Below are 59,693 nucleotides of genomic sequence, written 5' to 3' on the forward strand. Positions count from 1 at the left end.
CAGCAAAGCTGTATCACAACATGATCCGTTTCCTTAAGAGCGATCCTTAAAGAGGAAGAGAAATCAGGAAATTTCTCCCTCACACTGCCTCACCTTCTCTTTATGTAAGGAAGGTCCTACAAAGCAGAGCCTGCGAAGCATCATATCCGTATTCCTGCAACATCTGTAATTAAATACACACAATATTTCAAAGCAAAGCGCTGACAGTTAATTTACCCTTCACTTACCTGCCAGTCCAAAAGTGACTTTGTGGGGACACTGCATGTTGCCGTAAGATTTCTGTCACTTCTCGGGATGATTCCAGACCAAGTTCACCTTTGGTAGGCTATGGTGCTTCTGCTCTGCCACTCCTTCCCCACAGCACCTGGTTGCACCCTGCTCGACAGGACTTCAGCGCTTGTAATGCTGCTTTTAACACTGACCCCACACCCCTGCTCCACAGGTCAGAAACCAGGGCACAGGGAGCTGAAGGGATCCACAAGAGAGGAAGGCGTGCTCCCTTCTGGGTGAATAACAGGGGACACAAGCCCACAAGGAGCCTGATTCGAACAGGGAAACTTGAGGGGAGTGGTCTTCTGCTCCAGCCGCCTGCAGTAGATGGCTATGGTGGGGTGTTGCAAACACTGCTCTGCCTGGCTGGGGCAGGGCGGCTTATGCAAGCGCTCAAGCAGACGTCTTTCTGGTCCTATAGGAAACACCAGCCTGAATTAGAAGCGGTGATCAGGCAAGGAGTGTCCTGAGCTTGTTTCCTAAGTAGAAGGCAGCATGGGACAATCTGAGGAGCAAGGATTCAGCCATCACAATGCACTGCAAAGGTTTTGTCTTTTTCCAGTAATCACTGATTAACAGAAGACTCCTGCCCTTCCCAGACTCCACTGGGAGATTCACAGCTCATCCTATGGCACACATGTGGGCACTCGCATTTTTCTTTGGACATCCTGAAGGAACATGGGGGAATAAGTACCAGCACTAAAGACCACTTGACTCTTGACTCAAAATGACTGGATCCGTTTGCGTTGTGGTTAGTTAAAAAAAAAAAAAAGGAAAATGCCTAGCTTCAAGTCAGAGTTAAGATCAAAGTGAGTAAGAGCGTGTATTGACGAAATACAAAACAGGTAGTGGCTTACAAAAGCCTACAGAGAGATGGTAGTGTCCAGGAAAAACACCTGGCCTTTGGGTCAGCTCTTCTTGCCCCATTGGGGGCAGCTAAAATCCTGACAGAGGTACCTGTTAGTTTTCTCCTTGCGGAGACAGACTGCTGTGCTCAGCAGCTCCCTTCCCTTCGCATGTGTATGATGCTGTAGGAAACACTGCAGACAAATCCTGCCACCGTGGGCGTCGCAAGGCCGCTCCGAATTCACACCCCATCAGATCGGTGCAGAACTAACTTCCTGCTCGTCCTTTGATAGGTTTGTTACTAGACTGCAACCAGCAATTAGTAGAAACACAGAAAGAGCCATATGATGATCAGACCCCAAGGTGCTTTTGAATCCCGTGCTACTTCACCAGAGGCCTGAAACACCCTTGAGAATCCAGTCTCTGCGTTTTCAGAGTTGTCGCCACATGACCCTGCTTTCGACGGAATTCCTGTGGATTTCAATTTAGTTTACTTTCCAGGCTCCTCTTGCCTGATATGGCTTCAGAGAGTTCAAGAAGCTTTGTTTTCAGCTCTCATTACACTTTTACTACACAAAAGAAGCAGTTTCAGTCACTTTTTCTCGTGGAAGGACAAATGAGGTTGACAGTGCTCCCTGTGTAAATCAGACAGAATGTGAACTGCTGCAATACAGAGAACCTTCTGATTTCTTCAGTGTTTGCTTGGAAGACAGAGCTCTTACAAAAATGTTTTAAAAATGTAAAGAATGAGCTTCTTTCACTATTGAGAATTACTTCTGCTTTAGGTGAATAACAAAAATGTCTTACAGGCAAAAAAACCCCACTAACCTGGAAAATAAAAAGCAGAGTCAGAGAAAGCCTTGATGAACTGCATGCAAGGAATACTGTACAGCTTCCCTAGAGCAGCTGTCTGCAAGGAAAAGTTGAGACAGAAAAGGACGGGAATGGAGTTCTCCATTTCCTCTTTAACTTGACAACAGCTCCCTGTTTGTTTTGGGAAGACCCATAATCATAGTAGAGACACGTGGGATTTGGATGGAACAGGACCTGTCTGTGGCAGCAGCAGCCAAGTGCCAGCTGCTGCATGAGAGAAATACACAGGTAAAGCAGAGCTATTTAAACAAAAGCCTGAATAATGAGCACGGTAAAAATGCATAATAACAGCTCAACAAGAAACCTACTTGAAAGAAAGCAGGGGACTTGTCAGTGTAAGTATGTGCTAATTATAGGATGTAGATTTGGCTGACATTAGTAAGAATGTACAGTGTGTAGTTTCTGTATATAGGATAAGGACAATGGGATGTTTTCTATGTCTAAGAAACCATGACACTCGTTCTCCAGCCTGTGGCCTCAAGTTATTCCCTAATGTGCTTTACAGCACAGGGAGTGGCTTTAGAACATAACTGGGCCTTGTTCTTCACCCCCTTGCGTTGCTACCTCTGAGATCTTGCGTTCAGAAAAAGGGTAGCTTTCCACCAGAGACACAGGAAGGCTGTAGCAGACCCACAGCGCGTCCATTTCTGTTCCCTTCTTGATGCCAGTCTGTGAGGGCAAGCCTGCTTCTTTACAGGATGCTTTACAGAGCTCACAGTGCAACCGTGAAAGAGGTGGAGGGTGGGGAAGAGCTTTGGAACAACAGAGCTGGGCTGGTGCGGGGGCTGATTTTCGGTTCCGCCGCAGAAATCCTGGGGTCATTTACAGCCTTTGGTGCAGTTGCCCATCTGTAACAGTGTCTCCTATCTCATGTCTTTGGGGAGTCTCCTTTTCTTCAACGAAAAGAGAATGACAGCAGCCAAGGTGGTAAACATGAAGACAGGACATTATTTATTTAGGATATATTCAACTGTCACCATCACAGGAGCATTTATTCCTCTGGCAAAGAAAATAACGAAGTGAGCCAGCTGGGCTTGTTTCCTCCCAGCGTTGGGTAAGGTAAATTATTCCCTCCATTTTTGGCCTGTTAAACTTAAGAGTTTGAGAGATCTGAGTTTCAGTGAATACATGTGACCTCAGGCACTCTGCTCTTACAGTAAACTCTGGATCACAAAATTCTCCTGTATCACATTTAATTGTTTAGCAGAAATTGTAAGCTTTTAGCTTATAAAGAAGTAGCTGACAACATGCTTCTGGACAAAATATTTTTAGGGAGTATGAATTATATGTCTAGGAAGAAATCCAGAACACTGCACACGGGCTTTATGCTATTTATTCTCCCCATACTGTATCTCACACATACACCATTAGGGCAAAGATTACAACTGAAGATAATGATGTGGTAGTTATCCCCCAACCTGCTAAAACTTTAACCATTGATGAAAAGGTGTGTTCTGAGAGTTGATGGCCGTGCCATGTGGTTCCTATAAATGGGAGAAAGTAAAAACAGGGAAAGAAGATTAAAATTACAGTTCACATTTAAGAAATTTAACAGAAGCCACTTTTTCTTTGTTGCATAGGGACTGATCTTAACCACAGAGCTTGAGCTTAACTGTGCTGTGCAGAAACAGTGCGTGCACTTTCCTGCCTCCTTGGTTGTGAAGTTCTAATGTATGGACCTCCGAGTCCAAACTTACGATCACAACTTAATTTCACTTAATTTTCACAACTTTTAGCACTGAACAGCAAATGCCAGACACGCCAACTGCAGCACATACAAGAGCACGTCTTTTCCCTTCTCCTTCCTAGGCTGTTGTGTTTGTACTGTTATTCTCATGGCCCTCTACCCGCAAATCTCAGTATTATAGTAGGTTCTCATGGAAGCAATTGCTAACAGTCTGAGAATCCCCCCTTTCTTCTTCTTGCGCTTCCTACCTGTTTTGTAAGTTTAGTTTACATTAGGGGAAAAACGAGAGTTAGCGAATAGAAAAGTAGGTAATAGTCACGTAAATATCCCATAAGCATTGCCAGCCATGAAGATGCACAAAGTGGAGTGACCAGCATGCATCACCTGTGACTGATTAAATGTGATCCTCTCAGCAATGGCAGCACCATACACAGGAACAACCAAGAGGGAGCCTGGCTGGGTCCTATTGCCAAGCACAGAGCTGACAGAGGAAAAAGCCTGACAAGAGTAGTTATAGTCATCTTCCTCATCCTCAATGCTTGCTGACACTGGAAAAGACGCTCTTCTGGGGGCCCCATTGCTTCACTTCTTGGCTGGCCACTGGGCAGATTCCCCCTTCCTTCTCTTTCTGTTATTTTTCCCCTGTGGTAATTTCAAGTTGACATGTGTATCCTGCTGATAAAACTCTGTGCAGGTAAACCTGTCTCAAAAGGTGCAATGATACTGTCCCCATACAGTTGGCAAGGTCCCCTCCCCTTCCTTCAGCGTCAGCCACTGGTGGGAATGGTGAGAAGCAGAGCTACAGAGGATCAGTGAAAAATACTGATTCTATGTATTACTGCTTGAGTTCGTTATATTTAGTTAGTTATTGCTTAACTTCACTATATAAAGCAATGTCTTATTCTAGGATAGAATGCTGCGCAGAACTAAGATTAAGCAACACTCCAATACAAGGTTTTAATTTTGTCAAAATTTTAAGCATTCCAGCTAATGTTCTTCCAAACCAACTCTCTCCCTGTCAACAAAGCATTACTCTCTCACCGATTATTTTGCTGGGAGAAGTAAGTATGATGAGTCCTGGTGCTCTGTCACCAAGAAGTACACCCTCACTCCTGCTCTGTAGCGGGGACTTGTACCAGAGGCGAGGCAAGGGACGTGAGAGACTGCGAGGCACAGATAGAGATTTTGCTGTCACCACAAACTTGCTTACCCCATCCTATCCCACTTTTGAACACTACTAGGAGTAGAAAATGGTATTGATGCATGTTACCAAGTCCTTTAGCGAGCCTGCTGCAAGCCTGGCAGCACAAGCGCCTTTTGCGGTGCCCGGGGTCCTGGGGGTGACAGTGTCCCCGGGTCTGTCGCCGCAGGGGCACGGCCGGACCCTCCCGTGTGCGGACTGCTCCCTCTGCCGGCCGCCGGAGCGCTCCCGGGTCGGCTCAAAACGGGGAAAAACACCCAGACGAGGAGCTGAAACTGTACTGAAGAGGGAGGAGAGAGAACATCGGCACAGAGCCCTTGGGCACAGGAGGCACGGGCTTACGTTTCCTTGGCAGCAGGATGAGCCATCGGTCCTCTTCATGGCCGTCAGCAGCGTGCAGATAGTGCCTGTGCTTTGCGCGGGTCTCAGAGCTGTTTTCTTCATTTACTAACTGGAGCTGTCACCCAAAGAAACTTGTAGCTTTATCTCCCATTATTTGCAGTAACAAAACAGTCACAGTTTGACTAATCACTTCATTTTTATGGGCCTCAAAATCTGCGAACTGAGCAACAGGTTTCTGCCCTCATGTAAAAATCCTCTGAAGAATGCAAATACCTGCAGTAATCCCTCCATTCAAGCACCCGTTGTAGGTCTCGTCCTAACAGCGCGCAGCAGACTGGCATGTTTTTCAGCCACGTCTGTTTACAGGGGAAACTCCAGGAATGGCATAATATGAATGTTCATAATGCAAGGATCAAACATCCCTAACACTCAGCATCAGCAGGTCCCACAGTACCCATCCTGTGGCACTGCCACCACCCCACTTACCCTACGGACTTTGAGGGAAGATAGTGGGATACATACCCACATCCTGACGCTGCCTGCGGGACACACTCATCCTGATTCAAGTAGTGTAAATACATTTAACTGAAAAACAGAGGTCCAAGTTTTCTTGCTAATGAATTGCCTGTCCTGTCAGGCGTGAATCCATAACCGCTCACACCAATCAAGGTGCCAGAAGCAGTCAGTATCCCCCAGAGCAGCATGGTGACCTCCCACTCTTCCATCATGCAAGCAACACTACTGACGCACTAGAGAGAGAAGAAACAAGAGTGGCCAGTTGGAGACAGGTTGTGCTGCTCTGGGTCCATCTCCAACTAAATCACTTTTCTTCTAAAGAGGACACCTCTCTCTAGGATTACACAGGCATCACAGTCCATCACCAAATGGCACAACTACCAACCATTTTGCACAACAGCAGTATTACTGACTACACAAGAAACGGCACCATTAACTATAGATACAGGCAGGGAAGCAAGTAAGCACATTCTGCCTTCAGGTGCCAGGTCACAGTTAATATTGAATTAGAAGCTACAGACCTTTCCCCTCCACCCCTGCGATCCTGAAAAACAAAACACTTTGGCAGAAATGTTGCACAGAAGGGAGAACTGCAAAGGCATGGGGCTGATGATGAAATAGGTATGAAATTAAACACCCTTTCTCCCGATACCCAAGTTCTTTGATCTACTTTAGTTCTTGTAGTCTTACAGGTCAGCGTTTGGAAACGTACTTTGAAGACGTATGTTCACTTGAAAAACGTTTTCTAGTATCTGTAGGTTTCCAAAGACGTTTCATAGTTTAAGGTGGCTCATGAAGGTGGTGAAGAAACCAAATTTATGTGACCATATTTTGCACACAAGCACCTACATTCCAATAGCTTGAGATCATCATCAGCCTCTTTTAATAACATCTGATCGGGATGGTCAGCTCCTATAAGCTTTGTGAAACCCATACAGGTGAGAAAAATGCTGTTTGTGCCCCAGTCAGAGGAAAAGTTAGTGCTGAGTTCAACTCTTACAGTACACTGGGAACATGCTGTGCATCCCCTAATCCTGGGATCAGAACTCACACCTCATTAGACATCAGGTAATTCAAAGACAAGATAACCTTACTAGAAATTAAGTTCTATCAGGTCCACATCTCACACTAACAGAGGACAGTTTGCAATCAGAGGAAAAAGGGAAAATGAAAAAAAATATCCTTGAAACACCAGAATTTTGAGACATCATTTTTCTTTTAATCATTATACTAAGTTACTAAGAAAAAACTGTTCATTCTTGGGCATTACAATCAGACTGAGTTGTGTCTTCTCTAACAATTACAAATTTTATTGATACCTATACTGCATCAAAGAAAAATGAGGACTGGTATTTAAAAACAGTCCTGTGACTGTAGTTTTAAATACCAGACTGGTATTTAAAAACTGGTCTATGAAAAGCCAGTTACGCTAGTGTTAAATAATGAACTGTGGCAGCATCTTCTCCAGACACATTGCTAGCACCCTCTCACCTTTAACCCTTATGTTCCTGATATGAAAGCCATGATTGTCTTTAGCTTATTTAAAAAGAAGAAACAATCACCAGAAAAATGAAAAGGAACTGGATACAGGCTATGCATAGGAAATGGTAATATTGCTACACTAAGATCTTCGAGTTCTTTAGAAATTCCTCTTTGGTATATATCTCATATTTTTATCCATGTGATAAAAATGCTAAATCAGACTCTGTGATTAAATCTCATGCTCTTCAAAAATCTCAGTCTAACAAAGTATTTCCATATATCTGTATCTATATATCCCTCCATATATCACAATATTGAAGCACTTTGCTGAAAAGGAGGAGGTTGATTGATGGAAATAGAATTTGCTTTTCTAGTCCATTTTAAAAATATTTTTGAGGACTTGATTATAATGATTAACCTAGTTAATGGATAACTTCTTCTTTCATGATTAACCTATTCTTTTCTGGCTCCATGTTGAACCTTTGCTAAAGAAGATTCAGAACTGTTTTGAATAGTGACAAATGCAGAAATCAGACTTACAAAGCAGTGCAGCAAGTTAACATGATGACAGTTGTGACATTGCATCTTGTCCAACAAATACTTCGCCACAAAAAAATCTTTTCCGGAGCCAGAAAAAACTCAGTAAGAGGGCCAAATTGCATCAGATGTTATATGCTGTTACTTAATGACATTACTAGATTATGACTGATTTTAACTAAGACAAGACCATATAACTCAGGACTCTCAGTGAAGAAGGAAAAAAAACAGGTTACTTTCCTACCATATTGTGTCGTAAAAGCAGTGCACATTTCCTACTGTTATGGAAAAAAAATTAACTGTTTCTCTACAGCTTTGGGGTTTGTTTTGTGCGGTTTTTTTTACTGTGAGCAAAGTTGAAGAATTCATGTGGCTTAACTTTGAAGACAAAGGAGATTATTTCAGTGGTTGATTTCCCATTTTGGTTCACAGCAGCGCCACACAGTTTTATACCAGCAGAGCTGAGCCAGGGGCACCCTGCAGGACAGAGAAGAAAATTGTGGGAGGGGGCTTGAACTGCTTCAACTGGCAATGGAGGTTTTTTCTCTGTTTGTAATTTGCCTGTTCACCTTAAATATGGTGGAGGGGGGAGCTTAGCTAGCAAACTCACAGATTGCAGCCCCGGCACATGAGAACATTGACCCTATCTCCAAGTGCCCCAGTCTCTTGTTTCCTTTGCTCTGTGTAGATGAGAGCACCCAGACTCTGTTCTCCTGGAGGATCGTCAGAACTCCCCAGGTCTCTCTGAGCCCATGAACACACTTTCCATGATGGAAGGGCCCTCATAATGCCCTGAGTAACATCAGAAGAGGACCCAACAGTGGTGCTTTGTGCTTTCTTCTCTAAGCCTCTTCACGCTTTTCCCTCTACCCAACATGATGCACCACTAAGGGCTGCCAAAGGCTGTGTATGCCTGTGTGTAAAGTAGGTTACTCCCCTTTGTGAGAGCATTAAACCTTTGTCTTGTGGGTGTGCACAGAGAGCAACCATCACAGATGGTGAGGAGTAGCTGATAATGACATCAAATGCAACTAGTTTGGCTATGCTTAGACATGCTTAACCAGACCAGGAAGAGCTCCATCACTCCCTTTCCCCTATTAAACACTGGAGAGAAAGAAACACTGGAGGGGAAGGAGGCTGAAGGTGATGCCGAGGGGCTTCTCCTGCAGAGGCTTCTGTGCATGGCTGAAACCAGCAGCTCTACACAGGCACAGCGGCTCGCACAGGAAAACATAATGCCACTACAGCAAGACCTAGCAGCTACATTGCTACCAAGTTCTGCTGTAAAAGCAGTGCACACTGAGGAAAGACCGATTAGAGATGTGCAGAACAGAAGTCCAACAGATTGACTGGATTCTTTCTGAAGCTAAGCTCTGCTAAAAGTTCAATACCCAGTTAATAAAAGCAGCGTGAGCTTTTGTGCTCTTCCTGTTCGCAGAACAGAACAGGTCGCAGAAATCCCAGCAGTTCTGTCCTACCAAAAAGGAGCCACAGAAAGTCAAAAGCTCCCCCAGCCCAGGATCACCAAGCGAGGAGGCTCTATTTGCCTGGCAGCAGGTGGTTTTCTGGGCACCAGCACTGGCGTCCGCCCTGGCACACGCCTTTGTCACTCACCTGTGAACATTTTCACAAAGTCGGCACTCGACATGCTCATAACCACGTCAGCCGTCACAGGAGGCTTTCCGAAACCGGCACTCCCACCCTTGGTTTTCAGGTCAATATACCAAGTGCCTCCTTCCTCACCTGCACGGACAGTGACAAGAGGTGACAAGGCAGCAAAGAGTGCTGGGCCCTCCCTATCCCTCCCCGTCATGCGGACGCTGCCGTGTCCATTTGGAGCACTTACACCATGCTACACACGCTGGCGGTGCTCGGACAAAGGTTACCCCGTGCCCCGCGTTCTGCGTGCAGGCAAAGGCCACCTCCGGCAGACGCCCCGCAGCACCACGTACCGGGGACGCGGGCAGAAGGGCCCAAAGGCAGCCCTTTGCCGGCAGCAGCCCGCGCTTTTCGCCTGGCCCTGTCTCTGGCCACGCTGAGCTGTGCCGTCGGGCCAGCGCTGTGACAAAGCCTGCCCGCACACGGCACCAGTGGCAGCAGCTTCCTGAGAAGGAGCATCCCACAGAACGGAACAAAAGGCGGTCTCTCTCGGGACCAGCTCGAAAAGGCCAGCCTTTCTGTTTGAAAACACCGGGTACACGGGCAGGTTTCACAAGTGATGATCTTACCAGATAACTCAAACTGAAAGACACCCTGGGTAGTTCTCACGTACTCTTCACTCATCGCCCCCTGAATGACTCTGAATGTTTCTGCAACAGGACTCAGTGGCTTGGCTGAAGCAGATTCTGTGCTCGCCTTAGCTCCATCTGCTCCTTCATGCTGGGATAATTTCTTCTCCTCTTTGAATGCCTGGGAAGCACCTACAAGAAATTAATTCTTCCATGAAGGCTTCTAAGCTGTAAATCAATTCACTGCTTTATTTGGCGTTTTACTATACTGCAGTGAACGTGTACATTTAAAGGACAGTTCAAGTTGAACAGCCTCTGAAAGTGTTGTCAAAAGTCTCTTAGGTCACTAGAAAGCCATGGCTATTTTCTGAGTCCCGACTAAATGTGAGTCCCTGGGCGTTGTCAGTCCCAGGGAACTAACACCATCCATCCCTGGCAGAACAGTCCTCCTGAGATTGCTCAAATAATATGTACAAGGGAAGGGGACTCGTTCAAACTTGGACTCCTCTGCCTCTCTCTTTTCCCTATTTTGTCGCTCCTATGAAACCTGTTCAGCATTCTTAGTTGCTCTCCTACTTGACACATTACAATTCTGAAACAGCAAACCCCATGCTTCTGAAAAGAGGTTTCTGCATTTCATCTAAGAGATTGTAGAGATTATAAATCATGCAAGTTTCATCTAGGCAGCAACGGACTGTTTTTTATATAAATTTATCAAGACAGATCACAGGCACTCCTGTAAAATGTACTGTTTGCCATTTAATTTCTTTTTCCAGCCATATTTCCCCGTGGCCTTCGGTATGAAAAAGGATTCTTCAAAACAAGGCACTGATTATAAACCATGAAAGTTTTGAAGTCCTGCAGAAGGTAACATTCTTTCTCCAGCTTTTAGTACAGAAGCCCCACAGCCACTTCCATAATACCCTCCAAATGAGAAAAGGGGTTTTGCCAAATAGCTTGAGTGGAGTCCAAGTTCTTGGGAGAGAAAAAAACCCAACCAACTTGAAATCCAGAGGGCATTCATTATTACTAGAAACAATTGATTTGTACACACAGTGCTTTCCTACCACATCTTTCTGTCTTCACTGCTACCATCAAAACGAGAAACCTTTTAAAGTTGCAATGAAAAACAATTTAAGACAAAAATCCATGTCATTAGTTGGTAAGTAGTAATATACATGTTGTTCTGGGCAACTGAAAAAAAACCACATTTGAGTTGGGGAATTTCAATCAGTTTAAGTTATTAGCAATTAATATAAATATGTAATTATTCTGTTATTAAGAAACAAAAACAAAAAAACACTTAGCAAACCCCACCTAAGATCCCCTCTGCACGCCTCTCCTCCAACCTCCTTGTTTATTTCTAACAAATTCTTAAAGTTTGAGCCCAATTTGGGAATCACTTCTAGTAGCAGTGTACCCACAAATGTTCTTAGCCTTTGTTGTTAGGTATTCAAATGTTATTTAATATTCTGATCAAGTAGTAGTGTGTTTAAGGTGGTAATTTTAAATATAATTATTCTTCTGCAAAAATTTCTCTTCTTAATATGTTGAAATAACAGCACTGTTCATTAGGGTGCACCTTTGTTAATAGTGAACAGATGGAGAAAATTATACCATACCATGGTATATTATGGAAATTATACCAAGCCATGGGACAGGAATACCAGTGATCTATGACCCTTGCATGCTGGGTAATCTTGGATAAGTGGTTCTCTGCTTGCCTCACTTTCCACCTGAAAAATTGGATGTTTCCACCTATTTCTATATTCATTTTGAGACACATTCATTAAAAACAGGCTTAAGACTCGATCGATGGTAAAATGCCAAATGCCGCTCAAATATACAGGAGGCTGGAAGCGCAGAAACAAGTTTGTTGGGACTGTCAGCTGGAAGAGGCATGGTGTTTCAGAGCCAGTAGCTGGCCTGAAAGATCTCACTGCCTTGAGGATGCTCGGGGCCCAGCTGACATCACTCACTAGAACCATTCTTGCTACCTCCTTCTTTTCTTGCTACCAACTGCTTTTTCCTCATCACCTTCCTCAATCGAACCCAGCTCAGACACAGGTGAAGGCTGGTGGTGATAAAACAGTTGGCAGAACAGCGCACTAGCAGAGACAGCAGTTTACAGTGGCAGGGGAGCAGCAGCAGCTAGGGAGGTGTTGGACCTGACCCTACAAAGTTAAAGCAGTAGTTTTCAGAAGAGAAGGGCGTACCACCTTCTCGTGTGAGTAGCCGTGGGGGCCAGGGGCTATCCCTGGTCCAAGCTGGATGCTGCACCATGGGAGGGAAGGGCAGTTTGGGGGGTGCCTCCCCCACTGCAGGACCACGGGCACAGACACAAGGGTGCTCAGCCCATAGTGAACCTGTGCTTCCCCACTGCTTGTCACCTGTAGCGAGGGGGGTGAGCAGTGGGACTACTGCGCAGGCACCAGCAAAACTGCAGAAAGCCCATGCGCGAGCCTTCCAGCTTCTGTAGCACCTTGTCAAATGCTCTCTGCTTCTCATGCTAAACAACCTCCAGGGAGGTAAAATGAGCCTCCTGGTGTATAAAAAAGCCCCATCACTCCCTTTCCCCTATTAAACACTGGAGAGAAAGAAACACTGGAGGGGAAGGAGGCTGAAGGTGATGCCGAGGGGCTTCTCCTGCAGAGGCTTCTGTGCATGGCTGAAACCAGCAGCTCTACACAGGCACAGCGGCTCGCTCACACGGAGCGCATGGCAGGCAGCAGGCTTACGAGCCCGGCATGGAGCTGTCACAGTTGAGCCCTGCGTTCCTCCTGACTTGGGCTGTGTGGGTGGAGAGAGGCTGAAGGAGAGTCGTGCCTGAACAAGATCTTCTCAGCACGGCGGTTTTCGTCCACCTCTGCTGGGTGCCAACCTTGGGAAAGCCAGCGGCATGAAGGCATGCCAGTTGGGAAGTGACAGCCCTTGGCCCCTTTGGCTCGGTCCCGCGTCGTCCCTACAGGACTCTGCAGCTCTGTGACAACGGGAACTGCAGGGACAGTGAAACAACAACTGCTGTTAAGTCAGCGCACAAGGACCGGTGCATCTGCTGATGCCTAAATCTGGTTTCTGTCTCAGTCAGTAAAACCGTCCGTCTCAGTTCTTATGGTGGGTTCAGGCCCACCAGGTGATTTCCCCTTCTGGCATCAGCTCCCTGCGAAACCCAAATCCCATTCAGGATGCTCTGCAGTATCTCAGCGTCAAATCTGAAGGGGGAAAGGAAAGCCAAAGCTGGAAGCTGGTGGAAGATCTGCCAACCGCAGCAAGAGGCAGGCAGCACGGCAAGGGCAGGAGGTCAGCAGCTCCGTCAGGCAGCAGAGGGAGGAGGAGGTGGTACGGGAAGAGTTATGTGCGGATGTGGCGGAGCAGGATTTGGAGGCGAGGGCCGACCTCGCGGTCCCTGTGAAATACGAGAGGGACAAGAGGAGGAGGTGCAGGGGGGGACAGGTACGGTTGGGCGAGCAGAAGGCAGAAGATACTGCCGCAGGCATTTTGATGGGCTGGGGAGGCAGAAGATGAGATGGAGGCAAAGCTCCAGCGATTTGAGCGGGACCAGGAACAGAGTTCAGTTTGCAGTGACATTCTGCACATCCAGCCGAGAACAGAAGGATGTTGGCAACCACTCGTCTCCACAGAAGATGACAAGTGGGCGGCTAGGCACATTACCGGACAACAGGATTGAGCCGCAGCATGGAAAATAAAACCCCGTACTGTGTTGCAGGCAAGTGTCGGTCCTGAACTTTAGTACCCACTTTTTCAAGATAAGGCGGCTTCACATTTAGGAAAAAGGTGTAGTCCAACACCTCAATGCCCCTGGGAGATCTCCAAGGGGAGACACTCGGATTCAATCCTGTCGTTTCCCTAGTGTGCAGTTCGCAGGAAGGCCGCCAGCCATCACCGAGGAAGGCTGGCGGCAAAATCCTCTTTTCATGTCCTGTAGACCCCTACCTAATCTCGGGTGGGCCTACGTCCCCTCACCCCGCCACCCCCGCGCTCCTCACAGCTGGGGCGGCCTCCTCCCCAGCCGTGCCCCGGTACGCGGGACTGCCTCCGCCTGCTCTCCACGCTCTGGGAGAGCAGCAGCGCCTGCGCCCGCCCGTAGGTGGTGATGGGAAACACCTTCCCCGTGTTCCTCGCTGTGGGATCTGGTACCACCGGCCCCTCAGATCGCTCAGCAAAGCTTCCCAAAGGTTCCGTCTCTAGGACTCTCCCTTCAGCAGAGCCTACCTCAAACCCAGGCTGAAACGCACCACAGCTGCCGTGTGCTTTCTCCAGCTCTAACACCCAAAGCAGCCGGCGGCGGCCTCCCGCTCCTCTTGCTCCCGCTCCTCTTGCTCCTGCTCCTCCCGGCCCTCCCGCCTCACACGCCCGCGTCCGCGCCTCAGCCCCGCCCGTCCTCGCTCCCTACTCGCCCACGGCCGGGCCGGGCAGCGCGTCTGGCCCCGCCGCTGCCCTTCACCTTCGCCCGCCCGCCCGCTCCGCCCCTCGCCGCCGCGGAGGCTACGCGAAGCGGGTTGGCCGCCGCTGGGCCCGCTCCCCGCCCCGGGCCGGCCTGCAGCCGCCGCGCCGCCATGCTGCCTAACACGGGGTAAGCCGCCCCAGCCCTCCCGTCGCGCTCCCCTCGGCCCGGGCCGCCGCTCCTCGCTCCTCAGGCGGCGGCGGGCAGAGCCGCGGCGCGCCGGGGTAGCGGGGCGAGGCCGAGGTAAAATCCGCGGCCTCTCAGCCAGCGCCGGCCTCTCGGGGCAGGGGGCGAGGTGGGCTTGGGCCGAGGGCCGTCGTGAGGCCGGGAGGGGTGATTCGCGGGGTACTCAGCCGTCCCCGGCGGGGTGGTGAGGGGGTCTCGGCTCGGCTCCCCCGCCCCGGGGTCGCTGCCGGTGCTCGAGCAGCGTGGGGTGATATCGGGGGGCCGGGCCGGGGGGTTGCTCTCCGGCCCGGGGGCTGCAGGCGAGTCCGGGAGATAAGGGGGCAGGTGAGGGCTGGCAGAGGTCCTGGAAACCTTCCTGAAGATCGTTTGTCCATGTCCTTGAGCCCAGCGTTTTGCAACCGAAATAGTTATTGGAGGGCTTTCAACTCAGTTGGGTAGTGTGTCTGTAATTTTATATATATTCAATTATTTTTCTCTCGTATTCTAAGCCAGTACCTTCTTACCTGGTGATCAGATTTTCTTCCAGTATAGGATCTTAATTCAGAGGTATTTTCTGCCTTTCTTCAGAGCCAGTACTGCTAAAAACTGGGAAGATAAGTTGGTATTAATTGTTCCTCTGTGTTATAAACAAGATTATTCATTAAATTCCTAACATATGTGTAAGCAAGCTGTAAAAAGTGGCCCTGATGTGGCCTGCGGGTTTCTGTGTTAGCAGTCATGCCTGGTGGGAAGGGAACCTGTCATCATTTTTTTCGTTTTCTGTCATATTACCTGAATTCAACTGCGATGGAAGCAATAAAGACACAACCTTCACAATACAGGTCCTAAGCAGTTTTAGACATGCACATGCTTTAAAAACATGTGAACTGTTGAACTGCTGAGTGAATTAAGAAATAAATCCAAAGTAATAAATCCAAAGTAATAAATCCAAAGTCTTGCAAGCTTCTCAGCTTGCTCAGGAGAGTAAAATGCTCTAAATTCTGGGCAGTTCTTTTGGGGACACCGTATGAACATTTTAAGAGGTTGGTGCATCTAGCGTTGTGGATGCTGTGATGCCAACTTGCCGAGGATAAATCAAACTTCTTGAGTGAGATGTGATCAGAAGTAAAATTAGGGAAGAAGCAAGCATGTTTTTTTTAAAAAAAAAAGAAAGGAGTGTAGACAGATAGTATCAAGTCAGCTCAGTGTTTCAGAGGTGATGAAAATGAATTTTTCCTGTTAATAGGGCTTATTTTGGTGAACGCTATTTCTGTAGGGACAGAATTGGGGATTGTGAAGGAAGGGAGCTCCAGAGAGTGCGCGTAGTCAGTGGTGATTTTAAGCCTGGGAATAAAAAGAGGTTTACATAGGCTGGAGATGCAGTTGTGCTGAGAAGAAAGAAGACTTGGGGGTGGTGGCCAGTGTAGGAAAGGTTGGAGGTAGAGAGAATGTAACTAGAATGAATAGAATATTTTACCTGACATTTTGAATAGCATAATACTTTGAGCGAAGGAATTGAATCTGCACCTGGACTCTTCCAGTTGGATCATCAGATAATTCAGGTTGGAAGGGACCTTGAGAGGTCTCCAGTCCAGCCTTTTGCTGAAAGCCAGGTCAGTTGGGAGATCAGACAGTGTTGCCCAGGCCTTTGTCCGTTTGGGTCTTGAAAACCTCCAAGACTGGAAGCAGCTCCGTCCCCTGCTCTGTCATCATGGGGAGAACATTCTGAACCTCTCCAGTTTGAACTCTCTTCTTTCAGTTTGAAAGGGCCTGTTGTGTCTCATCCTCCTGCCCAAGCACCACTTGGCTCCATCTCATCAATCACTACGTAGGTATTGGGGGGGGCTGCTGCTAGGTCCCCCCAAAGCTGTTTTCCTGGCTTAACTGGACACAAGTGCTGAGCCTCCAGCCATCTCTGTCTCCCGTCGCGGAACTTGCTTCCATTTGTCAATACATACCTTGTGTTGAGGGACACAAAACTAGTCACAGGATGTAAGTGCGGTTTTACAAGTGCCAAGTAGAGGGGCGTAATCCCTTTCCTCAATCTTCTGGTTGTGGTGCTCTTGCAGCCCAGGATGCTGCTGACTTCTGTTGCAGGGCATGCCACTGGCTCATGCTCAGCTTGCTTCTCTGCCAAGTCCCCCAAGGCCTTTTCAGGAGACCACTCCCTGGCCATTCTGTCCCCATTCCTGTCACTGCAGGAACTCTTTCTTCCCAGATGCAGGACTATGCATCCGTCCTTGTTGAATTTCATGTGGCTCCTCTTCATGTAGTCTGCGGGGACCCTCTGGGTAGCAGCTTCGTCCTCAAGCTTGTGAAGTGGTTGTTGTCCACACCCTGGGCATTTTCTCACCTCCTTCAGGTCATTGATAAAGATGTTAAACAGGACTGGTCCAGGAGTAGTGTCTGGACCCCACTTGTTACCTGTTTCTGGGCAGAGTATGACTTATTAACCACCACCCTCTGAGCCTGACCAACCAACTAGTTTTTTACCCGTCACGTTGTGTACCCATCCAGACCATAATACCTCAAATTGCATGCAAAAATATTGTGAGAGATGGCATTGAAAGCCTTGCTTTCACCCACCCCAGTGTGCAAAGGGCCTGCCTTTACTACCAATACAGCAGCAGAAGCCCCTGTGCCCTTGACGTCCTTCACAAGCTTCAGCTGCAGGTGACCTTTGGTTTTCCTGACACCACTGCAACGCGCCTGGGTGATATTTCTGGTTCCTCCTTTGTGGCCTGTCTGTGCTCCCACTCCCTGTATGACACCTTTGTACATGGGAGCTGAGTCATGAGGTCCCTGTGTAACCATGCTGATCCCATGGTACATCTACTTGTCTTCCTGGGTGGACTGCTCTTGCTCCTGGAGTGGCTTAAAGCCCTGCCAGCATTCCTCAGCTTCTCCCTCTTGCTGGACCCCATTTGCCTCTTCCCTGACTAAGGTGGAGTCTGCTGACCTTCTATCAATTGGCTGAAGGTAAACACCAGATTCTGGCCTTATTTGACTAAGTTTTATGGTCTGACTGTGCATTGCAGAGGTGAACTTTCCTCACTGTGCATGTGACTTGATTCAGAGCGGCCGTTTTTTGTGTTTTGCTTTTTGCTGTGCTGTTCTGAGATTTTTCTTCCTGTGTGTCTGTAGGCTCCAATTTTGCAGAGGAAATCTGTTTGAAGTGGCACCTGCAGGGCTTCATCAACTTTTTTGGCACCCCGGAGATGCCTAACTGTGCCACTGCAGGGGAAGATCCCCCCCATCCCTGCCCCATCCCAGCTTTCTGCCTTCTGAAAGCAAACGCTTACCCTCCTAGAGGGTGTTTTTAAGAGGGACGCTCTCAGATTGGAGGGAAAAAACAGAGCTGGAGAAACAGTAGCAAGTCAAGCCTGGCCCAGAGTGAAAGGAAAACTAAAGCAAGCTTGGAGACTGGTGTGTGTAACATTTGTGATAGGAGTGAAAAGTTCAGTGGCTGTAGCACATAATATATATGCATTCTGTAGCTGGGGTTGGAAACTTGGACCTCTTGGTTTTTTCCACTGAGTGACAGAAAGCAACACAAGCTTTATGCAGAACACTGAAATGCACCTTCCTCCATATGAAAACCTGTGGTCTAAGAGGCTTTATTGTTGAATATGCTTTAAACTTTAATTGATCTTTTGCGTTTCAGAAATTCAGTGACATTGTTTATGTAAGCCAGAAATCTTTCTGACTCTCTAAAACTTGTTAGTTTCTGCAGAGCAAGTTTTGATTAGACCCATTTTTGGGGGGGACCCATTGGATTAAATGTAGTTACTGGGAAACTGTGGTGTTTAGTGTAAAACCTTTAAGAGGAATAATTGCCATTTCTGAAAATCAAGTTTTTGCATGTGGCACCCTGCATTAGCATTGTGGTTCTGGACTTGAACTTTATATCAAGTTGACACAGCAGTTTTTTGTGGTTAGAGGGCTCTGACTAGTAAATTACAGAGAGCTGCGTAGGTGTGTTGCCTCATTAGACACTGGCATTAATTTTAATAACTCTTCCATTGTTGGAGAACATAGCAGCTCTGTCATAAACAGTGTGTTGGATCATTTTACAAACAGGGTGACCTGTGTAACCTTGGTTTATAGCGCTTGTAGACTTGGAGAGCGTCTTAGCTTCAGTGGTCCTGCACTTTGCTGTAGCTGTAGCCATTTCTTTTGTATTTAGGAGCTGCTTTCTTAGTAAAATGACAAAAGCATTTGTCTGGCTGGAAGACTGTGCTAGTTACTTTTGCCCTTACAGAGTGTTAAAGTCAATGATTTACAGGTTTTGATTTGTTCTCCCTCTTCTTTACCCTGTGCTTCCCCCTTCACCTTTAGGAAACTAGCAGGATGCACTCTCTTCATCACGGGCGCAAGCCGGGGCATTGGCAAAGCCATTGCTTTGAAAGCTGCCAAGGATGGTGCAAACATTGTGATAGCTGCCAAGACAGCTGAGCCCCATCCTACTCTCCCAGGGACTATCTACACTGCTGCAGCAGAGAGTAAGTTGTAATAAATGAGGGTGGGCTTCGGGTGCTGGGCTAGGTGTATGCCCTGGCTTAATTGTCATAACCAAGTGGAAAACCACATAGACTCTCTTAGCTCCAATTTACCTTTAATAAAATAAGCTTAGGGCTTCTCTTGCCTCCCAGGAATGCTGGGAGGTATCAAAATATTGCTGTAACGAAGATGTATGTGATAGATGTGAAAATGCTGTGTTAATTGAGATGTATGTGTGTACCACCACATTCTTAGTGTTAAGATTGGTTTTGGCTTCTCTGTTCTTATGCAACATGTAAAAAGGTCGCAATTTGAGAGTGTGATTTTTCAATACCGCCTTGAAGCATGTCATTGAGTGAGAGATTCTCAGTACGTTCATGCTACTTGTTCCATCTGCGAGCAAGTTTTCAAGTGTTTAATTTTTTAATTGTACAGTTGAAGCGGCTGGAGGAAAGGCTTTGCCATGCATCGTTAATGTGAGGGAAGAACAGCAAATTATTAATGCTGTGGAGAAAGCTGTGAAGACTTTTGGAGGTATGCGAAGGTGTGGGAGAGATGTTAACAGGCAGATTGTTCAGAAAAAAAAGAAAAGAACAGCCTGCCCTACTCGTGCCATTTGTCTTTAAATGCTAATGTGAAATGGCTTATTTTAAAACCAGGGATTGATATTTTGGTGAACAATGCAAGCGCCATCTCTTTGACCGGCACTTTGGAAACGGAAACGAAGAAAGTCAATCTTATGATGGATGTCAATGTACGAGGAACCTACCTTACGTAAGTGCTGAGAGAGGGAAGCTAAGTAGTTGTAACAAAATATATGATGTTATCTTAGTTTTTCTGAGAAATTGTGTAGCTGTCTTGCTGCCCTCAAGTTGGAGTGCAAGTATTCTATGTGTGCTCACAGGAAATTGCGTGGTTATTGGCCAACTGATACGAAATTAATATTTGCAAGAATTAATTGCAAATTGGAGTAAACAGGAACCTTATTATGTAGTCATTAAGTGTTCACAAGCCTCTCCATGCAAGTAGGAAGCAGAAGCTAGTTTATTTCTAATGGAGCTCTCTCTTGGCTTTGCTAAATGTTGTTTGCTCTTTCATTCAAGCAAAATGACTAACTCTTTGCATACACCAAGTGCAACATCTTGTTTGCCAGCTTCCTTCTCATAAGCCTCTTCCTCATCTTTAGAGACATATAACTTACCATAGTTAAAAAAGAAATGTTAAAGATACAATGTAACAACAAGCATTATTCACCTGCTTTCAGCTTAGCAATTCTATCATTTATATAAATTACCATACCAAGATTTGATTTCACGATTCCTGTGATCCTTATTTTGCTCACTTTTTGGAAACGAATTCAGTAGGTGGGATCATCTTTAGATTTACAGGATGTCATTTAAAGTTGCCCTGCATTAAAATGGAAACTTTGATTTTTTGATGGGATTGTGTTTAGAAAAACTGAAAAAACCCTTAGGTTGATGCAGATTCTCTAAATGCAGTTGTTGCTTGATGTGATCAGCAGCTTTTGTATCAGAGTTTTATCTAGAATAGTGTCTGTCATTCTCCTTTGTGCAGATGAATCTGATTATCAGATATTATGATTATATTCCTTAATATTTTTTTGCTAAGAATCAGTGAAGGGATTTGCCATTAGAATAGTGTAAAAACACACATGAATAGCAGCTTTCTGAATTAGAGAGACACGTGCACAGCATGTAGATAGCATGGAGAGAGAAGGAGGGTGGAAGAAAGAAAGACTTCGCTTGCAGAGTGGGATTTCTGTGCTTCTACCCTGCAGTGTCTGCTTTTGAAAGGCTCTAAGTGTCAGTGGTTCTACCCTCAGAAAGGAAAATTGGTTTTAGGGTTTGGCATTCCACAAAACGCTCTGTGGATGTCTGTTGCTAAATCTCTGAGTGGGTTCCACTGTATTGCCAGTGGCAAGATTGGTTTCCCCCTCACCACCTAACACCAGCAATCACTTCCTTGATGATACTTCTAGGTATTCCAAATTGATGGAGAATCTTTCCTTTTGGTGCTACTCTGCCTTAAAAAGATGAAAAAGCAAATTCTGTGTTGCTGCGAATTAAGAGTATATGAAAGATTAATGCCTCTCAATGGAGGTTACAGGTGATCTTAGTTGTTGCTTTTAAAGCTGTAAGTTGGGAAGACCTAGACAAGCATTTCAGCCTTTTCTTCCCCTTGCTTTCTACGTGGCTGCTGTTGTAATTTGTAGAGATCTGTTTTCAATTTAATGTTAAGAAAGTTATAATACCTAAAAAAGAAAAAGATATGGATTTTTCATCAGTGTGGAGGAGGTAGGGAGGATATCGCATCTTATGGAGTATACCTGTTGACATATTCTTGGTTCCTGTGCATTAAGAAGTAGAGACATCCATTAGTGAACCTTGCATGCTGCCGCTGAAGAGAGTTGAGACCCCAGGACATGTAAGCAAGTGGTAAATCATTTACTTTATTACTTTAATGATTTTGCCGTTGAAGGTGTCCTTTCTGTGACTGACAGTATCGGTAGGTGCTATTGAAATGTGTGAACTGTAGGTCAGTAGTGTAGTTCACTTTGGTGCTGTTCTCCCTGTGAAGCTTGATTTAAAATTCTCCAGCAGAATGCAAACATGCACCCAAGTGCTAGAACTGAAGTCGAATGACGGTTTCTGTAAAGTAAAAGTTATGATTTACAGATATGTGTAAATTCTAAGTTGAATGAAATAGTAACGTTTTCAGTTTTGCTTGGAATATCTGTAATAGCCTTTCACTATATAGTATTATTTCTGTAACGTGTTTTTAAAGAGGAAATAGGCATGGGATCAGAGGAGAATGTGACTAAATTATGCTCTGCCCTATTATGCTCTATTATGTAGTGTTTTGTTGCCCTTACCAGAACTATTAGAAGGAGATTATGGCTTCTGAGCATCTGGAAAATCAGCTTTAGTAGATGCTGCTGCACTGTTTGGAGGATGTGGTCCAGTTAACAGGAATGAATACTAGGCCTGAGATAAGTGAGCTTGTTCTTTATTTCAGTTAAATAATTGATACAAGGGCAGGGTCTCAGCTGAGTGTTGAACTTTCATGAAGATGAAAATACTGGTCTGCTACTATGGTTTTTACTGTAATTTACAGGTGTAACGTGAAATAAGAGGTAACTGATTTGTCTGAATCTGTCTTTCAGGTCTAAAACATGCCTTCCCCACTTGAGGAAAAGCAGGAACCCCCATATCCTGAACCTCAGCCCACCTATGAATATGAATCCTATGTGGTTCAAAAATCATTGTGGTGAGTAGCATTCAGTGCCTTTGTTGTCATTTTTTGAGAACCACGTAAATACCTGGCAAAATGTGTAGGAGTGCCAGCCCAGAATGCCAGATCTTTTGTCTTTAGTACTATGTACAGAGTGGAATTAATGGTTCCCCAGAGTGTTTCGTACCTCACCTAAACAAAATTGTTTTGTGGGAAAGTATAGTGCAGGTTTCATGGCCTGATACTTCCCTTATGTTTTCAAGAATGTGTTCAAGGTAAGGGTCTGTGCTTTTTCATGGGAATTCTTAAGACTACAAAATATTATCTGTTCCAAATAGATTTTGAAACCCCAAATCTATTTTCTTACCAGTCCACATTCACGTTTGATTTAATAGAGATAAAGCTCGATGTTGTCTTTTAAAATTAAAATTAATTTTGAAGTGGGAAAGCCACCCCATTTTGTCTTGAGGTTAATGTTGCTCATTTTAAAACTCTAAAAAACCGCCAAACTTCCGATATTGGACACTTGTCATGTTAAAGTCCTCCAGCAAGCCCCAGTTCTTTCCCCAAAAAAGTTTGCCTCTCAAAGCAGATGACAAGGATTCCAGGATTTAGAATTTTTTTTTTTAAATTTTGTTTATTTTTTTCCCCTTTTTGTTTTCTATAGAATACTAGTTTGGTCGTTAGCAGCTAGTATGCTTAGGCCTCTTAAAAAAAATAAAAATACTCTTGTCAGTGTGCTGTGTATAAAAAGTGTAACAAAACCCACCATACAGGTAGTCTTCAGTCATTGTTTTTGTCAAAGCATGCGTAGCTCTCATTTTATTTGTAGTGAAAAGATGGCAAACTACAGTTTGTATCTGCTGGGGGTGGTGGGGAGAAGGGAAAGCTCTAGACTCTAGGGAGATACTAGTTTGTCCCCAAAAGCTTAATTTTCCTTATCAAAAATCATTTGGTTTTTCTTACCTTCATAATTAAAGTTCTGTTGATAGAGTGTAAATTTTTATCTTACTAAAAACAGGGGTTTTTTTTATACTTCTTGTCTTAGCTTATACTATTTCTAAATATGGGATGTCCATGTGTGTCTTGGGAATGGCAGAAGAATTTAGGGGAGAAGTTGCTGTCAACGCTTTATGGCCTAAAACAGGTGATTATTTATTTATTTATTTTAAATGGTACTAAATGAATGACTTGCCGTATTTTGTCTTCTACAGCTTGTTTTATTTTATTGTGAATATACATCAGACTTCTGGAATTGATTCAGGAGACTGAGCAGTTCTTTGCATATTCTTTGTTCATCCTGCATGGGTGCTGGTTTTCATTCCTAGTTCTAACTAGAACATTGCCACTTGGATCCAAATTCATCTTCAGCTAGACTGAAACCCATTCAGCCCTTTCAGTTGGCTGAAGCAGTTGTGTAGTGTTTGGGTTGTCTGTGCTCTTTCTCATGCACCCTGAGTTTTGGTTTGGACAGAATCACAAAAGTGTTAGCATGCTTTCAGTAGTAGGTGTTAAAGGTCTGTATAGGTTGTACGATTTAGAATTCCTTGGTAGTAAAATTGTCAGAGTGTAGATGGAACTGACAAGATATATACCTCTGTAAATGCAGAAATAATAAAAAAAATTCTTCAGTACAAAAGATGTTCTTTTGAGAGGTTTATCTTCCAAAACTGAGAAAGTTAACTACTTTAATGTGGTCACCAGAGACATAGAGTTACAGACTTCCACCGTATCTAAAATACAGTTGCAAAGGTCTTAATTAGAAAATCCACTGTAATCTCATACAAATGTGATTAGCCTCAGTGCTAGTATGGATGCCAATATCTGTTGATTAATCCAACCCTTCAAACATGTGAAAATATGCTAGAAATATATATATATCTCCTATCCTTGAAAATAAGAAAAAGACCTAGGGAGACCTACGTGTATGTACAGTATATCTGTTCACCACTTTTTATTTAGGTGTGTGTTTATAGCAGTTCAGTTGATTTGAAAAAAAGGAGCTGAGGTTGGCCAAAGGTAAATGAAAGCTAGGGGCTAATCTTCACTGCAGAATAGTAAAATAAAGGAGTCAACAAGGACATATACCCACTCTTGCAGTTTCCTAGAAAACACTTTGAGAGGAACTCCCTGGCCAGCAGTGAAGACTGCTGTCCTGTTTCCCAGTTACTATTTTGGAAGGTGAATGATGCAGCTCGGATAAGAGTGTCCTGCACAGTGCCTGTTCTTTGGTTTTTAAGGGATGTTGGGATCGTTTCTGTACCAAAGCTGCTTTTGCTTTGTGTGGAATGGAAACACTGAAAGGAGGACAAAAGTGATTTAAAATCATGTTTATCCTTCCACTTCCAGGATCTGCCAGTGCCAGGTGTAGGAGAGGATTTGCAAACCTGTCCCAAAACTTAGGGGCAGAGTATTGAGTCTTAAATAGCAGATGGGAAAATGTCATGGAGCAGAACTGTATGAGGGGAAAACAGTAACATGGCAAATGCCAAAAGCTACAACCAAACAGCCTCTCTGTGGAACAGGATGAAAGAAACTGGAATGGATACATCAGCCTGGAAGAGCAAATTAGACTGGAACATGCCACAGTGTTAGTAGCAATCTTGGTGGAAGCATAAAGATGACTAATGGAGTGGTGCAGAAGTTAGTAGAATTGGTTAATTAAAAAAAAAACAAAACAGAAGCTCAGGAGATCTGGATTTTATTGGGTGTAACACAGCCTTTCTGTGAAATATTGAACATGTTTTTTGAGTTTTTGCTATTTGGTTTGTCTTATGAGACACTTTGGTGTCTCATGGGAGTTATTACAAGGCTAAAATTAAGCATCAAGACTTTCAGTGTGATAATCACCAAAGGAAATACCTCTTAATGACTGATATATCATACATTTATTTTGAGAGGAAATCCATGGGGTGGGCCACTAATAGAGGGATAGAGGGATATAAAGAGCCATTATTCCACTTTTTGGGTCCTTTAATAGTTTTCTGTTTTTTACTGGTGCTTTACTGGTAGAGAATTATATGTTGGTTGATAGTATTTCATAGCTTGGTCTTCCTGCAGTTTCCTTTTGTGTGAAAGGAAAGCAAAGTTTGTGTTCTTGCCAGAGAAATTGGAATTTCTTGTTGTCAGTCTTAAAGCTTTGTTTTCTTACCCTCCAAACTTTCTAGCCATACATACAGCTGCTATGGATATGCTGGGAGGATCTGGAATAGAAAAACAGTGCAGGAAAACGGACATTCTTGCAGATGCTGCATATTGCATTTTAACAAAGCCAAAAAGTTTCACTGGAAATTTCATTATTGATGAAGTTCTGCTGAGAGAAGAAGGAGTTAAGGATTTTGATGTCTATGCAATTGCACCAGGTAAAACAGATCTTTAAGGTGAGGAGTGATTTCAGGAAGGAGGAAAGGCCTTATGGAGAACATTAATATAGTTCTGTTTCTAGGGGCTCTTTAATTATCCTGTAAAAAGTTGCTTTGCCTTAGCTTTCAGAATATGCCTTCCTGGAAGGCACATATGACAAGTCCACTGAGACTCTAGGCATCAAGTGCCTATTAAATTAAAAAAAAAAAAAGAAAAAAAAAAAAAGAAAATGTACCTGCACTGTAGATGCATACATTACTGTTTAGTAGCTAGTGAGGTAGATTTTCTTTTTTTTTCAAGTGTTTTTCGTTGCAACTTTGAGAGGACTCTAGATCAGATTTTAAATGAACCAAACTCTGAACATGTTATTTCATGCTATGTCTTTCCTTCAAATTGTAGTTTATTTATTTACAAACTTGGCTGTAGTTTCATATGAAATGGATCTCTGTGTGTGCTGTCCAACTTTACTTGGACTTACTGTTACATTTTTCCTCCTTTTTAGGTCACCCCCTGATGCCTGACTTCTTCTTGGATGTTGAAGCTGATACGACAGCCATGGAACAAGAAAGATATGGTAAGGAAAGCACTGTGTATAAAAGTCAATCATTTCTGACAGTAATGAATGCCCTCTCTATTTCAAGTTGTTTTTTCTTTTCTTCTTTTCTCCGGAGAGCTTGGACTCAGGTCAAGCTATTTGCCAGGAGTGTATGGATTGCATTGGAAAACAATGTGCTGTGTAAGCCTTTGTAATGAACTGTGAACAGTCAGAATTTTGCTGTGGTTTTATTTTCACTTTTCTTTTGACATATTAGGAAATGAAATACATTGCAGAATTACCATTAGTGCTCTACACCTGTTCAGAACTCCAGGGGCAAAACCCATGCTTTATCAAGATTAATACTGAAATGGGAAAATACTCATTTTCCCTACCTTGAAGCTTAAATCTTTTCAAAAGGAGTTCTCTACACATGTTTCTACATGCAGTTTTAAAGTGTTTTGCAGGTGAAAGAAAAAGATAATATCTTTCATGTAGGTGCTTCCCAGGCATTCAAAGAGGAGAAGAAATTATCCCAGCATGAAGGAGCAGATGGAGCTAAGGCGAGCACAGAATCTGCTTCAGCCAAGCCACTGAGTCCTGTTGCAGAAACATTCAGAGTCATTCAGGGGGCGATGAGTGAAGAGTACGTGAGAACTACCCAGGGTGTCTTTCAGTTTGAGTTATCTGGTAAGATCATCACTTGTGAAACCTGCCCGTGTACCCGGTGTTTTCAAACAGAAAGGCTGGCCTTTTCGAGCTGGTCCCGAGAGAGACCGCCTTTTGTTCCGTTCTGTGTTCTGTGGGATGCTCCTTCTCAGGAAGCCGCTGCCACTGGTGCCGTGTGCGGGCAGGCTTTGTCACAGCGCTGGCCCTACGGCACAGCTCAGCGTGGCCAGAGACAGGGCCAGGCGAAAAGCGCGGGCTGCCGCCGGCAAAGGGCTGCCTTTGGGCCCTTCTGCCCGCGTCCCCGGTACGTGGTGCTGCGGGGCGTCTGCCGGAGGTGGCCTTTGCCTGCACGCAGAACGCGGGGCACGGGGTAACCTGTGTCCGAGCACCGCCAGCGTGTGTAGCGTGGTGTAAGTGCTCCAAATGGACACGGCAGCGTCCGCATGACGGGGAGGGATAGGGAGGGCCCAGCGCTCTTTGCTGCCTTGTCACCTCTTGTCACTGTCCGTGCAGGTGAGGAAGGAGGCACTTGGTATATTGACCTGAAAACCAAGGGTGGGAGTGCCGGTTTCGGAAAGCCTCCTGTGACGGCTGACGTGGTTATGAGCATGTCGAGTGCCGACTTTGTGAAAATGTTCACAGGTGAGTGACAAAGGCGTGTGCCAGGGCGGACGCCAGTGCTGGTGCCCAGAAAACCACCTGCTGCCAGGCAAATAGAGCCTCCTCGCTTGGTGATCCTGGGCTGGGGGAGCTTTTGACTTTCTGTGGCTCCTTTTTGGTAGGACAGAACTGCTGGGATTTCTGCGACCTGTTCTGTTCTGCGAACAGGAAGAGCACAAAAGCTCACACTGCTTTTATTAACTGGGTATTGAACTTTTAGCAGTGAGCTTAGCTTCAGAAAGAATCCAGTCAATCTGTTGGACTTCTGTTCTGCACATCTCTAATCGGTCTTTCCTCAGTGTGCACTGCTTTTACAGCAGAACTTGGTAGCAATGTAGCTGCTAGGTCTTGCTGTAGTGGCATTATGTTTTCCTGTGCACAGGCTGGTTCCAGTTCATTTTCTAATGGTTCTGTTTCTTCTTTTTAGGTAAACTAAAGCCAACCCTGGCCTTCATGTCAGGAAAATTAAGGATTAAAGGTAACATGACACTAGCAATAAAGCTCGAGAAGATGCTGTCACAGCTTAACTCTAAACTGTGAGGGGAAACCCTAACTAGCAGAACAGTGGCCTTTCAAACATAACTGCAATGCTGTTTTAAAGTGGCAATCCTCATTTTTTTCTGATGCAATATAATAAGTATGGATAAAATGTGAGATTTTTAGAGAAGAAATAACTCCATCAGCTTTAGACAAGAAGGTGTTTGTTTGTGATTAAACTAATTCCTTCTCAAGAATATGCATATTAGATCGCAGGTGTTTTCTTTTCTTCTGCTCCTCTGGATCAATGCAGGACACCTGAAGTGAGTGTTTTCTCACGTAGCTGCTCACACACATGTACCATAAAAAAGGCAGGGGGAGCAAATGTCACCCTGCAGATCTGTTTCTGGGATAGAAGTGCCATATAGAGATTCCTGAGCTGGCTTAGAAGTGAAAACGATACAGTTTAGCAGGGTCCTAATTACCACTGGTAAACTAACATCTCATTAATTTTTATTTTTGATTTCCTGAGTTTATTACCTACACTAGTTCTCATCCCTCTATATTGCACTGACTTAGGCTGCACAGACATACTGAGTGATGTGCAAGTTTTTGTGTGAAGGTACACACATGCACGCACCCAGAAATAGCACATGCACACAGACAAGGTGCTGCCTTTCACAGTCCCTTCATGTAGCATTGAGAGGATTAACCTTCATCAGTGCAGCCAGCCACTTCCCCTTCCTTGCCTTTGGCTGGTAAAGATTGAACCTCGCTAGTGAAAGCACACATGCCCCCACTCCGTAAGTGGACAAGTGACACGTGGTCTGCAAGTTGGTGTGACAGCATCCACAATGCCAGATGCACCAACCTCTTAAAATGTTCATACGGTGTCCCCAAAAGAACTGCCCAGAATTTGGAGCATTTTACTCTCCTGAGCAAGCTGAGAAGCTTGCAAGACTTTGGATTTATTTCTTAATTCACTCAGCCCAATAGTTTACAAGTTTAGACAAGCATGTGCTTGTCTAAAACTCTTATGACTTGTATTGTCAAGGTTGCATCTTTATTGCTTCCATCGCAGTTGAATTCAGGTAATGAGACAGAAAATATCAAATTCACCTCTGTGTCCTGGAGTTTACGGGATCTTGGAAAAAAATGAAGATAGGTTCCCTTCTCACCAGGCACGAGGGGCTGGGGGTGCAGAGGGAGGGAGAGGGTGGCGTACCCCACATTGGGCAGCGCAGGCAAGGGCTGCCCCAGCCAGGGGGGAGCACTGCTGCGCTGTGACAGTTCCCAGTCCGGCACCTCCACTGAGCTGTGCTGGCGAGCAAGCTGTGCTCCACCAAGCGTGGTACCAGCACAGCTGCTGTGGCTCCCCGCGATGTCTGTCTGTGTGCCCGCTGTGCGGTCCTGACTGCCTGCCCCTGCTGCCAGGGGTGCTGCTCAAGGGTGTCAGTCTCTACCAGGCAGTGTGTGCTTCCCACCCCCATCATGGTGTCCTCTGTCCCCGACCTGCTGCTTCCAGAGCAGCCTCAGTCCGCACTGTCCTGCTACCTGAAGTAGAGCAGGAGCACTGGCATGCACAGGGACACGGAAGCAAAGGCTGCAGGTGGAATAGGAGGGAAAGAAGATCCAGCACTGGAAACCAGAGTCCTCCGGACGAGACCAAACGTCTGAACTGACGGTGCAATAATGCAGGCATACTACATGCAATACGGTAAGAAGTGTGTATGCTTCTATGAAGCAGAAACCCCTACAGAAGAAATTAAAAAAAAAAAAAAAAAAAAAGGAGAAGGAAATAATGTCTTGGGACTGCTTTGGGTATTAGAGCTAGAGAAAGCACACAAGCACATGGCACATGGCAGCTGTGGCTTGTTCTGACCTGACTTTGAGGTAGACTCTACAGAATGGAGAATGCTAGAGACGGAACCTTTGGGAAGCTTTGCTGAGCGATCTGAGGGGCCGGTGGTACCAGATCCCACAGCGAGGAACACGGGGAAGGTGTTTCCCATCACCACCTACGGGCGGGCGCAGGCGCTGCTGCTCTCCCAGAGCGTGGAGAGCAGGCGGAGGCAGTCCCGCGTACCGGGGCACGGCTGGGGAGGAGGCCGCCCCAGCTGTGAGGAGCGCGGGGGTGGCGGGGTGAGGGGACGTAGGCCCACCCGAGATTAGGTAGGGGTCTACAGGACATGAAAAGAGGATTTTGCCGCCAGCCTTCCTCAGTGATGGCTGGCGGCCTTCCTCCGAACTGCACACTAGGGAAACGACAGGATTGAATCCGAGTGTCTCCCCTTGGAGATCTCCCAGGGGCATTGAGGTGTTGGACTACACCTTTTTCCTAAATGTGAAGCCGCCTTATCTTGAAAAAGTGGGTACTAAAGTTCAGGACCGACACTTGCCTGCAACACAGTACGGGGTTTTATTTTCCATGCTGCGGCTCAATCCTGTTGTCCGGGAATGTGCCTAGCCGCCCACTTGTCATCTTCTGTGGAGACGAGTGGTTGCCAGCATCCTTCTGTTCTCGGCTGGATGTGCAGAATGTCACTGCAAACTGAACTCTGTTCCTGGTCCCGCTCAAATCGCTGGAGCTTTGCCTCCATCTCATCTTCTGCCTCCCCAGCCCATCAAAATGCCTGCGGCAGTATCTTCTGCCTTCTGCTCGCCCAACCGTACCTGTCCCCCCCTGCACCTCCTCCTCTTGTCCCTCTCGTATTTCACAGGGACCGCGAGGTCGGCCCTCGCCTCCAAATCCTGCTCCGCCACATCCGCACATAACTCTTCCCGCACCACCTCCTCCTCCCTCTGCTGCCTGACGGAGCCGCTGACCTCCTGCCCTTGCCGTGCTGCCTGCCTCTTGCTGCGGTTGGCAGATCTTCCACCAGCTTCCAGCTTTGGCTTTCCTTTCCCCCTTCAGATTTGACGCTGAGATACTGCAGAGCATCCTGAATGGGATTTGGGTTTCGCAGGGAGCTGATGCCAGAAGGGGAAATCACCTGGTGGGCCTGAACCCACCATAAGAACTGAGACGGACGGTTTTACTGACTTGAGACAGAAATCAGATTTAGGCATCGGCAGATGCACCGGTCCTTGTGCGCTGACTTAACAGCAGTTGTTGTTTCACTGTCCCTGCAGTTCCCGTTGTCACAGAGCTGCAGAGTCCTGTAGGGACGACGTGGGACCGAGCCGAAGGGGCCAAGGGCTGTCACTTCCCAACTGGCATGCCTTCATGCCGCTGGCTTTCCCAAGGTTGGCACCCAGCAGAGGTGGACGAAAACCGCCGTGCTGAGAAGATCTTGTTCAGGCACGACTCTCCTTCAGCCTCTCTCCACCCACACAGCCCAAGTCAGGAGGAACACAGGGCTCAACTGTGACAGCTCCATGCCGGGCTCGTAAGCCTGCTGCCTGCCATGCGCTCCGTGTGAGCGAGCCGCTGTGCCTGTGTAGAGCTGCTGGTTTCAGCCATGCACAGAAGCCTCTGCAGGAGAAGCCCCTCGGCATCACCTTCAGCCTCCTTCCCCTCCAGTGTTTCTTTCTGTCCAGTGTTTAATAGGGGAAAGGGAGTGATGGAGCTCTTCCTGGTCTGGTTAAGCATGTCTAAGCATAGCCAAACTAGTTGCATTTGATGTCATTATCAGCTACTCCTCACCATCTGTGACGACCATTGCTCTGTGTGCACACCCACAAGACAAAGGTTTAATGCTCTCACAAAGGGGAGTAACCTACTTTACACACAGGCATACACAGCCTTTGGCAGCCCTTAGTGGTGCATCATGTTGGGTAGAGGGAAAAGCGTGAAGAGGCTTAGAGAAGAAAGCACAAAGCACCACTGTTGGGTCCTCTTCTGATGTTACTCAGGGCATTATGAGGGCCCTTCCATCATGGAAAGTGTGTTCATGGGCTCAGAGAGACCTGGGGAGTTCTGACGATCCTCCAGGAGAACAGAGTCTGGGTGCTCTCATCTACACAGAGCAAAGGAAACAAGAGACTGGGGCACTTGGAGATAGGGTCAATGTTCTCATGTGCCGGGGCTGCAATCTGTGAGTTTGCTAGCTAAGCTCCCCCCTCCACCATATTGAAGGTGAACAGGCAAATTACAAACAGAGAAAAAACCTCCATTGCCAGTTGAAGCAGTTCAAGCCCCCTCCCACAATTTTCTTCTCTGTCCTGCAGGGTGCCCCTGGCTCAGCTCTGCTGGTATAAAACTGTGTGGCGCTGCTGTGAACCAAAATGGGAAATCAACCACTGAAATAATCTCCTTTGTCTTCAAAGTTAAGCCACATGAATTCTTCAACTTTGCTCACAGTAAAAAAAACGCACAAAACAAACCCCAAAGCTGTAGAGAAACAGTTAATTTTTTTTCCATAACAGTAGGAAATAAACAGTGGAAGATGGATATGTAAAGCTGGTCATACAGGGATCCTTGAGCAGAAGAGAAACTGTACTGAAAATTCACACCCTTTTAACACGAACACTGCAACATTATTTTAAGTTATTCCTTCCCTTTGTGGTTCTGATTTATCTGAAGTCATCAAAGAAGTCCTTACGCCTTCCGAGTCATAAGGTTTGACTCCAATGGACAAATGAAACTATTTGGGTAAAACATTTCACTCCGTAGGATCTGCTGTGTCCTTCTGGAAGAACATTCTTGCCACCTACTGCTGTTGAGTGTCTCCCCCTGACTCATAGTTCAGCTGAGTATGTTTGTCCTGGAGACCTCTAACCTACCGCACTGCCCATGATGCCTCGCTTAACTATGCAGCCAATTCAGATATTCTGTTACACTCGGGTGATTAGTATCAAGGTCAGTTATTTTTTCCACAGAAGCAGTTGGCTAAATTGCAGGTGTCCTCTGATTATTATTGTGCAAACAATAACATGGAATAGCAAATATGTATGTTATTTGGATAAGTACAGCTGAAATAGAGAATTCTGTCAGATTCATTATCTACTTAGACACCACATTTTCCGCTGCAAGATACTTCACTCCCAGTTATAAACAATTTTTAAATCCTTAAAAAACGACTGCAATCATTTTATTGCAATGGAAACACTTTTCTACACACTCCATACTCCAGAGACTGAGTCTGTCAAAAGAAACTGATGATCGAGAGAAACGAAGCTTCATAGCAATGCATGAAAGCTTCAAAAAACGACAGAAGACTGAAAAGCTGTAAAGGGGGAACTGCAGCTTTTGCTATCATTCCAGGGGTTTTCTCCTTAATGGCGTGAACAAAGAAGGTATGGTATGGTATGGTATGGTATGGTATGGTATGGTATGGTATGGTATGGTATGGTATGGTATGGTATGGTACATAAAGACCATCACGCAAGTAAAACGCACAAGCCTGACCTGACATGAAATAGTTTCCCTCACCAAATGAGACTGTATGTCAGTAATACAACTTTGCAAAGAATTTTCTCTCTCTCTTCACCAGGGAATTTTGAAATGTGTCTCTTTAAGGCCTACTGCTCAGATTTTCCTGTTTAAAGCATGACTGCAGTGTTAACAGGCAAGAGCCTTTTTCTCATATTCCTCTATCTAGTTTTGTCATGCAGTGCCAAGTCAAGACAGTTACATGGATTTATAAATCCTTTGTATCCCAGCACCAGCCTGGAAAAATGAAGCAGGTGTACCGAGAGATTCACACTAATATTTTTTTCCTTTGTCAAAGATCCTCTCCATGTTTTAGAGGATGCCACGATGGGACAGCAGGATTCTCGGTGATTTGCTCTGGAAAACCATGAGGAGGGAACGACAGGGAATTTGCCCACAGGGGGGTGCGTGTGAGTAATAAGGATGAGGCGGTCGCCGAAGGATTTCGGGGAGCAAGACACTGGCAGATAAACCCCACTGTACCTGTGCAGGTTTTTACACTGACTTCACCTAACATTCGGTAGAAATAAACACCATATTGTATTTCTCTCCATGTATTCTAAACAGCATGGACATAATATTTTTATGCTTAAAAAGTAGTCACTTGTGACTTAAGACCAAAAGGATTTTTACCTATGACAGGAAGATGCAAGATCACTTGGATGAAATAATAAAAATAATTAAAAAAAAAAAAAAAGAGGACAGCACAAAAGGAACAGAGTGTACAGCCTGATTTCCTTATGAGCTAGCTTAGAGATGCCAGTCCATGATACACAGAAAGATACCCCAAAAACCTTACTTTCACATGTATACTGCTGAAAAAAGGAACTGTTCCCTTAACAGCTACTATAGTAAGAACAACGCAGTGGCAGAGAATTAATCTGCAGAACATATTCTCCTCCTTGATTTCTTAAGGAAAACAGAAAGTGGATCTTGCAAATAGCTCCCTAGGCATGAAAACCTAAAAAATCTGTGACAGGCAGAGAAAGCCACTCTGGAGCAATAGCATCCTGCAAAAACATTAGTTGTTAAAACTCAGCAAAGAAAGAAATGAAAGATGTTTGAAACAGCTTGAAAATTAGGTAAGGTCTATCAGTTTTAAAGCTGCTTGAGCTTGTTTGTGCTGTTTTCTTCTGAGCCTGGGCACATTGCTCAAAATAAGAAGAAATAAATGAACTACTTTACGTGGGAGAACATTACAAGGTCGTCTTAAGCTATCTCACAGACAGAGCGTATTTCTAATCCCTTGATGTTTTTACCTGACCTTGGAGATAAGAGAAGAATCTCAGAACGAGCTAGCAGTAGAGGACTGTTTTTCAGTTATGGGAAAATTTTAATCCTTCTTGATTTGAACCCTTACAAATCAGGTCAGGTGGCTTAAACTAAAATATTACAACAATTCCAAGGGGAGAACATCAAAGTCTCTTCCTTGTTTCTTACTAAACAGTAGATAAAGGAAAGCCTTCCATTATTTCAAAATTAGTGGGAGAGTTAATTGTTATTAACTTGAAGCCAGGAGATAAGTATTACATTCACGAGCTACAGCGTATGACTTTGATACTGAAGCAGTGGTGAATATGTAAGATGTGTATTCTTTTTGGTTAAAACTTGTTATATTCATTCAGCATGTATTAGAGATTGGTTTGAAGCCAAGAGAAAGTTCTAAGTAAGACAAACTGATAAGTGTTTTGGTTTTGCCTCTTGTTGTAATAGACTAAAACCATGAAACCTCTAGGGAAAGAATCATACAAGACTATTTCAGATTAAAAGATTTAAATGAGTATTTTCTCTTTTGACAGAGTAAATAAGGAACGCCCAAGTTGTACAAATTGCTGAAGACTACATCCATAGTGTCTAATCCTGCAAGCAGTTAAGTATCTCTCTGCTTCCGATGTTTTCAAACATCTCACAGACACTGGAGGCATTCATGAAGTTAAGCATTTGGCTTTTGAATAATATGAGTAAAGAAACACTTAACTTACATAACAAAACTGTTTGGTTCTTAGGAATTGTACTGGGATAAACCACCATCAGACTTAAAACTTAGAAACTTAACAACTGTATCTCCTATAGGATTTATGAATTCTTATGTATGATATTATTCAGTTACATTTTGAAAAAGCATTAACAGTTGCCATTTCCCATGCAGCTCCATCAGGCTATTTCATAACAGTTCCATCAGGCAAACGGATTGTAAAAATGTGCTGCATATCAGAACGGTTTTGATTTAAATGTATAGCAAGAAATTTCTGTGAAATAAGAACCGCATTAACAAAGCTGGCACTTGGCCCCAACTGACTTTGTTCTGGTTGCTGCCACCCATATCACCTGCAAGGCCATTTACTCATGAAAATAGGCAGAGTACAACTTGTCCCACTGATGTCCCCAGGAGCCTCTGGTACAGGTACAGAATATACAGCCTCCTCTCAGGTTCATGCTGCAGATCATTTCTGTCATTCATACTTGTTACAAAAAGGTGAATCTTACAAGTGTAGTGCTGCAGCAAATTGCTCTGGTACTTGGACACAGAGTTACAGTTTCCTACTGTACCTCATCTGCTCCATGGATTTCATAGAAAAGCACAGCTGTCAGCTAAGTCAGAGAGAAAATCCAAATGAGGGAGTGACAGGGTGAGGGAAGGCTACTTTCTCTCTTCAAAATATTCCACTAACGTTTTTAAATTAAGAGGCCATTTTAAAAAAACTTCTTTGCTGACATCTTAGAATGAACAGTCAGTGTAATGCTATCAAGGTTGCTGCGTCCTTGGCCTTCAGGCAGGTATGCAGGGAGGAGGGTACAATGCTTTCCTCCTCCATTCCTTGGCAAAAGGATTAAGACTATCTGACCTCTGCGTGAAAATTTAGAGAGGCAAGTTAAAACGGACGCTTAGTATGTGTCCTAATCAGAGGCAGCAAATAAGTATTTGGTTCATTGAAGGTTCTGTGTGTGGTTTTCTCTTTGATAACTCCAAAATCAAAGTTTCTCATTTCTTAGGAATTGACAACAACAAAAAAAAAACCGACAGCATAGAACCAGTAGAGAAGATGGGTATCAGAGTACAGAACTAATTAGCATGGAGCTAATATAGCCAAAGTATGGGTAAGAACCACAATTAGAACATGTATTATGAAGCACAAAGGTTTCAAAAGGAAGATATTATGATTCATTTCTTAAAATAAGACAAAGTCAAGTTAAAAGATAGAATGGAAGCAAAACTTTATATGTTACCCACTGTTTCTTCTGTGAGCAGGTGGTTTATTTCTGCAGTGATGCTGTGGCAAGTTACAAGCTATTAAGCAAGGATTCTGAAAGCAAAATCCTGCCTAAACAGGATTTCCAGCATCAAAACCAGAGATACCTACCTAATTGCTGCCTTAAAGCTTTAGCTCATCTCCTTAAGAATACTAATTCAGATTTTACAGTTAGCAGACATTTCTAGTCATGGGCTAGAAAAGAAGGAGCAATGCAAATAATCTGTAAAATGTCATGTACAAGAAATACTGCTGGATTTACCAAATGCTTTTAAAACTATCTAACTTTCAATAATGCTATTATATATGGCATTTTCAGACTGTATTCAGTATTTGTCTCACCAATACTGTATGTTACACTGTCTTTGAAAGTTGACTAGAATTACATTCTGGTTTCGCTCACCATAGTCCTAAAATGAAACTACAGGTGACGTTACGTGAAGAGTCAGAAATTAAGCTAAAGCTTCAGCTAAGAGCTGAGCTATGGCACAGAAACTTGTAGCTCAGCCCCAGGCAGCCCTTCTGTCAGCAGACATCTTTGGTCCCAACGGAGAAGACGAAAATGTAGTATCTTTGCCATCTATGACAGAATGCACCATTCCTCCTTAATTTTTGATTTCTAATTCTATAAGGTTTATTCAACCTTGATAAGCATGGTAATGGAAACGTGTGTATGAGTTAGTCTATTCGCACTTGGCTAAAGGCTGAGGGTGAGAAAAGGTCATTCAGATATTAATGGGTTTTCAGTGCAGGAAAGGGTTAATAAATGCTGAGTGGTTTGCGGTGAGGGAGAGCCTTCGAGAGATAGTGCAGCAGACACTTTGCAGGCTGCTATTCTTTTGGCAGTGGCTACCATGAAGTATGTTCCTAAAAGCCAAAGGAAAGATTTTTTTAAAGAGAAGCAACTAACAAACAGGAAAAGGTGCCATGCCGTTGTCTGCCCTTCTGGGGCAAAGAATATTGATAGTACTAGGAGAGATTTATTGCCACACAGACCATGCATTGAATCAAAGCATTACTCTGTCACACTTTTTTTAGAAAGCACAGATAATCTCACTGCTGTATTTCAGAAAAGAAGGGAGCCCCTAAAGAGGCCCTTTAAGAGGCCTCTGGGCAGGAGAGCTGCTTTACCAGTCTCTCCAAGTATGCCTGCCGTGGGGGTCACCATCCATGACTGACTGGGTGTCTCCTCTGTAGCAGATTTGTTACTGCAGGTGTTCACAAAAGACAACAATGGGGTTGAAGGGTCTCTCATAATCAGTCCATTTCATCTGATTTGAAACCACAGGCCTCCCCAACTCAGACAGGCGCCCTCCCATCAACGTTGCTCTTGGTGTAGGAAGAACCCTCCTGTGGCTGGAGACATGGGCATCTCCACGTGATCAGGTGGCAGCAGAGTCTAGAATCTCGGCCACGAGCACCCTAACTGAGCAAGCAAGAAAGGCAATGAACTGCCTTAGAGGGCAAGAGAGAGCAAAGAACAGGCATTACTACCAGAGGTGTACAAAGGGGTTGTTCCCAATGAAATAACAAAAAAGGCCATGAGACTTTATATGAAAGAAAAACTACACACATCCTGCTGAGGATAAAGGCAGCTGTCATCTCAAGGAGGACGCTTTCAAGAGCTGTGCTCAGTTACCTGCATCCGAACACTGGTGATTTATTAAAAAAATCTTCCTTGCGATCACTTCTCTCTGACAGGAAACAACTTAAACGATCTCAACTTTCAAATGCATTCAAGTACTTGCTAACAACCTGTAAATTCTGCTTCCTAAGCCTGGATGCTTGAGAGAGTTCCCACTCCAAGTTACCTGCCTCACCCTTTCTGCAAAGGGGTCAGGGACTTTTGCTGCTTGCGTAGCAGCTGCTGAACCCAGCCAGGGTACCTTCAATATGCTGGGCTCCGCACTGCACATTACCTGACACGACTTCCTTCCAACACGGATGCAAATGACTGCACACAACGTTCCAGCTGAACCACAGCTCTCTTATCTGGGAACTGCCCACAGCTCATGTTCCATTTCACTTCCTGAATGTCACTGCATCGTTTGGCCCTTACTGGGCCAATGCTGTGAATGTATATTAAAGTCATAGTGAATATTTTGTTCAGGCAGGCGACCTGCAGGCTGAAGTGCTCTATCATTTACTTTTTCCCGGTTTCCTAAATGACAGACATAGCCCTTAAAAAACTGCCTCTACAGTTAACTGGGAAAATACCATATACGAATCATTTCAGTGCAGGGCATCTCTGTGAACCGTGAAATATGGTCCCATATATTGAAGCAATACACAGAGATAAACACAGCACCGTTCAGCAGGTTCACAATCTGGCTGCTCCTGCCTGTCTCCGTCTGTGTGACAGGCACTTGAATTGCTACCCAGTGAAAACAGACATGTAGGATTATGCTTCAGTCTGTGACTGAACAAGTAGCCACAGGCATCAAGTGGGCTGGGAGTTTCTCATGTAGCTCTTAAATCCTTGAGCAGCAGAGGGAAGACCAATCCTTTACAATTTACCACTAGATACTGAGTCACTCTCTAAACACAAATGTTCATAGTAACTCAGAGCAACCCTAAGTCAGTTGTCCATGAATGAGAACACTTGTTGCTAGGGGTTTAGCTTCTACAGTAACCCAGTCTATCATTTTGACCTTTCTCATGTCTCCGTGTACTTCTGCAGACTTACACTCATAATACCAGACTCACTGTACAAATTGTACAAATAGCAAAATGCAGGTTTGTTCTTCCATTTCCCTCTGGATGCTGTTGCAAAGGCTTTCATTCTGCATGTCCTGTTCAGCTGATATATTTTTCAAAGCCTTATCACTCCAGCATACAACAGCAGGGATCAGTTAACCATTACATTAATGGAGTTTCAGTGTTGCTTACACTGCTTCTAATGCAACATTGCAAAAGGAAAGCTCATCTGTGCTAGCTATGAAACCATTCAGCCCAGTTCAGATCCAGTCCTGGAAGCTGTTGAGAATCCCTCATTGAAAGTGACACTCAGGATTCTGCAGAAGGAAGTCCACCACAAACTTCAACAACACATCAAACTCAGTGAGGGAAAAAGTAAACTTTGGCTTGATGCTGTGCATGCTGTATATATATATATACATTTTTGTGTGTATATATGTATATATATGTGTGTATGTATATATATGTACATGTGTTAATCTTTACCTTCCAAATCATGAGAAGAATAAAAATAAAGGCACAAGTAAAGGCTGACAGATCAATAAACTAGTCAATTTTTAACATAATTCTCTCTTTTTTTTTTTTTCCAAATGGTAGAACTCCTTTGTAGCACTCCTGCAGATTCTGAATATCAGATCTTTCTTATTTTGATGCATCAATAAATGTTTTCTTCCTACTTACTCTAAAAATTTGGGGCAACACTCCATGCTGACAAGGCATCCTAAGTAGTCCTATTGTTGTGTAAATCAACCAATGACTGCATTAGTAAATGCATTCAACAAAGTACAGGTCAGTATAGGATTTATCCTGACATTTGTCACCAAAATAACTTGCCTAATTTCATTCTGAGCATGCAATGCTGAAGCAAATAAAGCTAATTTTCTTAGCATGGTGAAGCATCTGGCAGAGAAGTGGAGACAGTGGCTGTACCAGTTCCATTTTTTCCTAGAAGAGAGCGAGAACAAGCAACTGCAAAGGAAAAAAAACCCTCCACACACACAGAGAGCCAAAGCTGTGTGCAAAGTGTCCACAGCCATTAAAGTACCATGCAGCACTCCTGCAGAAGCTGAACAACTGCTCACCAGAAGTAGGGGTGTCCAAACTAAGAGATGGATCTTGTTAATAGTAGACGAACTTCTCCAAAGTGATAGGCAAAACACTGCTTGATCTGCCAAATGTTTCCTGCTGCTGCACATCTACATAGCTGTCGCTTCTTCCAATCACAGTTCCAGAGAAAACTGAGGCTGGGAACACTTCCACTAGGCAAGGCCAACAGCTTCAGCCTTCTGATCCATGCAGGAGCCTCTCTGGGGAAAGGCACATTTTATTTACAAGGAGTTGCCTGAATGGTCAGCTTACAGAGCAGTTATTTTACAGATCAAAGGGAAAAGAAGGGAAATGTGCCAGCAATCAGAACGACTGCCTTCTGAGTTATGTGGTATTCTAATAAACAGGTCAAGGAAAAATGTGCGAATAGGTCCTAAGCTGAGTGCAATGGCTATCTGAACATTATTTAAAAACAAAACAAACAAAAAAAAACGACAAAAAAAAAGCTTTCCAAAACAAAAGTATAAGCCAAGCAAGTTGAAAGAAGATCTAATTGGAAATTCAGGAGAAGAGAAATTCAAGGGAAAGTAAGAAACCTTGTTTGTTAGAATAAATATAAGGGCAGCCCTAGCACAAGGAAATAACATCAAGTACCAGCAGGCCTATGCCAAATATAAACCAAAATAATTTATTTTTGGAAATGGAAGTCCATTAATAATAAGTCACAATGAAACACAGCAAAAGAAAGCTGTGATGCTAATGCTTCGAGCAATGGCTTAATTCTATGAATATTCTTTAGGGATAATATTTTTTGGAGCAGGAGAAACAAATTTAAAAGACAAGTATTGTCAGATGCACAGGATCAGAACTGAGCAGGACAACTTCACACAATTATTATAATTACTCTCATTAAAATAAAAACAAAACCTTATACACAAGGATGTTATAAAACTGATGCTTTGAAGTACTATCATGGGGTTTCTGCACATGCTTGGGTTGAAAAAAAAAAACATTCTGCAAACAGGGTAATAAAATAGGTGTTAAAAGTAATCCAAAACAAGGGAAAAAAATCCAACAAACCCCCAAATCCAGGAGAAGCTGGTAAAAGAGGTTTTTTTGTTACCTAGCTGACACTACAGGATTATAAAATATTACTCCTTAGGAAGCCAAAGGGAGCCTGTATCCACTGGCTCCAGTGGCTACCACTATAACAAAAAGCTGCCTCAGGCTATGCAATGATTTCAATCAGACACTGTGCAGGCACAAAGGTCTGCCCACAGGGATCTAGCTGTGAGCTGGGACTTGACAAGTACGGCCTGTGATAGGCCTGGCAGCACCCTCAGTTAACCATTCACCACTTTGCTGTTAAGGTAGTACAGTCCTGAACTCAGCCGTTTTCACCTTCCAGGATCTACTGTGGGGCCTCTGGACTTCATAGAATCATAGAATGGTTGGAAAGGACCTTTGAGATCATCGAGTCCAACCATACACACACAAAAAAATCTCCAAACCCCTACAATCTCTGCCACTAGAGCATGCCCTGAAGTGCCACATCTAGATGTTTCTTAAACACCTCTAGGGATGGTGACTCAACCACCTCCCTGGGCAGGCTGTTCCAGTGCCTGACCACTCTTTCAGTAAAGTAATTCTTCCTAATATCTAATCTAAACCTCCCCTGACGCAACTTCAGACCATTTCCTCTGGTCCTGTCATTGTTCACCTGGGAGAAGAGGCCAACGCTCCCCTCTCTACACCCTCCTTTCAGGGAGCTGTAGGGGGCAATGAGGTCTCCCCTCAGCCTCCTCTTCTCCAAGCGAAACATGCCCAGCTCCCTCAGCCTCTCCTGAGGTCTATGACCTGGTCTCCAGACCCCTCACCAGCCTGGTAGCTCTCCCCTGGACACACTCCAGCACTTCAATGTCCCTCTTGTACAGCGGGGCCCAGAACTGAACACAGCACTCGAGGTGAGGCCTCACCAGTGCCGAGTACAGAGACAGCATCACTTCCCTGCTCCTGCTGGCCACGCTGCTCCTGATACAAGCCAGAATGCTGTTGGCCTTCTGGGCGACCTGGGCACACTGCTGGCTCATGTGAAGCTGGCCGTCCACCAGCACCCCCAGGTCCTTTTCTGCTGGGCAGCTTTCCAGCCACTCTTCCCCAAGCCTGGAGCGTTGCTTGGGGTTGTTGTGACCGAAATGCAGGACCCGGCACTTGGCCTTATTAAACCTCATACAATTGGCCTTGGCCAATTCAACATGTCCAGGTTCCTCTGTAGAGCCTTCCTACCTTCCTACCTCAAGCAGATCAACAGTCCCACCTAGTTTGGTGTCATCTGCAAACTCACTGAGGGTGCACTCAACCCCCTCATCCAGATAATTGATAACGATGTTAAACAAAACTGGCCCCAAAACTGAGCCCTGAGGGACACCACTGGTGACCGGCCACCAAGAGGATTTCACCCCATTAATCACTCTCTGGGCACATCCATCCAGCCAGTTTTTCACCCAGCAAAGAGTACACTTGCCTATGCCATGATTCGCCAGCTTCTCCAGGAGAATGCTGTGGGGGACGGTGTCAAAGGCTTTACTGAAATCCAGATAGACAACGTCCGCAGCCTTCCCCACGTCCAGAAGGCGGGTCGCATGGTCATAGAAAGAGATCAGGTTGGTTAAGCAGGACCTCCCTTTCCTAAACCCTTGCTGGGTGGCCCTGATCCCTTGGCTGCCCTGCACTTCAGGTTTCTGTACATCCTCCCTGGGCTAAAAAATTTTTTACAAAATCTTTTCTTGAGATTTGGATTCTGTAGTTCAGCTGTCCACTGAGTTTGGCTCTGTCCAAGCTGCTTTAGTTCCAATTTCTGATGGAAATAAGCTGTTTCCAAGAATAACAGAAAACTGAAGCCTTCGGGTTCATACCTAAACCCTTCAGAACACCTCAGGCCCACACAGGCAAACAAGCCAATGGTCAGTTTGCTTAGTGTTTCTAGACACATCATTACTTTCACTTCAAGAAGAAAAGCCAAAACCATTAGAATAATCCCCAACTTAGTTTTAGTGCAGTATCCTTCCTTCCAGCTCACTGGAAGCTGAATTCCTTTCTTCTAAGCAGCAAAATTCCCTTCTCTCCACCCAGCCAGAGATGCTAAAAATTGTTAAAGAAAGCAAATAATTTGGCTCCTTTCTTTTTATAACCCTGCATTTCCCTTCTCCTCAGATGATTCATACAGGGTCCTTACAGACCTCTTCCACAATTTTCTGCAAGCAAACAAGTTTTCTTCAGAAGCAGTTAATTTGTTTTTTTTCCAGCTTGTATTTTGTGATAGAGAACGGGAGTCAGCACGTCTTTACTGCTGGTCTCATGCCAACAATTCCGTGGAGTTGTTGTAAACTGTAAAATCACAGTGAGAAGGCAAAGCAGCTGAAATGAGACCAGCAATCTGATAGCTGCCTCTGGAGTCCCTCACCAGAGTCAGAATCCATACGGTCTGCAGACAGACTCCCAATCCTCCTTAGACCTCCCCCTGGATTACTGACCTGTGGCCAGGCAGGAAGCTGCCCTGAAACAAATGCACAAAGTGTGAACCTGTCCCCCATCCCCTGCTTTATTATTTTTACAACTGCAGCTAAAAAATAACTGGTACTTTATGAAGTATGCTGTGTTTCTCTTTGTAAAAGCAACGCAGACCTCTACTGACACAGCTAAGAACAAGCAAGTCACATTAATGATGATCCTCCTGTTAGTCTCAGTTAGCTAGTTTTGTATACTGGCAAAAGGATTTATATTTTGCCAGTATAGCTATGTTTAACTGAGCTGTGTTCAGCTATGGGGGTAAGAAATCTTTCCAGGCTCCTTCTTAATCTACATCATTCATGTCAGCAAAACTCCTTCAGTGTTGATCACACCCAAATAACAGGCAGTTTCATTATGGGGCTATTTCTATTTCAACTACATTTCCATGTTGAAGCAGTGGGGAGGACTGTGTATTGTATTCAGTTTGTGGACACTGCATACTTTAGCATATGTGTGCATCATACAGAAACCCAAGGAAAAACGGTAAAAGCAATAGCCAGCCTATAGTCTTCATAGCACCATATGTCAAAATGAGTTGATAAATGGAGAACACTAATTGTAACAGCACACCTAAATTCAGGTGGCTAGAAAAACCTGTGACTAAGCCAAACGTCCAAGTGTAATGTCTTATTTCTATTTGATTATCTCATGGATGCAGACTTTTTGGTTTTAAGAAAGCAAACAAACGCATAGCAAACCAAACCAAAAAGCTGTAATGAAGCTATTACCCTCTTCAAAGTGAAGCTTTTTAATAAGTCTGTAATAAATTACCAGTGAGTTCAACTACCATAAAAGCTAAGCTGACAAAAAAAGCAATATCTCACTACATGACATAACTAATGTGCAACCTCCCCTTTATACATTCACATACATAGGCATACAAAGAACTGAAGGGCCAATGTAAACATGAAGATTAATTAAAAAGACTCCTTCTGCTACATTCTTCCTTCATTTCACAGGCTGAGGCTAACTCCAGACAGTGGCAGATCACCTGTGCCAAGCACAAAACTTGCTGTTTCCTTTTCCCAATGCCTTTAAGTATGAAAATTGTTCTATACAACTTTGGATTGTGCAGACTTTTAATAACTGTAACTTATTTTAATGCAGTCTGAAGCATGAGATTACAAGTGTCTGTTTATGCAGAACAAACTACACATTCTTTAAAGATCTTGTGATGTATCCTAGTGTGGCTCTCCTCGTTGTTGTCTTCAGAAAGCTCCATTTACCTGGTGGTCTTGCAAGTATGGGTATTGACAACAGGATGGGCAAGGAATGATACAGGAGAAGCATTCAGATAGGGTGAAAAACAGCTCAGAAAAAGGGGCCACATTTCAGCATTTGTCATGCTGCCAGCAGTGGGGACAAGTAGTGTCATGATATAATCATGCATTTCTTGATTACGGATGTATCAGAAAAGCCATTTCAAAACAGGTACAAATGGGTAACTCCATTTCAGTGAGACTAAGCAAAGTTGCCATGCAAGACAGCCTATGAGGTGGAGAGGACCCTGTCAGGTTTCAGTTCCAGCTCAGCTGTGTGACCTTGGGCAATAATTTCTATGCATGTTCCTCTACCCTATTTTATCTATCCATATTGTGAACTCTTCAGGACAGAACTCCTTCCCCACTGGATTTAGGAAAGGTATCTGTGAAAATGGGCCATACTTCTAGCAAAGGGTAGGGAGATTCTAAAGGAGTAATGATCGATCATCTATCATACTAGCCTTAATATGTTCAGGAGAAGGACCTAAATCTTGGAATAGAGTGAATGTTCAGCGTTAAAGGTTGAGAAATAGTGTCTCTCCGGAAAAACAAATTTTAAACAAAAAATCAAAGTACCGTATCTTACAAACCCAAGTTTTCCAAAGCTTTAAAAGAAGGCTTGCAGCTTCAAGTAATATCTACAGCCAAGGAAACTTGCTTTATAATTAATAAGAGCCAACAGGGCTGCCACTGCTATCTTGTGCCTGCTGCTCCATACAACTGATTGCAGAAATAAGCCACAGCAGGGTATGCAGTAGGCAGTTATTGATGCCCACATCCAGTGTGATGTTAGGGAGCAGGTGAGAGGTTGAATGTGTCTCCAACCACCTGAGAAATACTTCAGGAACCTAAAAGTGTGCACCTTCCTGTGTTTGGTTGTAACCAGGATAAGGCTCTTCCATTTCACAATTTACATTCTGTAACTTTTATCTTGTAATTTTGACATCTAGGAAGGAGGGAGTGTCATTCAGCATTATCTGTTCATGATTTACCATTTTGCAGGGCTTTAAAGATGGAATACCTTTTACTTGAGCAGGTGAAAGACACTATAGATCCTTACAAAATTAATATTTCGCATGCTTACATTGTATTTTAACATGTTGAGGTTTAGTCAGGCTCCCTCCCTCAGATGCAGTGACATCCTCAACAGCTTCTGCCCCCAAATGTTACTATGTTTAAAAATTGTGCTCTGAAGCCCAGCTTAGGCTTTGAACTCACAGAGAGAGGTCTGACACCCAAATAAAACCTCAGTTTCCCTCTAGTCTCATTATCTCTTTGTCCATGAGATATACACATTCAGCTTTACACTGAAAGGAAAGGAAGATGGATGGCTGAAGGGCAGTTGACCAGCAGAAGTTCCCTCCCTTCCATCCTTCAACCAATGTGACTTTTATAGGAATAAGTACGTCCGATCACACCTCCAATGTCATGCTAGAGGACCAATGCAGAGGACTGCGGCCAAAAGCAGCAATACATTTGTATGTCCTATCACTTTTCATACAGGTATAACTGAGCTCCAAAGGTTTTATTCACACCATTCTTACAACCTTTGTAAAGGAGTTCCAAAACTGTACCAGTGTTGGAAACACCCTGGACAATTTTTTTACACACCTCTGGCAAAGGCAGATACGCCTGTCTAGGGTGCTCTGCTTCAAGGCACCATTGAGATGGGTCCAGTTCCCTTCTGGGGAAAGGATGGCACGCTCCGGTTTTTCTTTCCCACTGAAGGTTGTGTTAGCAGGAATTAACAAGGGTGTTCACTACACACAAGGTCTGACTTTACTCAGAAGTCTTCTGGTGGAGGGTGAAGCACAAGCTACTGTGACACTCCCATCTTCTTGAAATGCGTCAATTTCATAGGTAAAGAAACCGGCCAGCTACATGTTCAGCCCTGTTCATGTGGCAGGTGCTGGAGGTCCCACTGAGTTCAGCAATATTGCTTGAATATACGGAAAACTGGATTTGACCCTCAGACTGTGTGGCTTGAAAATATTAACTTTTTAAAACAGGTTTTTTTTGTGAGTATGAGTGCACACCACTATTCTGGAGTTTTAAATGAGTGGGTGGGTAGCAAGAACTAACTGACTTTGGATGAACAACGAACCTGCTCTAGGCTTGTAGGATTTGCCCTGACCATATCTATCACTATTCATTCACTCACAAAGCTCCTGCTGCTGAATATCTGGACTTAAATTTTAGAATACTCACAAATATGAGCTGAGTGAATGACAGCAGTAAGGATTCTCTCAAAAAAAGTGAATTAGTATTTAATATTCTTCAAAATAGTATTTCTGTTAGAAAAGCTTTTAATAGTTTTTTCATCTTATGACCTCTGGCTGGAGTTTTTCAAGAGGCATTTTCTCTTACATTATTCCCTTGAAAAGTGGCATTTCTGTGTAGATTTAGAATGATTAGAACAGTCACTAATTGGCTTTTTTTTTCCCACCAATATGGTTAGATTTAGACAAATATTATTATCCTGTGCAACATCAAATGGTGAAATTTGAAGATATGTTTTCATGCAATTTGTGATGGCATTTTGCAGGATGTGCTTGACGGAACTTGGCTGTTGAGTAAAATGCACAAAACACTTTAAAAAATAATTAGTAGTAGCATCCATAGCTTAATTCCTTTCCGTTTATGTTTTCAACACACACTGTTCATTTCCATTTAACCACAATGAACATGTCTAATAAATCACAGAGGCACTGTTCTTGACAGCAAAGAACCAAAGACCTAAGTAACCAGCTGAAATAATACTGTATGGCTTCCAGGTGTTCCCTCCTGAACATGAGAAATTAAGGTACAACATTTGTCCCCGTGTCTCTCAGTTTACCACTCTAGGCTACATTTGCTTTAGCTTTTTTTTTTTTTTCCCCAACGTGCCAAGAATTTCTTGGACACTTTTACAACAATAATACAAGGAGAACGTACGGTTAATTAACTTGGTTCTGACAATACGAGGAGAATTTATGGTTAATTAACTTGGTTCTGACACAATGCCCCTTAAATCCTTCTCAAAACCAGGGAAATTCATCATGCTACAACTGACTATATCTTATATTAGACAAGTTCTGAAAGCACAGTTTGAAACCAGAAGCAGGTACATAAACACATTTGAGGATCTAATCCAGTGACCTCAGCTCAGAAATGAACTCTGTAACTTTGACCCAGTACCTCATAGAGCCTGAATTAAATCCTTGGGTCTCTGTGCAAACGTCTTGCAGAATTCATAGAATCATAGAATCATAGGGTTGGAAGGGACCTCTGGAGATCATCTAGTCCAACCCCCCCCCAATTGAGCTCTGGTGGTTCAAGTACTACCCTTACAAGAAGTCAGACTAATATGACTGTCACCCAGTGCATTATATAATTTCAAGCTCTATCTATACCAGGGTACAGTAAGCCACTGTTTTATACTACATATTTTCTTCCTTCAGACTGTAAAGGGCTCTTGGTATTCCACTAGGTATTATAAACTAAAATGAGGTACGGATCATCCTCCTAACCTGAAGCCCTCATACCATGGTCAATAACATTTGCACTTGAAAACAATGGGGAATACGTACTCACCAGGTATTCGTACTCTGAGCTGTCAGGAAGAAAGAACACCAAGAAATGCTACAAGAAACATACAAAGAAGAGGCCGCTTACTGCAATTGCTTGAAGAAGTTTCTCAGTCTTCATACAGTTCTCTGGAAGAAGCAGAAATACAAGTCTTCAAGGAGAATGGCAGACTGTTTCACTAGCCTATCTTATGAGCTGTTGTTATCCAGTGACAGGACACATGGGAATGGTTCAAAGCTGCCAGGGGAGGTTCAGATTGGACATTAGGAAACACTTCTTTACTGAGAGGGTGGTCAAACACTGGAACAGGCTTCCTAGAGAGGCGGTTGACGCCCCCTGCCTGTCAACTGTTCTAGAGGCATTTGGACAATGTCCTGAAGCAGTCAGGCAGTTGGACTAGGTGATTGTTGTAGGTTCCTTCAAACTGAAATATTCCTTTCCATCTTGTAACTTATCCGTAATGTACTAAAGGCTGAATCCCACTGGGCCAGTTGCTGAGCAAATACAAGAGTGCATGACTAGCTGTGCCCTGAAGAATGGGCATCCCAAAGAGAAAACAAACAACAGGGTGGGGACATGAAAGAGTAGAGCAACAATGCAGTCATTAGCAATGGGGCTGCCAAATGGTAACTGTTTTACAGATTATGATTTTGATAAATGGTGATGACCTTTTGACATCACTCTCAGAGACACCTAACTTCTCTCAATGAGCACCTTCTCCCACCTTTGTTGAGCACAGACACGGAGTTGATTTGTTATTCCTGACAACTATGGGGGGAAAAGGAGTGATTAAGGAAGAAAAATGAGAGTGGAAAGGCATTCTGCTAAAACCTTTGACAAATCTATATTGGACAGTTCCTATTCCCCACAGTCACTTCATCCTCTGCCAAATTGTTACCTTCTCTTCAAGTCTACTAGGTCAAATGTTTGTAAGACTAGACTTCATCTGAGCTGGTAGAAGCAATCTTCTTAAATAAAAATGGGCACACTTTTTCATATTATTTTCTAGTTGGGCCTTGAAGGCAAAATAACTCCACTTCTCATGTTCATTTTGTAATTTTCTTGTTCACCTGACAGTTACTAAAACGAAGCAGAAGAAAACTATGAATGGAAATACATCTTCAGGTAGCCAGATGTAGCCTGTTAAATCTGCTGGTAATATGGATGGTGTGCTGAGCAGAAGGCTCAGGGCTTACAAAACGGTCATTTAGGAGAGCCTGTGGTGTACAAGGGAAAGCCTAGGTTTAACTCCAGGGTACAAACTGTTACCAGCAGCAATTAAAAGCCCTTCCAATGGAACAGGCATAAGATTGAGCACAAAATTACCAGTTGAGTCTTAGCAGTTGAGCACTTTTCTAGGCATTTAGAGTGTGACCTGGTAAAAGACAAAAGTTGCACTATGCAGCAGTCTAACCAGTTTTGGGGTAGATGGCTTAGGCTAGAATCTAAAAACTATTTAGACCCACAGAAGTGCAAGTAGAAAGCTCAGTCTTCATGAGAGCAATCTTAAGAACACTATATGCCAACTGGGAGCTGTTTGTGGCCACACATGATCAAGATACATGAATAAATGCCAGTGCAAATTCTGCAACTCTGTGAACTCTCCAAGTAATTCCAAAAAGTTGTGGAATAGAGACATTAACTGTAGTCAAGCCATACCCATAGATATTGCATTAACAAGCAACACTGTGCAGTTACAAATGATCCTTATTCCAGATGTCCAGGAATCAAACATATAGCAGATGTTTCCCTGGCTAAGACTCCTCACCCAGTAATGCATACGTTGATACATTTAGTTATTTACAAAGTTTGTGTGAGGTAGTGTTTCTGCATCTGTTGTAAACTAATCCTGTGGAGTGGGGAATAGTAATTTGCAAAGTATAATGTGGGACTGAACTCTAAAAGCACACTGGAGCATCCTAAAGGACAACTAACTAATGAAAAATGTGCAAAAGAAACAAGTCATAAACATGATACTATGCAAGATTAATCAAAGTCCGTAAGGGAACAACATGGATATAAAAGAATCTTGTAGTAAGAAAAGTGAAATTGGTGGTTAACTACAAAAAACAGATTCTTTGAGTATTTGGAAAGAAAAAAAAGGAACAGGAGTAAGTATGGTACAACTGTAAAATAAAGATGTGTTTCAGTTTACCAGAGAGATGTACTGATGGCAAATTTGGTCCACTAGTGAAACTTACTACCATAAACTCACATATAACACTGGAAGAATGTCAAGGAAATTTTTCATGGAGAAAAAAGGTGTTGTGTGATAATGATATTCCACTATAACAGTTATCAGCTAATTGGCTGTCTTGGGAGTTCTGCTGTTTCCCTGGCACTTCCAAATATGTTATAAATAAATAAATAAACTTTACCACTAGAGGGTAGTGTTATGTAAAGCTGTAACAGAAAGGCACCTGGAGGTGCTAACAAATCTATTATACACGTGCTATGTCAAGCTCTAACAGGAAGGCACCTGGAGGACGTAACAAATCTATTATACCTGTGCACTGCTGCTGGCACACTGAAGTACAAAGGCTTCTCTATGGAAAGGATGTGATCACTTCTCCATTATTAGGTGCAGCAGTGGCCTCAGCTGAAGAAAAATTGAGAAAACTTAGATGTCATGACTTCAAGAAAAGAGTACTCAAAAGAGGAAGGGCAGCTCTCTGAACACTGAATGACAAATCTTCATACAATTTGTTTGTAACTTTATTGAACTGAATAGATGCTGTACCAGAAATCTGGGTCACCGGATGTTAAGATGTAAGTACAAGAAATTAGTCTCTGTCCTGAAAACTGGAGTGGATGGTTAAAATAGTCAAGACAGAAAAAAAGCCTGCATGTTTCTCTTCAGTGATCAACCAGACCATCTATGAAACCCTAGGCCAAATGATCTCCAACACTCAGAGTTTCATTAATATTACCAGAATTATTACAGCATCAAGAAATTCTTGAGAGTTACATAATGACAGTAAGCACGGTTCAAATACAAAGAAAATCAGAAAATCAAACCACTTCCACCTGGGCAAAAAATGGACTACATGAGTCAGAGTGTTTTGATGTTATCCAGAGGGCTTGGGGGGATATTTTTGAATAAAAGATGCTCACACTACTCTGTAACCCACTGTGGGGGTTGGGGGGTGGGAGGGCAGAGAAAGGTAGGAATATTTCTTCATCCAAAATCAATGTCTGCTTTTCCAACAGATATTCTGCTCAAAGGAAGATCTGACCATTAGCTGCCTTCCAAACAGCCATTCATCACTTCTTCACCTTTTTGCTGGCTTCTGTTCATCTTGATACCCCATCTTCTTTCTGCCTCTGACCTACACAGAGTCAATGGGAAAGCCTGCTCCCCGTAATTCCCTGTCAGGAACCTCGGTGACAAACAGGCCTTGGTTACCCTGACAAGGCGCTCTCAGAGCCTCCACCTACACCCTCTGACTTGAGTTTCCATTTAAGCTTATGACCTTCAGTCCCCGCCTGAGCAACATCTGAGGTATGCTTGCCCCTAGTTCTGTACCTTAATTGTTGTCTGGATTTCCTGGATTCACCTTGGAACTGGCGTGTTACCTCCTCTTTGCCTGATACTCACTAGACTGTCAACAGGACCTGCTGCAGTCACCTCTATGCTCTGCTCACCTGTCCCTGGTGCCATGGGACTGCAACCTGCTGCTGAGGCCACCACTTGGCCTTGTGGCTGCTCTCCTCTCACCTTGCTTTGGGGAGCAGCCTCCTCTTGCTGCTACTGAGCATCCCATGGAAAAATGAGACTTGGCTTCCTGAGAGAGTCCCAATTGTCCTTATAACTTGAGCAGTAGCTTCTGCCTCTGAAAGCCCTACTTAATAGAAGTCCTTGAATGCTTCTCCCCTCTTCCACATCCAGTAACTTTGAATAGGTTTGTAAATAGTGGCAGTGAGTAACTCACTTCAGCATAATAAAAATGCAATGAGAAACAATGGATAATATTCACTGACCGTTTCCAAGCATGTGCTGTGAATTAGATTGAGAACATATCGCAATTTTACACTCACCCCCAAAACAGCCACCAGATTAGTGAGGTATTAAATACACAAGCAAGATTCACACCAATTGGATCCTAGAAGGGCAATGAAAAGGACTAAGAATTAGATCTTTGCTGCCATACTCACTGGATGGATCCTAGCCAATTTTATTTTTCCCTTGTAGGACAAGAGTATCTCAGAACAGTCAGACACAACAGGAAGTGTTTGGTACTGTCTTATCAGCAATGAAAAATGGTTATCTAGTGAGGCGAAACAGCAAGTCCTGCTCTTACTCTGCATCTGTCTTTTGTCTCCTGACCCTCTGCTCTGTGATTCAAATGGCTACCTCTAAGCTTAAACCTGGATTTGGCGTGACATTCTGAGTTTCCTCTGAATTGTTCAATGCCCCATATTTAACTTTAAAAACAAAATTTATTTACTTCATTGTGGGGTGGTATGTTCACAATTTTACACATTCTAGCAGTTCTATTTACTTGCATAAATAAGGATTCTGGAGCTTAATTTTACATCCAAAGTTTTCTAGATCTTGCTTCAAAGTTTACTTTAAGCTCTGGTAACAAATTAAGCTTTGGCATCAACAGGGACAAATAAAATATCTTTCCATTTGTGCCATACCCAAATATCACACTCCATTCCCTAACACTCTTTACATCCAAACTCTGACAAAGCCTTTCACTGTCCTCCCCTAATCTTTCACCACCTTCTGTGACTTGGATCCCTGCAAAGTATCCATAGATTTTGGCAGTCCTAGGCTAAATTAGTGCAATGCACTCCACTTAGGGCTATAGTTAACAGGTTAGTTACTCTGTTTCCGTCACTGATGATTTAGTTAGTTCATTCTCTTAGCTATTCCATGAGATAGACAAATATTAATTTGTTGCCATTTGTCAACAAGTGGTGTTTAGGTTTACTGTGGTCTTAGAATGATTCTGCATTGAAATCAGGAAACAAACCATAACCTTGAATGGTAGCCGAGTACTAACTACAAGAACATTTTCCCCATGTGAGGATATTTCAGATATTATAGTGAAGCAGCTATAACGAAATTGCTTTGTAGTAACCTAATCTATGATTATTGCAATAGCACATATATTTTAATGCATTCTCACACATACCAGCTGAACAGAAATTTGTCAAGTTTATCTCTCAAGAAAAAAAATTAATAAGTAGCTACTCTTGAACTGTGGCCACACAGTGATTTCAGTCTGAATTAAAGTTAGAATTTTGACAAACACAGCTTTTAGTAGCCTAGCAAAACAATTTCTCCCTTTTCTTAATTGCCAGTAAAATTCTGATAAGATTCTGCACCCCGTTTTTGCAATGCATCAGGCCTCTTTGTAAAAGATGCGGAATAGTAAATCACCGTATCTAATTGTCACTTTGAGGGTTCACTCAAGGGAATTGGTTTTCTCAGAGGAAGCGTCTTGTTCAGTTTCTCTCCAGAAGGGACCAGTAGGATCAAAGATGCAACTTGTATTGCTGAGCCACGGTGCAGCGGGCAGTCGAGTGGAGGGGCCAAACCCTACCAGGAGCTGCCAGCTGAAACAGTGCATGGTAAGTCAGACAAGGGATGGGCCATCGAAGTCCATGGCTGGTCTATCCAGATGTCTGCTCTGCCCCACACTACTGGAAATCACTATCCCCACTTTGTTGAACTGGACTGACTCCAAGAAAAAGGTGGTGGAGGAGGTTACTTTTTTAAATCCAGTTTGTGGAATGACCTTACATTTGACCCAACATCCAGTTAGGTCAAAACAGCTGATGAGCTGGCATGTTGCAGCAAATTGTCAGATTTAATTAGGACTGTTATATCTTGAGCTACAGTTGCTAGTAAAGGCCTTGGGTTGTCAAGCATGAGCAAAGCAGGATGTCCTAGTCAACGCTACCCTGGTAAGAAACCTCTTGGATTTTTTCCAGGAAACGAAATGAAGTTCCTACTAGAAGTTGTATTGTATTGTATTCCCAGAAACATAGCACATCTGACTATGTACACATAACATTTTACAAATAACTGAAAAATTTTAATAGGAAAACTACATGAGAGACAACAATGTATTGAATTATTCTAAGTAAATAGGTGCTAATTAAAACGTAGAACAGAATATTTCCCCATTAAATAAACAGCAGTTTAGAAGACCTTTTAGCTGCCAACTACTAAATAATGTAAAAAAAAAATCTTAAAACCATATAATAATGAGTTTGTTCCAATGACTTAGTACTTATATAGCAATGATTTGATATATTTGGATGGCAAAAATAAGAAGCAAATGTAACAAAGATGTCTGAACTATTGACTTTACTGTGATGATCATGAAAGTTGACAATCCACAGTAATTAGGTATATTGTTTAAAATGACTTACCAGTAGATATTGGGGAAAAGATGGAAAGTCATATTTTTTATTTGTTAACCTGGCAAGAAGAGAGCAAAAGCGGTGCTAAGTTGCTCACTGGAAAGATTGAACATACTCTTTCTCAGATAAATTCATTTCCCTGAGTTTCATAATAAGTAAAAATTCTGTCTTATGGATGTGTAAACATCCACTATGGACGTGGGCGCACAGGCATGGCCCAACATGGCGGCGGTGCTCGGCCGACTGAGGGGGCTGCTGGCAGCAGCAGGACTGGCCATGGGTCGCGCCAGGCTGGCCCTCCCAGGCACACGGCTCCTGGGGCAGAGCTGCCGCCGGCCAGCGGGGCCACAGGCCGGCCCGGAGCCCAGCAGCAGCAGCAGGGGTCTGCCCGAAGGGGTGGAGTACATCCGTATGCGCAAGAAGGGCAAGAACCCCATGAAGCCGGTGGGGGTGGCCTGGGCCATCGGGTTGCCCTCCGGCATCACCCTCTTCCTCCTGGTCAAGCGGGAAGTGGACAAAAGCCATCTGGAGCAGCTCAAAATTTGCCGGAAGATGATGGAACCCAACCAGGGTGAGTACGAGACGGAGCGATACAAGCGGGTGGCCAGGGGGACATAGCCAGCCTGTCCACCCCCAGCCTGGCACCGTGGCACCCTGAAGGGACTGGACGAGGGGATGTCAGCCCCGTGGGGCAGTTGTGGGGCTGGATGGGGACAAAAAAAAATAATTTTTTTTTTCTGCACATGGCCTGGACAGGTGTACTCTTCGCTGGGTAAAAAACTGGCTGGATGGCCGTGCCCAGAGAGTGGTGGTAAATGGAGTTAAATCCAGTTGGTGTCCAGTCACAAGTGGTGTCCCCCAGGGCTCGGTGCTGGGGCCGGTTCTCTTTAATATCTTTATCAATGATCTGGATGAAGGGATCGAATGCACCCTCAGTAAGTTCGCAGATGACACTAAGCTGGGCGGGCATGTTGATCTGCTTGAGGGTAGGTTGGCTCTGCAGAGGGATCTGGACAGGCTGGACCGATGGGCTGAGGCCAATGGTATAAGGTTCAACAAGGCCAAGTGCCGGGTCCTGCACTTGGGTCACAACAACCCCATGCATCGCTACAGGACTGGGGCAGAGTGGCTGGAAAGCTGCCCGGCAGAAAAGGACCTGGGGGTGCTGGTTGACAGCTGGCTGAATATGAGCCAGCGGTGTGCCCAGGTGGCCAAGAAGGCCAACAGCATCCTAGCCTGTATTGGGAATAGTGTGGTGAGCCGGACTAGGGAAGTGATCATCCCCCTGTACTCGGCACTGGTGAGGCCCCACCTCGAGTACTGCGTTCAGTTTTGGGCCCCTCGCTACAAGAGGGACATTGAGGTGTTGGAGTGTGTCCAGAGAAGGGCTACAAAGCTGGTGAAGGGTCTGGAGGACAAACCTTATGAAGAACGACTGAGGGAGCTGGGGTTGTTTAGCTTGGAGAAGAGGAGGCTGAGGGGAGACCTTATCACCCTCTACAACTACCTGAAAGGAGGTGGTAGAGAGGTGGGGGCTGACCTCTTCTCCCTCGTGACAAGTGATAGGACGAGAGGAAACAGGTTCAAGTTATGTCAGGGGAGGTTTAGGTTGGATATTAGGAAACATTTTTTCACTGAAAGGGTTATTAAACATTGGAATAGGCTGCCCAGGGAGGTGGTGGATTCACCATCCCTGGAGGTGTTTAAAAAAAGGGTAGATGGGGCACTGAGGGACATGGTTTAGAAGTGGCTTTTGTCAGGGTAGGTTAAAGGTTGGACTCGATGATCTTAAAGGTCCCTTCCAACCTCAGCAATTCTATGATTCTAAAACACAGAACAGCAGGTAGTCATGCCAGATCAGACCCAGTGAAGAAATGGAGAAGTATGGAACCATTTCCTTTCAGTACCGAATAAGCGTACATGGGATGTTGCATTCCTGGTTACAGCACATGGGAACAATATGACTTGAAGATTACATACTGATTTTGTGGCAAGCATTAAAAACTGACTGAGTCAGCAAAGATAAAGTATTTTCAGTGTTGAGAATCTAGAAAAGGTTTTCTTCTGTGATAAACAGATCATCTAAATTCCAAAATGGATTTGTGCAATAAGTTCAACAGGACAAAATTACAAAACAGAAAGACAGGCCAGGTCTTTTTTTCATAGTGTAAGAAAGCATTAGTAATGTGGACAATAGGAATATCAATAAGATATGAATGAGAAAAATACGGTAGGTGTTAGTTTCTTTAAATCTGATATTAATAAACTCAAAGACAAGTAATTTTCAATAAAATGCTGTGCTGCTGAAAACAGATGAACATAGTTTGTTTAGAATAGATCATGTTGACTGATTGTGCCTGTCTAATCATATTTATATGCTAAGTAGGCTAATTATTGTGCACCCAGGCCCTGATGCTATAATTGGATCTGTGCATACAGACCTCTGTTCTTGCTTGAAGTTCTACTTAATTAAATTATACCATATACCTCTTTAAAGTAAACAAGACCATCGTTCAATTTATATGTCCTTATGAAAGAGGCAACTGAAACACAGGACGTCCATTCAACCCAATCACTGGCACCTAATTTATAGACAGCACAATTCCACCAACTTCCCTAAAATCGCAAAAAACTTGAATTTGACAGGTATCAGGAAGAATGCAATTTAAAGAAGCTGCAAACAGGGAAAAAGGAACAGACACAAGCAAACAGGGAAGCAGGCAGAAAAGAAAAGAATGAGTAAAATAAGTGGACGAATTAAAAAACACAAACACTGCGCATCACAGGGAAAGTAGGAATTTAACTCCCAAAGCCAAAGCATTTAACTCCCAAAGCCAACTCCAGCTCTACGATTTAGGCCTAGAAGTGTTTTCCCTCGCATTATCTTTATCTCTCTCTCTCCCCTACGCTCTTTCCCTCCCAGGAAGGGGATGTTTAAATTTGTCTTCCTGTCTGTTGTTCCCTGCATATGTCAACAACCAGCTCGCAGGCGCTATCACAAAGGATTTATTTTCTTTTTCTATCATAACAATGTATCAAATTTTCTATTGGCTTTGTGAACTGCAGTTGGAAATTAATTTAAAAGCATTCTACAACAGCAGCATGGTCTAAATTATTGGTGGAACACACTTTTTTCTATTTTTAATGTATACAGACCAATTACAGGAGAACCCTCAGAGTATTTTTAAATTACATTGTATATTTAACTCGTAACAAGAAACATTTGTGCCAAGGGATGAACCTGTAAGGCGTTTTTCACAATCTCTAAAGAAAGTCATAGAGTCATAGAGTCATAGAGTCATAGAATTATAGGGTTGGAAGGGACCTCTGGAGATCATCTAGTCCAACCCCCCTGCCAGAGCAGGGTCACCTAGAGCAGGTTACACAGGAACACGTCCAGGTGGGTTTTGAATGTCTCCAGAGATGGAGACTCCACCACCTCTCTGGGCAGCCTGTTCCAGTGCTCTGCCACCCTCAGGGTAAAGAAGTTCCTCCTCATGTTTAGGTGGAACTTCCTATGTTCCAGTTTGTGCCCATTGCCTCTTGTCCTGTCCCCGGGCACCACTGAAAAGAGCCTCGCCCCATCGTCCTGATACCCACCCTTTAAGTATTTATAAGCGTTGATAAGGTCACCCCTCAGACGTCTTTTTTCCAGACTGAAGAGACCCAAATCCCTCAGCCTTTCCTCATAAGAGAGGTGTTCCAGTCCCCTAATCATCCTCGTAGCCCTCCGCTGCACCCTTTCCAGCAGTTCCCTGTCCCTCTTGAATCAGGGAGCCCAGAACTGGACACAGTACTCCAGGTGCGGCCTCACCAAGGCAGAGTAGAGGGGGAGGATGACCTCCCTCCACCTGCTGGCCACGCTCCTCTTGATGCACCCCAGGATGCCATTGGCCTTCTTGGCCACAAGGGCACATTGCTGGCTCATGGTCATCCTGTTGTCCACCAGGACTCCCAGGTCTCTTTCCACAGAGCTGCTCTCCAGCAGGTCAGCCCCCAACCTGTCCTGGTGCATGGGGTTATTCCTCCCCAGGTGCAGCACCCTACACTTGCCCTTGTTGAACTTCATAAGGTTTCTCTCTGCCCAGATCTCCAACCTGTCCAGGTCTCTCTGTATGGCGGCACAGCCTTCCAGTGTGTCAGCCACCCCACCCAGCTTGGTGTCATCAGCAAACTTGCTGAGGGTGCACTCTATCCCCTCATCCAGGTCATTGATGAATATGTTGAACAGGACTGGACCCAGTACTGACCCCTGGGGAACACCACTCGTCACTGGTCTCCAACTAGACTCTGTGCCCCTAATCACAACCCTCTGAGCTCTCTCTTTCAACCAGTTTTCTATCCACCCCACTGTCCATTCATCTAACTCACACTTCCTAATGTTCCCTATGAGGATGCTGTGGGAGACCGTGTCAAACGCCTTGCTGAAGTCAAGGTAGACCACATCTACCGCCCTCCCCTCATCTATCCATCTAG

At 44.2% G+C, this 59,693-nt stretch overlaps 2 protein-coding genes across 3 annotated transcripts; one reads left to right on the forward strand and one right to left on the reverse strand.

The window, feature by feature from the left end:
- Positions 1–2,961: 2,961 nt before the first annotated feature.
- Positions 2,962–14,312, reverse strand: LOC134508315 (hydroxysteroid dehydrogenase-like protein 2). Its single transcript, XM_063319727.1, has 7 exons — positions 14,239–14,312; positions 12,864–12,977; positions 9,983–10,174; positions 9,369–9,497; positions 4,947–5,157; positions 4,718–4,839; positions 2,962–3,473 (listed from the first exon to the last, which is right to left on the reverse strand). The coding sequence occupies exons 2-5, from the start codon at positions 12,889–12,891 to the stop codon at positions 4,955–4,957; spliced, it is 552 nt and encodes a 183-aa protein (XP_063175797.1). The 5' UTR covers positions 12,892–12,977; positions 14,239–14,312; the 3' UTR covers positions 2,962–3,473; positions 4,718–4,839; positions 4,947–4,954.
- A 107-nt stretch (positions 14,313–14,419) lies between these two features.
- On the forward strand, positions 14,420–32,483 carry HSDL2 (hydroxysteroid dehydrogenase like 2). 2 transcript variants are annotated; one of them, XM_063319725.1, is made up of 11 exons: positions 14,420–14,576; positions 18,951–19,114; positions 19,548–19,646; positions 19,772–19,886; positions 22,297–22,400; positions 23,413–23,511; positions 25,532–25,726; positions 26,230–26,301; positions 26,761–26,952; positions 27,445–27,573; positions 32,239–32,483. In XM_063319725.1, the coding sequence occupies exons 1-11, from the start codon at positions 14,560–14,562 to the stop codon at positions 32,466–32,468; spliced, it is 1,416 nt and encodes a 471-aa protein (XP_063175795.1). In that variant the 5' UTR covers positions 14,420–14,559; the 3' UTR covers positions 32,469–32,483. The 2 variants fall into 2 exon arrangements, with proteins under 2 accessions (XP_063175795.1, XP_063175796.1); XM_063319726.1 differs by lacking the exon at positions 32,239–32,483 and adding an exon at positions 28,019–28,329.
- The last annotated feature ends 27,210 nt before the right edge of the window (positions 32,484–59,693 follow it).

Source organism: Chroicocephalus ridibundus, chromosome Z, assembly GCF_963924245.1.
Source record: "Chroicocephalus ridibundus chromosome Z, bChrRid1.1, whole genome shotgun sequence".
Taxonomy (NCBI): domain Eukaryota; kingdom Metazoa; phylum Chordata; class Aves; order Charadriiformes; family Laridae; genus Chroicocephalus; species Chroicocephalus ridibundus.

Excerpts from the sequence above, each read along its gene's own strand:
- LOC134508315 (XM_063319727.1), bottom strand. The coding sequence starts at position 12,891 with ATGCCTTCATGCCGCTGGCTTTCCCAAG. Across the intron at positions 10,175-12,863 it reads ATGCCGCTGGCTTTCCCAAG|GTGCTTCCCAGGCATTCAAA; the intron begins GTTGGCACCCAG and ends AATTTCTTGTAG. Across the intron at positions 5,158-9,368 it reads CTTTGTGAAAATGTTCACAG|TACAGTTTCAGCTCCTCGTC; the intron begins GTGAGTGACAAA and ends CTCCCTCTTCAG.
- HSDL2 (XM_063319725.1), top strand. Across the intron at positions 23,512-25,531 it reads CGCTTTATGGCCTAAAACAG|CCATACATACAGCTGCTATG; the intron begins GTGATTATTTAT and ends CAAACTTTCTAG. Across the intron at positions 26,302-26,760 it reads CATGGAACAAGAAAGATATG|GTGCTTCCCAGGCATTCAAA; the intron begins GTAAGGAAAGCA and ends TCTTTCATGTAG.